At 34.6% G+C, this 56,511-nt stretch overlaps 4 protein-coding genes across 6 annotated transcripts; 1 reads left to right on the top strand and 3 right to left on the bottom strand.

Moving 5' to 3' along the window:
• Window positions 1–6,068: 6,068 nt before the first annotated feature.
• LOC131020286 (ABC transporter B family member 25) lies at window positions 6,069–11,353 on the bottom strand. Its single transcript, XM_057949007.1, has 17 exons — window positions 11,004–11,353; window positions 10,203–10,274; window positions 10,073–10,108; window positions 9,901–9,975; window positions 9,672–9,796; window positions 9,350–9,449; window positions 9,089–9,260; window positions 8,891–9,009; window positions 8,477–8,587; window positions 8,236–8,380; window positions 7,987–8,119; window positions 7,444–7,519; window positions 7,292–7,357; window positions 7,002–7,109; window positions 6,760–6,867; window positions 6,483–6,680; window positions 6,069–6,405 (listed from the first exon to the last, which is right to left on the bottom strand). Exons 1-17 carry the CDS (start codon window positions 11,052–11,054, stop codon window positions 6,202–6,204), a joined length of 1,899 nt encoding a protein of 632 aa, XP_057804990.1. The 5' UTR covers window positions 11,055–11,353; the 3' UTR covers window positions 6,069–6,201.
• Window positions 11,354–23,205: 11,852 nt separating this feature from the next.
• LOC131020305 (psbP-like protein 1, chloroplastic) lies at window positions 23,206–27,780 on the bottom strand. 2 transcript variants are annotated; one of them, XM_057949036.1, is made up of 9 exons: window positions 27,468–27,780; window positions 26,812–26,883; window positions 26,272–26,368; window positions 25,247–25,327; window positions 24,811–24,893; window positions 24,541–24,663; window positions 24,281–24,352; window positions 23,888–23,984; window positions 23,206–23,480 (listed from the first exon to the last, which is right to left on the bottom strand). In XM_057949036.1, exons 2-9 carry the CDS (start codon window positions 26,869–26,871, stop codon window positions 23,377–23,379), a joined length of 717 nt encoding a protein of 238 aa, XP_057805019.1. In that variant the 5' UTR covers window positions 26,872–26,883; window positions 27,468–27,780; the 3' UTR covers window positions 23,206–23,376. The 2 variants fall into 2 exon arrangements, with proteins under 2 accessions (XP_057805019.1, XP_057805018.1); XM_057949035.1 differs by having other exon boundaries at window positions 26,812–26,902; window positions 27,468–27,648.
• A 2,284-nt stretch (window positions 27,781–30,064) lies between these two features.
• LOC131020289 (pentatricopeptide repeat-containing protein PNM1, mitochondrial) lies at window positions 30,065–32,743 on the top strand. 2 transcript variants are annotated; one of them, XM_057949013.1, is made up of 2 exons: window positions 30,065–31,862; window positions 32,448–32,743. In XM_057949013.1, the coding sequence occupies exon 1, from the start codon at window positions 30,180–30,182 to the stop codon at window positions 31,809–31,811; it is 1,632 nt and encodes a 543-aa protein (XP_057804996.1). In that variant the 5' UTR covers window positions 30,065–30,179; the 3' UTR covers window positions 31,812–31,862; window positions 32,448–32,743. The 2 variants fall into 2 exon arrangements, with proteins under 2 accessions (XP_057804996.1, XP_057804997.1); XM_057949014.1 differs by having other exon boundaries at window positions 30,081–31,862; window positions 32,477–32,743.
• A 103-nt stretch (window positions 32,744–32,846) lies between these two features.
• LOC131020295 (cleavage stimulation factor subunit 50) lies at window positions 32,847–39,093 on the bottom strand. The gene is given in 15 exon segments (XM_057949023.1): window positions 32,847–33,075; window positions 33,077–33,202; window positions 33,288–33,344; window positions 33,650–33,758; window positions 34,157–34,311; window positions 34,394–34,491; window positions 35,896–35,953; window positions 36,055–36,106; window positions 36,328–36,398; window positions 36,547–36,636; window positions 36,728–36,811; window positions 36,927–36,999; window positions 37,904–38,025; window positions 38,142–38,225; window positions 38,808–39,093. Coding segments are annotated over 15 exon segments (1,311 nt in total). The 5' UTR covers window positions 38,913–39,093; the 3' UTR covers window positions 32,847–33,048.
• Between the last annotated feature and the right edge of the window lie 17,418 nt (window positions 39,094–56,511).

The raw sequence follows: 56,511 nt of genomic DNA, 5'->3' as shown, positions 1-56,511 counted from the left end.
TTGTAAAGAAATATCTAGAATATAGGAAATAAGTAGAAAAATCTAGAACCTAAGATATTTAATTAATTATCTAGACTATTCTAGCAAATGAATAGTCCTAGACTATTCTAGTAGCTAAAATTAATTAACTAGTCTAAAATGGTGAGCTATATTACCGACCTATGCCACTATATATATGTGTGCATTTGTATTGTTAGTGATGTGAAGAAAAAACAAAGTGGTTACTATTGCTAAAACTTTCTTTTACAAAACATACGTCCACACACATTCACAAATCCTCCCACTTTAATTTGTTTTATTCACACTCATATCACTTACACACACACACACGTCCTCTCACACATTACACACTTATTCTCTATCCTCCAAATTTAGCCAAATTTTCCTTTATATTCCAACAAAGTGGTATCAGAGCCACAAGATTCTACTTGTGGTATGGCGAATTTACAATCGTTTCTAGTCCCCATGCTCAACAAGAGCAACTTCGATAATTGGAGCATCAAGATGAAAGCACTATTGGGAGCCCACGACGTTTGGGAAATCGTGGAGAACGGCTACGAGGAGCCGCAGGACGAGGCCGCACTATCCCAACAACAAAAGGATAGATTGCGAGACGCGAGAAAGAGAGACAAGAAGGCTCTCTGTCTCATTTATCAAGCGCTAGGGGACGACGATTTCGAGAAAATCTCAAATGCGAGCACCGCCAAAGAAGCGTGGGAGAAGCTCCAGAACGCGTGCAAAGGAGCGGAGCAAGTAAAAAAGGTACGACTTCAAACTTTAAGAGGAGAGTTTGAGTCTTTGCATATGAAAGAGTCCGAGTCAATTTCGGATTATTTTTCAAGAGTCTTGGCGGTGTCTAATCAAATGAAAAGAAATGGTAAAAAATTGGAGGATGTAAGAATTATGGAGAAAATATTACGGTCACTAACCCCAAAGTTTGAGCACATTGTGGTGACGATCGAAGAAACTAAAAATTTGGAGGAGATGACAATCGATCTCTTGTTGGGGTCGTTGCAAGCATATGAGGAGAAGCAAAAGAAGAAGCAAGAAATTTCAGAGCAACTTTTAAAGTTGCAAGTAAGCCCGAAAGAGAAAGAAGAAGGTCCGAACAATGGCTATGGACAGTCCGGGAGAGGACGTGGCCAAGGACAAGATCGAGGCAGAGGCCGAGCACGTGGACGTGGTCGAGGACGAGGAGGCTTCGTCAACAATGGTGAAAGAAAGGAGTTTACAAATTGTCGGGGGAGGAGCAACCCGCAGTCGAGGTACGATAAATCTTCGATAAAGTGTTATAATTGCCATAAATTTGGGCACTATGCTTCCGAGTGCAGAAGTGAAAAAGTAAGGATTGAAGAAAGGGCCAATTATGCCGAGAACACGAGCGAAGCAAATGGTAGTGTGCTTCTGGCATATAAAGGAGAAGCTGGAAGACAAGATGACACGTGGTACCTCGACACCGGTGCAAGCAACCACATGTGCGGGAAGAGAAGCATGTTCGTGGAGCTCGATGAGTCGGTAAGTGGCAACGTCTCCTTTGGTGATGAATCTAAAATTCCAGTCAAAGGAAAAGGGAAAATTTTAATTCGCTTGAAGAATGGAAATCATGAATTTATTTCCAACGTTTATTACGTGCCCAATATGAAGAATAATATATTGAGTTTGGGACAACTCTTAGAGAAAGGTTATGATATTCACATGAGAGATTATAACCTTTCAATAAGAGACGGCAAAAATAATCTTATTGCCAATGGTGCCAATGTCTAAAAATAGAATGTTCTTATTGAATATTCAAAATGACATGGCAAAATGCCTAAAAGCGTGTTACCAAGATAAGTCTTGGTTGTGGCATCTTCGGTTTGGGCACTTAAATTTTGGCGGTTTGGAGTTGCTGTCAAAGAAGGAGATGGTGAGAGGTTTACCATCCATCAAGCATCCCGATCAACTCTGCGAAGGTTGTCTACTTGGGAAGCAGTTCAGAAAGCCATTTCCAAAGGAGTCAAGCTCAAGAGCTCAAAAGCCACTGGAGTTGATTCATGCTGACGTGTGTGGGCCAATAAATCCAAGCTCCCTCGGTAAAAATAATTATTTTATGCTCTTCATTGATGATTTTTCTAGAAAAACGTGGGTATATTTCTTGAAGCAGAAGTCAGAAGTATTTGATGCATTCAAGAAATTCAAAGCTGCCGTCGAGAAGGAGAGCGGAAGACAAATCAAGGCCCTGAGGTCCGATCGAGGCGGAGAATTCACGTCAAGGGAGTTTCTAGAATTTTGCGAAGCAAATGGAATTCGGCGGCCCCTGACAGTTCCGAGATCCCCCCAACAAAATGGAGTGGCTGAAAGAAAGAACAGAACAATCATGGAGATGGCGAGGAGCATGCTAAAGACGAAGAATCTGCCTAAAGAGTTTTGGGCCGAAGCAGTGGCGTGCGCGGTGTACCTATCCAATCGATCGCCGACAAGGAGCGTGTGGGGAATGACTCCACAAGAAGCCTGGAGCGGGAGAAAGCCAGGAATTTCCCACCTAAAGGTATTTGGAAGCAAAGCCTACGTGCATGTACCAGATGAGAGAAGAAAGAAGCTCGATGACAAAAGTGAAGCATTCATATTTATTGGGTACGACTCTAACTCTAAAGGTTATAAGTTATATAATCCAAATACCAAGAAAACAGTGATAAGTAGAGATGTGGAGTTCGACGAAGAAGGAGTATGGGATTTCAGTCCCAGTGGTGACTTCACCTATATCCCACAGTTAGAAGAACAAAGAGCAGAAGAGAAAGTTGGAGAAGTCCAACAAGAGTCAGTGACTCCACCAGCTTCACCAGTGTCAGTCACTGAAGACTCGCCACCATCTTTCTTAAATGAAAGAGCCACACCACGAGCAAGGAATTTGAACGAGATATATGAGGATACTGAAAGGTTAGAAGATCTTACCTTATTTTGCCTATTTGCTGACTGTGAACCTGTTAGCTTTGAAGAAGCAGCAGATAGTGAAAATTGGCGAATCGCGATGGATGAAGAGATCAAAGCCATAAAGAAGAATGATACATGGGAGCTCGTGTCACTACCAAAAGGGCAGAAGGCCATTGGAGTCAAGTGGGTGTATAAAGTTAAGAAGAATTTCAAGGGTGAAGTTGAAAGATATAAAGCAAGGCTCGTCGTGAAAGGATATAGTCAAAGAGCTGGAATCGATTATGATGAGGTATTTGCTCCCGTCGCTCGCTTAGAAACTATTAGACTAATACTCTCTCTTGCAGCCCAAAATAGATGGAAGATTTATCAAATGGATGTCAAATCAGCTTTCTTGAATGGGTATATAGACAAAGAAGTCTATATTAAGCAGCCAATGGGCTACGAGGTAAAAGGGCAAGAAGATAAAGTCTTGAAGTTAAAGAAGGCCCTATACGGATTAAAACAAGCACCAAGGGCATGGAATAGCAGGATCGATAAGTACTTGGAGAAGAATGGTTTCACCAAATGCCCTCACGAGCATGCTCTCTACGTGAAAGCCAATGGTGGAGATGTCTTAATTGTGTGCTTGTATGTAGATGATTTGATCTTCACAGGAAATAATCCAAAGATGATTGAGGAGTTCAAGAAGGCCATGTCAAAGGAGTTTGAGATGACCGACATTGGGCTGATGGCGTACTATCTCGGTGTGGAAGTCAAGCAACTCAAAGATGGGATCTTCATCACACAAGAAGGATACGCCAAGGAAATCCTCAAGAAGTTCAAGATGGAGGGCTGCAAAGCAATCAACACGCCAGTGGAATGCGGGATCAAATTATCCAAGAATGATGGAGGAGAAAAAGTGGACCCGACATTGTTCAAGAGCTTGGTTGGAAGTTTACGGTACTTAACTTGCACAAGGCCGGATATTCTTTATGCGACAGGACTCGTAAGTCGCTATATGGAAAATCCAACCACTACGCATTTTAAGGCGGCAAAGAGAATTCTTCGCTACCTCAAAGGTACGCTCAACTATGGCCTGTTCTATTCAAGTACTGATGATTATAAGCTTGTTGGGTATAGTGATAGCGATTGGGCTGGAGATAATGATGATCGGAAGAGTACAAGCGGATTCGTGTTCTTCATGGGAGACACTGCTTTCACCTGGATGTCGAAGAAGCAACCCATAGTCACGCTGTCAACATGTGAAGCTGAATATGTGGCTGCCACATCCAATGTTTGTCATGCAGTTTGGCTACGAAGTTTACTGGAAGAGCTTGGATGGCCACAAAAGGAGCCAACAACGATTTGCGTGGATAATAAGTCAGCAATCGCGCTCTCAAAGAATCCGGTGTTTCATAATCGAAGCAAGCATATTGACACCCGCTTCCACTACATCAGAGAATGCATCGCAAAGAAGGAGGTCCAAGTGGAGTATGTGAAATCACAAGATCAAGTTGCCGATATTTTTACCAAACCGCTCAAGTTCGAGGATTTTGTGAAGTTCAGAATTTTGCTCGGGATGACAAATCAAGTTTAAGGGGGAGTGTTGAAATATAAACTTGATTTGTAAGTAAAATATTTTGTAAAGAAATATCTAGAATATAGGAAATAAGTAGAAAAATCTAGAACCTAAGATATTTAATTAATTATCTAGACTATTCTAGCAAATGAATAGTCCTAGACTATTCTAGTAGCTAAATTAATTAACTAGTCTAAAATGGTGAGCTATATCACCGACCTATGCCACTATATATATGTGTGCATTTGTATTGTTAGTGATGTGAAGAAAAAACAAAGTGGTTACTATTGCTAAAACTTTCTTTTACAAAACATACGTCCACACACATTCACAAATCCTCCCACTTTAATTTGTTTTATTCACACTCATATCACTTACACACACACACACGTCCTCTCACACATTACACACTTATTCTCTATCCTCCAAATTTAGCCAAATTTTCCTTTATATTCCAACACTTCCCTCTGCAAATAAGATAGCCACCGACCGTCTCCGCCTCTCTCCTTTCGATTTCGACCGCCTCTCTCCTCAAAATCAGACACCACCAACTCACACAGCCTCCCTCGATTTTTCGACCACCCTCCTTCCCTCTGCAAATAAGACAGCCACCGACTGTCTCCGCCTCTCTTTTCGATTTTGACCGCCTCTCTCCTTAAAATCAGACACCACCAACTGACGCAGCTTCCCTCGATTTTTGGCCTCTATCTCTCAAATCGCGGCCTCCTCGCCGCTGTGCCCTAGGTCTTCTTCTTCGATTTTGGCGGCAGCGGCTCCGGGGGTTTGGGAAAGAGGTTAGGTGGAGGAGGTTTGGGATGTGGTGTCGGGGAGGGGGGGTAGGGTTTTTGTTATTTTTTTATAAATTAATTTATTTATCAAAATAAGATTATCAAAAAAAATTAAAAAATGACATGTCATATCTAATTGACATTTAATTGACATGTCATAGGTGTTTGCCATGTCATCTCGCCGAATTTTTTAATTTTAGGAACATTAAGAACAAATTCTTGATTCATGTATTTCTACACCGATTTTTAAATTGGTGAGGAATATCGCGAAATTTCGAAAAGCTTTTGAATTTTACGGCAATTAACCTTATAAATTAATGTGCCCAAAATTTATAGATTGGAGCTATCCATTTAATATGCCTATCATATATTACTATTACTCCCTCAGTCTCATTAAAATGTACCACTACATTTGGGCACATAGATTAAAAAATGTGTAATTAGTATGTAATGTACCACTACATTTGGGCACATAAGGTGATTCTTGGAGTGGATGGGGAACTAATTACTAACATCTAACATGACTTTGCCCGATCAAAAAAAAAAAAAAAAAAAGTATGTAATGTTGATCGGTGAAAATTATTTAAATATTGGTATAGAGAAAGAATATGTTGCCAAAAAATCATTTATAATGAGACATCCCATTATAGAAAGTAAGATATTTGTAATTGGACGAAGAGAGTATTATTTAGCCAATAAGAATCTGGTATCTCAAAAGTAAAATGCCTTTTTGAGCTCATAGAAATCAATAGTTTTGCCACAATGTTGATTCACAAGCAGGTCAAAATATAACTAAACACGAGAAGCAATGCTTGTTTTAGATGCTAATCTTTGATTCAAAGATATTTTGTATCAGATAATTTCTCAACTTTAGTAGAGAAGAATGCAAAAATTTATTTGCTAATTTGCATAGCAGTGAAAATGGCTAAAAAACTTACAATGTAACTAGATTTGAGGTACAGGTCCTTGTAACTGTCTCCTAACCAAGGCAGTGTAGATTCCGTCTCTACTCAGCAGATCGTCGTGAGTGCCCCTTTCTACAATCTGACCGTCAGAAACGACTGCTACAGTGTCAGCAGTCTTGACAGTCGAAAGCCTATGAGCTATGACCAGCACTGTCCTGCCCTTCATCAGAGAATCCATGGCATCCTACAGCATCATAACATGCTGTGAGAAGATGAAGAGTGAGATCTCATAATGTGTTTGAAGCGTCAAGGAGAGCTCACCTGAACTAGGTACTCGCTCTCAGCATCCAGGGCGCTGGTTGCCTCGTCTAGAAGAAGGATTCTTGGATTCATCAGCAGAGCTCTGGCAATAGCTATTCTTTGTTTCTGACCGCCAGAAAGCCTCACTCCGCGCTCTCCGACGAACGTTTGGTACTTCTCACCAAACTTGGAAATGAATTCATGAGCATTCGCCATTTTCTGCATGTTATTGGAGAAAGGAGAAACACGCTTAATGTATGTGCTGGATGTTGGTGGCAATGAAGAGTTTGAAACTTACAGCAGCGTTTTCTATGTCAGCACTGCTTGCTTTCCCGTCGAATCCATAGGCAATATTCTCCTCAATTGAGCAGTTGAAAAGAACAGGTTCCTGACTCACAATGCTGATCTGTGTTTTGGAGAATTAAAAATTATACTGGGTGTAGAACTATATGAAATTTGCTAACACGGAGCAAATATGTTAAAATGTAAGCTAGAAAATTTCAATAAATTCACTTTAATATACTCCTATTAACAAAATACCTTTCTGTGCAGATGCTCATGAGATATTTCAATCAAAGGAACCCCATTCACCATAATCGTTCCTTTTGACGGGTCGTAGAATCTCTCAATCATGTTTGCTATGGTGGTCTGCAGCAGAGGAAAATGGAAACAAGGTGCTCCAGGTTAAGCTAGTTATAAGTTATTATTACATTGACATTCCAGTATTTCTCTCTTCAAAACCATTGTATCTACCCACATTTTGTATGGCATGGCATGAACATGAATAAGCAACAACTTTGAACTGAAACTTGAAAGCCAAGAAGTGTTACCTTTCCACCACCACTTGGACCTACCAGAGCAACCTTTGAACCGGTGGGTAATTTTAACGTTATTCCCTAAGATGACAAAAATGTAAAGCACTTACTATGAGCTTTGCAATGATTAGAGTGCTCTAAACACAGAAGTCAAGATATATCAGCACCTTAAGGACCATATTATTAGGGCGAGATGGATAAGCAAACCAAACATCATCCAGCTCTACCTCTGCATCTTGATCTCTGTCATAAAAAAGATTACGGCTCTATAAGTCCTCAATTCAGTTAACGATATCTCATTCTAGGTTGAAAACTTAAGTGATTCCTCTGTTGCTCAATAATGATTCAGTTGTGCTCAACAATGACATATGAATTCATGGGAGTGTCTCTGGGGAAAACTTATCTTGAAGGGTTATTACAATGAAGCAATTTCCCAAGATAGACTGAAGAGATGATCACATAACATGACAGTAAACCACACAACCAGAATTTCAGATCAGTGAATAGTAGTTTCATGGTGCAGTATGCAACGTTGGCTGGTAGAACTGAGTTTATGAATAACATTTTTTTTGTAAAGAAGATATCAGACAACTATATTTCCTGGATGAAGGACAGAACGTTAATATGTCCAGAGTTAGGGCACTTGTGATGTTCTTGCAGTATTAAGTAAATAAACTAGCAACAGAATAAGCATCAGTTCAGAAACTAACCCCAATGGGCACTTATTTCCTGATTTTGGCATGGACGAGACACGATCTAAAAGTTGGAAGACCCTCCTACTAGCTCCAGCAGCTTTCATGACTGCTGTGTATAAGCTAGATAGTCCAGATACTGATGATCCGACTGTAAATGGTACAGCGAATCAAGAAATGCATATTTCCCTCTTCAAAGCCGGGTGATTCACCGAGGTTGAAGCATGTACAGGATTTGATAAAGCATCTATTTAATCAATGTATTACCAGTTAAACTATAAAGAATGAAAGATGTAAGAGATCCTGGAGTCATTGTGCCTCTGATGGTCAGGGTAGCACCATAGATAACTACTACAATGACTGATAATGTTGAAGCGGCACTAAGACCTCCAAAGAAGAAACCAACAACTTTCTGCAGGAGAGAAACATAAGTTACAAGACATTAGAAGATCAGACTTCAGCAACATGAGCACATGTTCACACACAAATATGACATTACAGAACTCACAGCTTGTTTGAGTCCAAGCTTTAGCGTCTCTTCAACCTTCTCAGAATAGCGTGAGATCTCATATTTTTCCTGTGCAAAAGATCTTACTGTGCGCACGGCACCAAATGTTTCCTACATGGAAAACATATTGTGAAGAAAGCAGCAAAAGTTATACGTACTTATCCTTGTGTTGGAAGACATATAACTTAAAGACCATAAGGAGATAGTACGCTTAGATGACCATCTGTTGAAGATATAATATCTATCGTAACAATGAGTAATAACCTATTATCTACATGCACAGCAGATGAATATTATAAAAGCAGATATTTCCAATTTTTGCTAATCCATCTGCCTCTGTGATCCTATACCCATTTCAGGAGAATGGAACAATTGATTGCAGAGAATTAATAGGGAAATTATTTTAAATGATACCTCAGCAATAGAAGAAGCCACTGCAGCAGCAGCTTGAGTCTTGTGAGAAAGTTCCCGAACATAGCGACCAAACTGACGCACCGCTACCGATATGACCGGAACAACAACCAAAGCCAACACTGAAAAGATTGCAGGAAAGCATACTTATTAAAAGAAATTGTAGAGAGGAAAAAATCAATATGATGATTGAAACTTTACATGTCAACTTCCATGAAGTTGCAAACATGAATCCAAGACCAATAAATGCAGTTGAAAGATTCCTCAAAGCCTCAGACAGATTTGTAGTTGCAGCATTTTTTATAATCTGTGTATCTTCAGACAGCCTACTTAAGAGCTCCCCTGTCCGAGTAACATCAAAGAATGCTATCTCCTACGAAAGTGTAAATAATTTGAAGAAAGTCAAGTGATTTCTCTGATTTAACACTGGATTTGAATAAACCAGGGTTGAAGGGTGATTACCTGGCTAACAAGATGACTGAACAAATTCTTTCTTATCCGAGCAACAACCCTCTCACTGGCAGATGAAAACAACCATGCTCGAATTGTTGTGCAAATCGAACTGAATGGAAGAATGTATGATCAAGTTAAAAGATTGAACATGAACAGTCAACTTGAACAACTAAGCCTCACTCTGAAGATAAATTAAAATGGCTTTAGATTCTTTATGTAGAGAATATATATAAAATAATTCCATCATATATCTCATGATGAAATGATGAAAATATCAACGCATACCAGAAGGTAGAAACCCATCTCTAATAGTGTAGTAAAATAAACATACCCAATCACAACAATCAGAAATATTGCAAATATTGTACTGTAGACAGCACTTAAAGCTTCAGATTTCTGTTCGGGAGTTTGAATGTCTCCTGAGACAATGTCAATTATCTTCCCTCCAAACTTTGGCTGCCAGATTCACATTAAAATGAAAATACGATTAAAAGATATCCTCAACACAGGGAAGAGGAGTCAATGTAGCATTGTTCTCAGGCCTGGCTTCAGCACATTACCACCAATATACTAGAAGTTGAAGCAATCAACAGAGCAACTGTGGCAATAACCAAACTGCCTGCTTCGGGTTTTGCCTGACAAAAAAAGTTCATGTAAAACACCTACACAAGAAGCAAGTAGCAAACCAACAACTTTGACTAATCGAAGAGCTACAAAATGACACAAACTTACAAGTGATATCACTCTACCAAATCCCACATTTGCCGCCTGTACTCACAAGAAGAAAGTTAGCACCTAACAGAAAACAGTTCAATACAAGGCACATTATCAAAGAGAACAGTTGAGTTGAATTCCACATCACCGGCACAGCATCTCCGTGCTCAAGGTCAGTCAGCTGACCATTTTCTTCAGCACCATTCCTTCTTCCTCCGCCCTAATCAAGCTCAAACATTAAGAAAGAACTACAATTCACACACACCACCCTTCAAAAAACCATTAGGAAGCGTTTACTTTTCATGATTGATAAGATGCATGATTGAGTATTTTTATCCTCATTATCAGGATATCTTCAATCTCACCCTTTCAATGGGATATGAATCAAGCAAAATTAGCTCAAATGATAGTTTGGGATATCCCAAAGTTCTAGTAAACAAGTGATTAGTCTTACTATTTTTTATATATCAAGGTTAATCCTCAAAAGTAAACGCCCCCGTAGAGAATCAACCATAACAAGTTAACTCATTCACCAGGCCTTGTAACACGGAAGTTTCACTTTACAAAATCCCCCCACCCCGCCAACTTAAAGCAATTCTTCTGAAAAAATTGCAATTATTTCCCCCCCCCCCCCACCACCTATGTGAAATCCAGAATTACCTATCACTTCTAACAATATTGTAAGTACTCTAACAGCTCAAAACTGCCATACACCAGAACTGAAATCAGAAAACGACATATTCCTGAACCAGTGAAAATAAAAAAGGAATTGGAACATTTCATAAGCATTCAAATCATGCAAAAGGAGCATCGCGACTATAAAAAATTACACGAACTGAAACAAAAACAAAGAACACGTTTGTATTAATCTTCAAAAGAAAAAAAAAACCTCATTGATGAACAGAAAAAAAAAAAAATCCGTTAAAATCCGTTAAAATCCGAAACTTACTTGTCTGCCAAGAAGAGGACTTCTTTCACTACCATATCCGTGACCGTGCATCCTTGAAAATCTGTGGTTTTCTCTCCCACAAAAATGGAGACTCCACTTCTTCTCTCTTCTCCTTTTCGATAGATAGTACGCGCTTCCTGCTAACTCCTTCGCCTATAATAATATCCTACTTCATATAATTATTCCTTTATTTTTTTTAGATGATATTACAAATGTTTTCAACAATACGAAAACACATAATGTTAGGCTGTTAGCTTCGATGAAAATGTGCATACTTTACTAAAAGTGAATAATTTTTTCTTCTTCTCATAAAAGTGTATAATTTTTATTTTTAAATATTTTATTTTCTTATGTTAAGTCAGTTAAGGCCGGTCGACTATAAATTATTTTTCCCACTACAGAAAGTATTTTGTAACTATAATCATGACAAAATAATTAATGGGCGCGAGTTGAATCGAAATAGGTGACATAGGCACTTACATCAGTTGAAATAGTTTTTAACTTATTGAGTCACGTCAGCTTCTATTGCTTAGCGCTTAATAATATCTTGCATAGTTTTGGCCTTTTGGGGCTTGTGTATTCTTATGTAAATCCTAGGAGCTGATTGGCATGATGGAATGGAATAAGGGTGGAATGAAATGAAGTAGAAATGGAATGAGTGTGGGAAATGAATGATAAATTTTATGTGATTCATATGCTTGATATGCACAAGAAATACTCAAATGAATAGAATTATCATTTTTTGTTTAATTTAATTTCTATGATAATTCTAAAAAAAAATCAATTCATATGATTGGTAGCTAAAAATTAAGTTTAGGAATTAAATGAAATTATTTTATTTTATTAAATTACTTTTTACATCACTCTAAAAGTATAAAAATTATAAATATAATTGAGTAGATAATAGTTTATTGATGTATTTCATGAAGAACATTGGCAAAAATTTAAATTAAAATGGTAATTTTGTGGATGTAATATACTCCATATATTAGACTATTGCTCATTTAAAGTTGATAATAATATTTTATTTTAAAAAATACTCCCTCCGTCCATGAAAGAACTTCCTAGGAGGGAGTGGCACGGGTTTTAAGAAAAAATATTATTGAGTGTATTGAGAGTGAATAAAAGGTAGTTGAGTGTATTGGGAGTGGTGAAAAAGTGTTATACTAATTAATATTGAGAGTTGTGAAAAGTGAAAAGTATGAGGATTATAAGTGGTGGGTATAGTCCAAAAATAGGGAAATGTCTATCCTAGGCTGAAGTGTAGAAGGCACTGCCGTTCAGATTTGAACACGTCATTTTGTAATAGAACCGGTTCTTTTAACTTTTAACAACTCAGACCGGTTTGGTTTGCTTTTTAATACCACTTTGTTTGAAATATCCTGTTTTGACTCTATGTCAACAGGTACCTATGAAAGCTAGTATTTTTTTTTTTATTGTTTCTTTTATGTTCCAAGGCACTAAACGTGGGTTTACACGTAATGTAAACCGTTAAATATATTTATTTTATTATTTTGTTTTGCATTGGCATTTTAATCTTGTCCAGCACTCTTATATAATTTTTTTTTTTCGTGATGATCATATGTTGCGACCATCTTGGTTTTCATGCTGCATTTTTGTTGTAAAGAGTTGTTCTTGAAGAATTGAAGGTATTTTTTAACGTTTATACTATTTTTTCTATTTATTGCTTTAGATGTGGTTTTGTTTATTTTTTCTAGTTCATAATACTTGCTGGGTTTTAATTAATAATTTAATTTTTAATTTTCCAATTTACTTTTACAATATATTTTAAAATTGTGTATTTATACTATTTTAAGTTTATGTTAAAAACAATTTTTATACATTAGGAAATCTTTAGTTATTTTTTTAACTATGCATAATTAAGCACATGTAAATATGATTGTGTAATAACAATATAAATAATTGAAATGCATATATATACATATATATTCATTTTATTTATTTTTAATTTATATGTGTATGTTTTCAGTTTGTAGGTTGAATAAAATTCAATTTATAAATAATTAATATATATATATATATATGTGTGTGTGTGTGTGTGTGTGTGTGTATAGTTTGGAATTATAAATAATGTAATAAAATTAATCCCTACGTCCACCAAAAATAGTCTTAAAGGTGGACGGCACGAATTTTAATAAAAATAATTTTTGTATTGTGAGTTAAGAAAGATGCCCATTTAAAAAGTACTCCCTCCGTCCCACCGAACTTGAAGCGTTTCTTTTGGGTACTGGAATTAAGAAGTTGTAGATTAGTGTTTTAAGGGGTCGTTTGATTTACAGTTTAGGATTGATTAGGATTAAAATTATCTTGAGAAATTAGTGTGGATTAGTGTGGATTTATATTATTTCATGGGTGTTTGATATCATAGCTACTTAATCCTATATTATGTTTGATATCCATAGGATTATGTTGGATTATATTATCTAAAACCAAAACTATCCTCACATAATTTTAAAAATATCATGTGTGTCCACCATTACTTGGGCATTTGCATCGATATGCGTGAGGAAGGGTAGCAGAATTTTTCTCCAACTTCTCAGTATTAAATTTATCCGAGGGGGGTGGGCGGATTATTAGTATGGGTTAATCCCACAAAATAGCATGGAGAAGTATGATTAAGTAGGAGTTGACCATATTAACTGCACATGATATCAAACATCACACTAATCTGTATTAATTTAATTTATCCTACCTATAAACCCATATCAAACAGGCCCTAAGTATGTAGTATAAAAGTGATAAAGTAAGAGATAGAAGGTAATAAAGTGATAAAGTAGGAGAGATAATGTAATAAAATCATAAAGTAGGAGAGAGAAGATAGTAAATGGTGCAATTAGTTTTGTAAATTAGTGCTTTAAATTGCCTAATTTTTGTCAAAAACGGAAATGACTCAAGCTCGGTGGGACGGAGGGAGTAGTATTTATAATGATAATTAATTATATTTTGTGTGGAGAATATGGCCCACCATGCGATAGATAGTTTCCAAATATAGAAAGTGACTAAGTTTTGTGTACGTCTCAAAATAGCAAAAATTGACTATTTTTTGTGGACGGAGGGAGTATATAATATGTAGCTACTGTTCGATTTTATATTCGCTCATTCGAAACCATTCTAAATTAACTGGAAATAAAAAAAATGAATTTTAATTATATTAATAAAATTAATTGTCATGCCCTAAGATACTAAATGATTTTTGTTATATAGAAAAATAAATTAATATATTCTCAAATTGAAATAAGATTAGAGAAAAATTATTTGGAATTATCAAATTGAAGTATAATTAGTGAGAAATCGATTGGAGGTTATGAAATTGTAGCATGATTAGTTAAAATCGATGGAGGATTCCCAAAATCAAGTATGATTACGGGAAAATGAATTGGGGATTCTCAAATTCAAGTATAATTAGTGAAAAATCGATTGAGAACTTTCAAATTCAAGTATGATTAGTGGAGAATCGATTCGGAATTCTCAAATTCAAGAATGATTAGTGAAAAATCGACTGCGAATTTTCAAATTCAAGTATGATTAGTGAAAATATCAATTGGAGATTTTCAAATTCAAGTATGATTAGTGGGGAAAACAATTGAGGATTCTCAAATTCAAGTATGAATAGTGGGAAATCAATTAGGGATTCTCAAATTCAAGTATGATTAGTGGGAAATCGATTGGGGATTCTCAAATCCAAGTATGATTAGTGGGAAATCGATTGGGGATTCTCAAATTCAAGTATGAATAGTGGGAAATCAACTAATTGTGGATTCTCAAATTCAAGTATGATTAGTGGGAAATCGATTGAGGATTCTCAAATCGATTGTCATGCCCAAATTCAAGTATGATTAGTGGGGAAAACAATTGAGGATTCTCAAATTCAAGTATGAATAGTGGGAAATCAATTAGGGATTCTCAAATTCAAGTATGATTAATGGAAAATCGATTTGGGATTCTCAAATCCAAGTATGATTAGAGGAAAATCGATTAGGGATTCTCAAATCTAAGTATGATTAGTGGGAAATCGATTGAGGATTCTCAAATTCAAGTATGATTAGTGGAGAATTGATTGTGGAAAATCAATTGGGGATTATCAAATTCAAGTATGATTAGTGGAAAATCGATTGGGGATTCTCAAATCCAAGTATGATTAGTGGGAAATCGATTGAGGATTCTCAAACTCAAGTATGATTAGTGGAAAATCGATCGGGGATTCTCAAATTCAAGTATGATTAGTGGGAAATCGATTGAGGATTCTCAAATTCAATTATGATTAGTGAGAAATCAATTGGAGATTCTCAAATTCAAGTATGATTAGTGCAAAATCGACCGGGGATTCTCAAATTCAAGTATGATTAGTGAGAAATCAATTGGAGATTCTCAAATTCAAGTATGATTAGTGGATAATCGATTAGGAATTCTCAAATTTAAGAATGATTAGTGAAAAATCAATTGAGGATTCTCAAATTCAAGTATGATTAGTGAAATATCAATTGGGGATTCTCAAATTCAAGTATAATTAGTGGAAAATCGATTGGGGATTCTCAAATTTAAGTATGATTAGTGAAAAATCGATTGGGGATTCTCAAATTCAAGTATGATTAGTGGGAAATCGATTGAGGATTCTCAAATCCAAGTATAATTAGTGGAAAATCGATTGATGATTCTAAAATTTAAGTATGATTAGTGAAAAATCATTTGGAGATTATCAAACTCAAGTATGATTAGTGAAAAATTAATTGGGGATTATCAAATTCAAGTATGATTAGTGGAAAATGAATTGGGGATTGTCAAATTCAAGTATGATTAGTGGAAAATGAATTGAGGATTCTCAAATTCAAGTATAATTAGTGGAAAATCGATTGGGGATTCTCAAATTCAAGTATGATTAGTGGAGAATCGATTCGGAATTCTCAAATTCAAGAATGATTAGTGAAAAATCGATTGCGAATTCTCAAATCGATTGGTTTCTCACTATTCATACTTGAATTTGAGAATCTTCAATTGTTTTCCCCACTAATCATACTTGAATTTGAAAATCTCCAATTGATATTTTCACTAATCATACTTGAATTTGAAAATTCGCAGTCGATTTTTCACTAATCATTCTTGAATTTGAGAATTTCGAATCGATTATCCACTAATCATACTTGAATTTGAAAGTTCTCAATCGATTTTTCACTAATTATACTTGAATTTGAGAATCCCCAATTCATTTTCCCCTAATCATACTTCAATTTGGGAATCTTCCATCGATTTTAACTAATCATGCTACAATTTCATAACCTCCAATCGATTTCTCACTAATTATACTTCAATTTGATAATTCCAAATAATTTTTCTCTAATCTTATTTCAATTTGAGAATATATTAATTTATTTTTCTATATAACAAAAATACACATTTAGTATCTTAGGGCATGACAATTAATTTTATTAATATAATTAAAATTCAATTTTTTTATTTCCAGTTAATTTAGAATGGTTTCGAATGAGCGAATATAAAATCGAACAGTAGCTACATATTATATACTCCCTCCGTCCACAAAAAATAGTCAATTTTTGCTATTTTGAGACGTACACAAAACTTAGTCACTTTCTATATTTGGAAACTATCTATCGCATGGTGGGCCCTATTCTCCACACAAAATATAATTAATTATCATTATAAATACTACTCCCTCCGTCCCACCGAGCTTGAGTCATTTCCGTTTTTGATAAAAATTAGGCAATTTAAAGCACTAATTTACAAAACTAATTGCACCATTTACTATCTTCTCTCTCCTACTTTATCATTTTATTACATTATCTCTCCTACTTTATCACTTTATTACCTTCTATCTCCTACTTTATCATTTTTATACTACAAACTTAAATACTAATCTACAACTTCTTAATTCCAGTACCCAAAAGAAACGCTTCAAGTTCGGCGGGACGGAGGGAGTACTTTTTAAATGGGCATCTTTCTTAGCTCACAATACAAAAATTATTTTTATTAAAATTCGTGCTGTCCACCTTTAAGACTATTTTTGGTGGACGTAGGGATTAATTTTATTACATTATTTACAATTCCAAACTATATATATACACACACACACACATATATATATATATATTAATTATTTATAAATTGAATTTTATTCAACCTACAAACTGAAAACATACACATATAAATTAAAAATAAATAAAATGAATATATATGTATATATATGCATTTCAATTATTTATATTGTTATTACACAATCATATTTACATGTGCTTAATTATGCATAGTTAAAAAAATAACTAAAGATTTCCTAATGTATAAAATTTTTTTTTAACATAAACTTAAAATAGTATAAATACACAATTTTAAAATATATTGTAAAAGTAAATTGGAAAATTAAAAATTAAATTATTAATTAAAACCCAGCAAGTATTATGAACTAGAAAAAATAAACAAAACTACATCTAAAGCAATAAATAGAAAAAATAGTATAAACGTTAAAAAATACCTTCAATTCTTCAAGAACAACTCTTTACAACAAAAATGCAGCATGAAAACCAAGATGGTCGCAACATATGATCATCACGAAAAAAAAAAAATTACATAAGAGTGCTGGACAAGATTAAAATGCCAATGCAAAACAAAATAATAAAATAAATATATTTAACGGTTTACATTACGTGTAAACCCACGTTTAGTGCCTTGGAACATAAAAGAAACAATAAAAAAAATACTAGCTTTCATAGGTACCTGTTGACATAGAGTCAAAACAGGATATTTCAAACAAAGTGGTATTAAAAAGCAAACCAAACCGGTCTGAGTTGTTAAAAGTTAAAAGGACCGGTTCTATTACAAAATGACGTGTTCAAATCTGAAGGGCAGTGCCTTCTACACTTCGGCCTAGGATAGACATTTCCCAAAAATAGGTAGGAAGTTCTTTTAATGACGTCCCAAAAAGGAAAGATAGGAAGTTCTTTCGTGGACGGAGGAAGTATATATTTTTTATTGAAAAAATATTTTTTATATTTTAAATAATAATAATAATGATGATGATGCATGTTTTATACAAATATACATGTCAAAACGTAAATTTAGATGATTTAAGAATGTAATGGAATGGAATGGCTAATACCATGGTAGATGAAAGGAATGACCATTCCCATAGATGTAGAATGGTGATTCCTACAAAAAGAACATACCAAACAAGGGAATGGAATGAAGGTAAGAATCACCATTCGATTCCCACATCCATTCCATCGTACCAATCACCTCCTAATGTTTAGAATTATTTTTTTGAAATTAAAAGAGTTATTCGAATATAGTCAATTATGTAACCCACACAAAGATAAGACCTCACTGCCATTCAAATGTATAGGAAAACATCATCGCACGCAGGAGAGAAATATTTGTTATTATTGGGTTCATTATTCTTCTAGTAGATATAAATACGTATTTTCTCATTCATACAAACTTCAGTTCTAACCTGTATATATAGTTCCAAAAAGCAATAAACATCGCATGACCAGTTTAAGATCATATATAGATTTACAATTGCACCATTTAATGAGCGATTTAACGTTGTATATAGATCTACAATTACACCATCTATATATCTATATATTATATAAAAGAACAGTTTAACGACTATTTTTTGCCGCCAAATTTTAAAAAATCATTTTTTTTTTCACTTCATGATTCCTATTTTTCGGCTAACACAATGCAACCGAAATAAACTGCACTTTTGTAATTTCTCTCCCCAACCCCACACGCCACACCCCACAATATACCGCTTTTCATTCTAAAAAGAATTACCCTTTTTCTATTTATTTTTTTGTTATTTTCTTTTCTACTTCTTTTTTTAATATTTATATATTTTGATAATAATAAAAGATTGAATATACATATTAAATTAAAGATCATGAAAATAATTTTAATTTAATAAACATTATGTTTGATATAGAGTTAAATAAAAAATATTATAAAAGTTAGAAATATCAAACTTATTATTTTTCTCTCTCTAATTAATTATCTTTTGTCTTTTGATTTTAGTTTTATATTTATTTTTATATTTGTGTTTACTTAATATCTTTATTTTCATTTTTTGTCAATTTTATTTTCTTTTCCTTATAGAAAAAATATGACAACAATTATCTATATTTATATAGTAATATATAAAATGACAATTCTAAAGGTGATATTTTTTCGCCAATTTTTCTCTCCCTTCTCTTAGTATTTCTTGTGTTTTTGATTTTTTTTAAATTGTCAAAGATGATATTAATTTGATATAAAAATTACCAAAAATGAATTTGGAATGAATAAGTTATGGCAAAATAAATTTTAATGAATTTTTTTCTCTTTCCTCTCAAAAATTTAGGTCATGTTTGTTTGTCTGGAAAGTAATGTGAATTGAAATTGTGATTCTCAGGAAAATGATTATGTGGATGAATTGGGATTATGATTTCTTAAAATAATTCATGAATGAAATAATCAATTAAATAATAATAATAATAATAATAATAATAATAATAATAATAATAATAATAATAATAATAATAATAATAATTTGCATTTAATAAAATAATACTACAAATAATATTGAATATATATGTAAATAAGAATCCTGGGAATACGGAAAAGAATACCTCTGAAAAGTCAGGAATAAGAATCTTGGAAAGTTGCACTACTTTCCCATAACACAATCTGCGCTTAAAGTAATCTTTTTTTTTATCTCTTATTTCTCCTTAATTTAACATACAACTTTTTTTTCTCTCTCTCTTTGCTTTCCTTTTTATATTAAATTTATTTAATTTTCTATACTGTTGTTGGATATCAACCTTTGTATATTTTTTTGCACACTTTTTTAATAATAATAGCCTTTAAGGCAAATAAGGAGAAAAAGATTATATTGATTCTTTTTAGTTTAAAGAATAAAATTTGATTATATTGATTCTTTTTAGAACTCTTTAGTTTAAAGAATAAAGTTTTTTTTTTAAAAAAAGAATTTGTATTGATTTTAATATAAATGTCTAGATGAATAATTAGTTAGATATCCGTAACGGTCATGTTAACATGTTCCAACAAATAGAATTCGATTTATATATCTTAAAAACCAAAATTTTTGATACGATTTAAATTTATTGTATTTTTAGTGATGTGTGTGTAAGAATTATTTATTTATTTATTTATTTATGTAAACTTATTTGTTTATCTTTTCTTAATTAGATTTAATAATAGATTGATGTTTATATATGTATGTATTTAATTTTTTTAATTATAAAATGTGTTATGTCCCGTGCATCGCACGGGAGTGCGTACTAATTTAGCGAAAAGTATACCTAACTTGTTTATATATTTAAATTAATTGAAACATTGATTACGATTAACTATAATGTATATTGGTGTAGTGATAGAATGATTAATGTTTTAGGTTAAAGGTTTTGAATTCGAGTTTACCATTCCACGATTTTTAAATTTAATTATTTAATTATTAATTTATAAAAAAATTATAATGCTAAATGACGAAATCACTTGGGCTTTTACAACACTTTTGTTAGAGAAATAAGTAGATTATGTATTTGAAAAGTGTAAAAAAAGAAAGATGAGGCTGAGAAGGATGGGTTATGAGAAATCTGCAAGTACTTATAAGTTATAAACGTTTTTTTTATTCGGCTTGTAATTTAGGATTAGAGTTATAGACTTAGGGGGGGTGTATTGGTTATAGAGTCTGTAAGATTTTTTTGGACTTTGAAAGTTTGGGGGTATTCAATTCAAACTTTTAAAAGTCTTTAAAAATCTAGAGGTATTCAATATGGATTTTAAAAAGTCTTAAAAAATCTTTAGGTATCCAAAAGTCTGTGGATTTTAAAACTCTATGAATTTTGATTGATTCTCCTTCAAAAATACAAAGAAAGAAATCTCACTCCATCACACGAGATTTTTGTGGATTCTTTTAAAATATGTACAAAGGTATGGGACATACACTTTTTATTCATGTACTAAGAGGCAACATGTTGACATCATAATATTAAAGAGAGCAGATGAAAAAAATCCACAGCTTCTCTATTATCCTCTTCCTAATTGAATTGATGAACAACAGAGATAAGTTAATTGCTGATAGCGAGCACTGAAAATATATTGTGAACAAGTCGTATTTAGTTGGAATGGATATCGATTGGTCAACCATCAGAAACATAATGGACATGAAAGCCATAAGTGGAGGGTAAGCCGTAGGCTACTAAATTTTTACATAGTTCTAAATCTCTATTTGTCTTAACTTAAGAAAAACAGGAATTAATATCAAGAGGAATTAGATTTTAAACTTCTAATTTCTGCTAATTATCCTCTACATAATTGACTTTTATATTTAATTTAATAAGTTTGGAAAGGAACAAAAGAAAAGCATACATAAATAGAGCAGATGAAAGTGATGTATGATTGATTTCAGACATCTTTTCTTTCCTCTCTCATATTTTTCTCTAGACTGCGTGCATGATCCATTTAGACCTCCTTTCACGTTTATGAGCATTTTTCAGCGGTAGCAGGGCTACAGCCGGCGTTGGGTTGCTGCCTTCCTAATTCTTATCAAGTCGATGAAAATTTATGAAAATCAAAAAAAAAAAAAAAAAGTCAGCAAAACTCTGGATAAAGTCTATGGATTTCCTAATCCCACGAAAATCAATGAATTTTTTAAAGTCCAAAAAAATTCAACAGAATCCCAAACCAATACACCCTTTAAAGTACCGTAAAATGATCTAACTAAATACCACTAATCCTTTTAGTTGGGTAAGTTGTATAACTGGCCTATCAAGGCCTAGACCCATGTTCAAATTACAAATTCGTGTGGCCCATTTATATATGTCCAAAAATAAAAATATTTGGGCGGATAGTATTCCAGTGCCAAATAAAATATGCAGGGACACGTTCTTACCCAAATTTAGTGTTGTGGCGCACGTATTTATATAGATATAAAAAAGGATCAATAATAATTCTTTATTGTTGCCAAATAGAAAATACAAAATTATTACCCCTATGGTGACTCGAACCCTCGTAGTATCTTACTAACTGAGATGCGCTTCATTGTCGTAGCGCAAATATATTTATAAAGATTGTATTTTAAAAATATTCAAATTAAAATAACAAGTATACATGGAGTTCATTCGAAATTCTTGGACCCATTCGGGTGGGAAAACATAGATACTACTGAGATGCGCTTCATTGTCGTGGCGCAAATATATTTATAAAGATTGTACTTTAAAAATATTCAAATTAAAATAACAAGTATACATGGAAATTCATTCGAGATTCTTGGATCCATTCGGGTGGGAAAACATCGCCACCAAGATTGAACCCAAGGCCTCTCACAAAGAAGAGTTTTTGGGTGCCTCAGCTTTGCTACTAGAGCATGGTCTCATCGGCAATTTATATAGCTTTTAATCTTTTATAGGTAAGAAAAGTTCTAGCCTACCCATTAAATTATTCTAAAAAAACAAATAAATAAAAAGTCCATTCCATTCTTGTTAGTTGTTTCTTCCAACGGAAATTCATCTTCCATCTCTCTCAACATAGAGTTATACCATTCATATATAAAACCTTCGCCCAAAGAATATACTCTCCCAGTCCATCAAAATTACGATACTTTCATTAATTTTGACGTCCATCAAAATATAGCATTTTCCTTTATAGTATTTATTATTTACAAAAAAATCACATATGACCCACACTTGATTCAACCTTAACTACTCATTTCATACAATAATGAGAATATTTCTCCACTACATAGAATTCACCAAATATTGCATTAAAACATGCAGTCAAACTAAATTGTCATAGTTTTCATAGACAGAGGAAGTGATATATATTTCATCAACAGATCCTAAAATAACGATCGTTAATAGTAATCCAATTACATGATACACGCAAGACATAAAAATAACATCTATTATCTCTGCCATGAGTCTTCACCGTTGAAGTAGATAGATTTATAGTTTAGGTTTTTGTATGAATGGCATAGCTCTATGTTGGGAGAGATAAAAGATGAATCCCAATTGAAAGAAACGAGCGGATCATATCATTCATCTATGGATGCAATAGATGATGAAACACAATTAGACAATAGAGGATCCAACTTGCCAAATCAAATATCTCGTCACTTAGTTAGAATTGATTTAGACTAACAAAGAAGAAGAAAGAAAACGAATAGAATAAAGAATTAGACAAGATATACCATAGTTGATGCATATCTTTGGAGAGATATAAACGAGAATGTGCAGAGACTAGTAGTTGTTGAGAGAAAATTACTCATATCTACAGTGATTGAATAGCCTCTAGTTTATATGCTAAAAATGAAGAAGAAGAAGAAGAAGCAACACATATCCCACCTTTAGACATTGAAAATCTGGAAGGAATCGACCACGGTTTTCAGTCTATCTTTCATCTTCTCCCATCTCCTCTCGTTCGCTCCTGTTGTCACCGTGTAGAACCTTCCTGTAACCGAATTAGATCGACCTCGTTAAGGTTTGTATCATGCCATGGTGGAATGGCTGTGGTTCAACAATTTCAAACACAGGGAAACAACTACCACGGTTTAGTGGAAAGAGAATCCTAGATAAAAATTATACTTCGCCATGGCTTTTAATAAAAAGTTGTTGAGGAAATGTGGAGAAATGATATTGATAGTGGAGAAAGGATCCCACATTGAGTTTATAGATAGTGGAGAAAGGCCCTCACATTAAGGATAAAACCATCAAATTATTTGCGTGGTGACGTACCAAAAAGAAAATAAATGCATAATTTTAAGGGATGGAGGGAGTATATTTTTTTATAAAAGAAAAACCTGTAAATTAAAAGTATTTGAATCTGAACTATGAGCAAGAACTAAGCCTGTTACATACCATTGCCAATGCAGACTGTACTCAAAGCATGACGGGTGTAGTTTGGAGCTTTCGCAATGAATTCAAATGTGTAATATGATTTTCCCTCTACGTCGTGCTGTAAGACAACCAGGGTAAAGTTATCCATAGATTCCTAGTCATAACTTCCCAGAATTGGTCAACGGACAAATTTCAGGCGGCAAAGACCAAGCTCCAAAATTGTGGTTATGTTGTAGACCATGAGGCCAAGTACATAAATGACTTGAAACAATAATATCAAGCCAGTAATTTGAACCGACTCACATGTACCAAAACAATATCTAGATCTTGTTTATGTCTACATGTAGCAGCCAAGCTGAATTAGATGTTACCAATAAAATTGGAAAAACAGAAAAAAAAAATAAAAAAAAATACCTCTGTTGCCTCAATCAGCTTTGTTTTCTGAGTAGGAGAAGCCAAGACCTTCTGAATCAAAGTTTCACCAACCTAGAAGACAATGTTCAAACCAGAAAGGTCCACTATCATACGAAGTAGTCTGAAGCTCATTACGATAGAAAACTCAGCAAGTGTCCATGATAAGAATGTTCGAGCGGTGGTAAAGAAGAGAGTCATCTGATAACATAGCTCGTACGAAACTTTAGCAGAATAATTACAATACATAATTATTTGCAAACCTCCTGTGGGGGCCCAAAATCACGAATATCTTGTTTGGTGGTGGGGATTATATTTACACTGACACTTTCAAGAGGTTCAATAACATCTTTGAAGACCTTGTCTTGTCCTTCAACAACGACCTCCTGATCCAACCAACAGAATAAAATAATAAAGTTGAATGACGAAGGGATGCTCGATACTAGATGGAGAAACAATTTTGGGTAAAATGGAGGGGAAACATTTAATGATGAAATATAATGAAGAACAAAAAAGGTTACGACGTAGCACACCTGCCACCCAAAGGGGTACAGGAAAGTATATCCATCCTTCTTATCTGTGACGGGGAGAAATCCTTTCTTTGTTTCTGCAGCAACTGAGCCACATCAACGGTATATACTCTTAGCACATCAGCCATGAAGCTTAAAAATTATATGGCAATTACAAAAATGCAGATTATTATAACCCCATTCCACATAAACGAATGCCAATGATAATGGTGGTAAATTGGATTGTAGTTTGTAACGATAAGAACAACAATACAGAGAATATTTGGATGTAAGAAAATTGACCTAACTTCTTACAGCAGGTACATAATATGAAACAACAACGTTTCTACTAAAAAAGACGATTATTTCTTGTAAAGGATCAGAGCTGACGGAAAGTAACTGTGAAGAGTTTATGACTATCTTACGAGTTGAAGAGTAAGTTCCTGAAGAAATTACGTACATGTTGCTGCCTGCTGAGACATGAATAACCAAGGGGCAACTGTCACCCCCACGGCCAGGAGTTGGCGTCTTCCAGGTCCATCTGCATGAACGTTAAATTAGCGTGTTAATTTCAACTCATAAAAGTCTTAAAATTGAAGCTCCAATTCGAACAAAAATTGGAGATGCCATACTCTTCTACGTGCATACACTTATTCGAACCGCAAAATCTATGTGCTAATATGGTATATAGACATGTAATACAGGCAACACTTTAGCATGTTAAAATTTTCAACTACTATATGCATGCTAATAATCAAAGTAGTGATTAACTACATGATAAGGATATGAAATCATGCCCTTATTTTCAGATTTTTTGGCACTTGTTTACGCAACTTTTTACTTCAAAGTAAAAGTTTGCGTTTGCCACTTCTCATCTAGCCAATTAAAGAAGCTATTGATTCTTGGGGGTACTTTTTTCAAACAATAACTTGGCATGAATAGTCACTGATTAAATTGATGACTTTATTATACCAAATCTAGTTTGTTTCTCCATCATTTTCTCTGCAAATTGGACAAGTTTGTCCCCAGAAATATAAACACATCAGCGTTTTCCAGAAATTTCTATATGAGAGACAAATGACAATGCATTCCAATATGGACGGAGCTTGATACCATCATGGATGGGTATGGTCATATTTATTGATGGACTTTATCGTGAATTTCCTGAGCTGAATGATGCAATTAGACACAAATTACCACCGAAGAAAGAAAGATTTCTGGATTGCTGTTCCCTCACCCTTAAGGCCTTACCTAAACCATTCAGTATATTTCTCTATATCTTCTAAGAAGATATGAAATAATAGATTTTTTGTTCATTTCAAGTTTGACCGTGGCCATCTAATCTTAATGAACTGATATACGGAGCAATGGGGATGGTCTCCATGTGCATAAATAAGACCCTTCTGATACTCTGCTTAAAAACAGAATAGCCAAATAAAGGTTTATCAATTATAACTGACATACAGCTACTTTGAAACAAGGTACCTTCTTTGCATGGAGAAGCTGAAGTTGAAGGCAAATGCTCAGACCTCACAACAAAGGCAATACTTCTTCGAAACTGACCGTGCCTATACAGACCTAGCTGATGCATAAGTATACACTTAAGAATATAAGAACAAAAATGGCAAAAAAAAAAAAAAGTTTGCCATGGACAACTGATGTTAAAAAACTTGCAACAGGGTGCGTTCTCTTTGGTTGTAAATTTATCATGAGAAAATAAGAGATAAGAAAACATTGGAAATTTTATCACACCTCTCTTTTTTTTATGTTCTCTAGGATGGAAAACATGAGGAGATATTATCACACCAATACCCCGTGATAATATTGTCATGAATTGAAGTGAAAAGGAGGGAAAATGAGCTCCCAGATTTTTTTTCTATGGTGGCCCGGTGAAAATTATCCATCCCACATACATGTGAAATGAGTGGGAAAAGGGTGAAAATATAAGATTTCTACCTTTTCCATCAAAGAGAACGCAACCGCAATAGATAAGCGATGAAATGAAAAGTGAATTAAAACTGGAACCTGAGTGGATGAACCTGGCCACGCATGATGAATTGATGGCAATGTAAGCAGAGACACCATATCTGCTTCAAACTATGAAGGGAAAAACTATCTGATCAAGGCATCAAAAAGTATAACTTATACAAGGTTTCTATCAAATCTGATAAGTGTTAATCAACACAGAAAAGCAATGAAGATATGGAACTAATAATGTATTTAGCTGAGATATAATTAAAGAGATACAATAATTACAAGGCATGGAACTAAGCTAATGAATCAGCATCCTAAAGTGATACGAATTATGAAGAGTAAATTACGTCTATGCAATCATGCTAAATAAAAAAAAAATTCTACCACAAGCTTGAATCAGTTGAACTCCCATTTCTTCAAATTAATTTGATGGCTTATTACAGCAGTTGCACATTTTTCTCCCATAATATCTTGAAGAAGAGTTCATTTTTAAGAGAAGCAACAAGAAGCTCATACTCACACTCGCATATTTCTTCAACACGACGCATCAATTTTGATAATTTTGCAATTGGGGATAATTTTATTCGATGCAATGTTCCTAGACCAAGCAGCCTCAATCTCGAAGAAGGATGGGTTGAAGCTAGCAAACAATGGTATGAAGCAACAGCTAAAATGCATGGAACAGTGAATAGTGATAACTCTGTTACCTTTCAGCAGAGCTCCGTCGTTGAGAGTTTTCCGGCGAAGCAGGGGGTGTCTGACACGTGTCCACAAGGAAAAAAACCGTCGGCTTATCTGAAGGCCACTTCTACATCACCCAAATCTCCATCCTCCCCTCCTATATCATATCATATTCATATCCACTAATTTTGGACTGTGGAAAGACATAAAACACCTTTTTACTCAAAATAAAAACTATTTTAAATTTATTAGTATTTTGCAAAATAGCTGCAGCTCCTTGTTTATAAATCAAACCAATTTTTTACATTACAAAATTCTATGTTCATTTTTGAGATGTACAAAGCATGAATATTGAGAGAGACTGCTATTTTTATATATCAAAGTAAATATTTCCTCTGTTCCACTTTATTAATATCTTATTCTTTTTAAAGATGTTTCAAGATATAATTTATTTTTTAAATTTAAATTATATTTTAAAAAATATTTTTACTAAAATAACCTCATTTAATATTTATGAAAATTATGTGTGCAACAATACATATGGCCAAAATAGAACAATTATATATAAATTTCATTTTCCAAAAAAATATTAATTGTACTTTTTAAATGTGTAAAAAAGCAATATAGACTATCAAATTGAGACTGACGGAATATGTAATTATAATGACTGCATTGTATTTCAATGGTCTAGTAGTAATAGAGATATTATTTGTGTTGGAAAATTGGTTTTTGAGGCCAATATTTTGATTAATTATTTTGAGTAACGACACATTTAATTTTATAGAATTAAATAACATAGTATTGATTTACACTCTGAGTAGATGATTGTGGTATATTTATTTATTATCATTTTTTGGTGAATGAAAAATATAATTAATTAAAAATTACTAACTTTGATTAACAACTAAATTTATCGAAGTGTTAGCAACAATTAAATTTAAATTGAAGATAAATTGGATTAACAAAAATGTCCATTCAGCTATTGTATTAACGTATCAGGCTCTAAAATTAAAATTCGCGAGCCTCCTACTCAAGATGGATCAATTCATCACGAGTTTTCCATTTAAAATGTACTAAATTGATCGTCAATTAAAATATTAGAACAATAAGCTCATTATTATTTTATCCAATATTGTACATTTTTTTTTTACATATATCAATGTCAAATACAACAATTTCTTTTCTATTTATAGAAGGCATGATGCTTGAAGACCAAGGATATTAACGGCTATTAAGAACAAGGCAATCATCCTTTTATGCTTTGAGGCCCAAGAATAACCAGACTTAACCCAAAGATTTTCAATCATTTTTTCATATCTTCGTACTTTAACTTGGTCTTTTTACTTATTACTATTATTATTTTTTAAATATAATATTTTTCTTTTAAATTAATATTTCTTCTTCTTTTTAATATGTGACATATGCTGAAGAAAATGTGGGCCAAAGAGGAAACAAACTTTGGGAGAAACTTTGCCCAAATGGTAGTAGTCCTCAAAAATTGAAAAATAAAACTAAAGGGTGATTCTATTCATAGCCCCCTTTTTACTCCTTACAACCCCTTTTTAAAATACTGATAATAATTAATTAGAAATTTACTATATTACCCTATATTTTATAGCCCTAAAATTAAATACATTATAAATAAATCTGAAAGATTAAACACGTATAATCTCTATCGTAATATGAAAATATTTATAGCCTCCTATATATAAACTCTAGAAAGAACTGCATAGCCTCGAATTCAAACTTTTGAGAACCACATGAAATAATCAATACAAACATCGAGTTCGATTAATTTTCTTTATTTTTTTTTTATAATTTGAAACTTCTTTACAGTTCTACGATAGAAATATTAGATAAAAATTTTAAAATCAAAGATACTATATTATAGGTATGTCTTCATAACATATTTAGAATAGACGTCTGTCATTCTAATTTTTTATAAGTACAGTTTGATTTTTAATATCACGCCTTGTATTGCTAAATTAATTGTTCTTGAGCGGTGCGATAAGGCGGTGATTAGCGCCTATAATGAAAAGGTGAATCAAAGTTTTGTTGCCTTATGAAGATTTGAAACCAGGAATTAATTGTTTAAAGTCGCAATTGTGAGCGCTCATGAATGGAGTGCATCAAGTTTATTCTCATGAATCTTCCGAAAAAACGTGTATTCTCATTAAGATTTGAAACCAGCAATCAATTATTCAAAGCCTGCAATAATTGACTACAATCTAAAGTTTTACCTTTTTCTCATTTTTTTTAATAAAAGTTGAGCAAAAATTACCAGAATCAGTAATCAACTTTTTTTAAAAAAAATCGATCAGTAATCAATTGGTGTTTTTGCATGTAGAGATTGGCGACGTCTTCGCTGGTCGGCGGCGCAATTGCTGGCGGCGAAGAGGTTTAGGGGCTAGGGCAAATGGGGGCTACAAATTAATACACAAAATATTAGTAAAAAAAAAAATTGAATTGATTAATTAATTTAAAATTTAATATAATTTGGGGGCTAGTAAAAAGGGGCTATGAATAGAATCACCCAAGATTAAAAAATTTAACTCAATACGACTAGTAATATTGTCCCATTTTTGTGTTTTGATTATTGGTGTATTTAAATGATCTACGGTTGAAAGTGGGATCCTCTCCTTAGTTCGCTGCTGCTCATTGCAGCTGATCACTGGTCTTCTTCCCACCCCTAAAACCCAAAGCCCTCCTCTCTTTTTCACACACTTCACACACTGAAAATGCGGAAGTTCACCATTCCGCTCTCGCCATTGCACCTGCGCAAACTGCTCCTCCTCCGCTGCTTCTCCGCCTCCCCCGATTCCCTCACCCACCACCCCCTCCCCGCCCCTCGATGTCCACCGCCGTCCCCGCCACTTCACCGTCCACAATTTCTCTCTTCCAACGCCTTCTCCGCCGGCCGACGCCAGTGGTTGTCCATCAGAAATTTCTCCTCACAAACAGACGACCCACCCGCAGCAGCAAATCCTCTCAAACAAAACCCTGAAAATCCCGGAGACCATGAAGATTCAGTCGTTAAATTGTTTTCCGACGAGCTCCAGAAAAATCCAGATGCAGAACCCCTACCTCTTCAAAAAAGACTCGATCTTTCATTCTCCCACGTGCAGATTAGCCCCGCGGTGCTCCTCTCCACACTCAACATGTCCCCTGATGCAGGCCGTATGGCGCTAGATTTCCTCAAATGGGCCAAATCTAGACCAGGGTTTGAACCAACCGATGAGGTTTACTCCTATTTTGTTGATTATTTTGGAAGGAGGAAGGATTTCAAAGCTACACACGAAGTTCTCGTGGATGGCCTTGGAGTCGCTGGGGTTAAGAGTTTTGAATCCCTCGTGGATCGAATGGTTCGTGCCGGTAGGCCATCGCAAACCGTTGCATTGTTTGAGAGGATGGAGAAAGATTATGGATTTGCGAGGAATATGGATTCTTTGAAGCAGATTGTTTCAGGTCTCTGCCACCATGGCTTCGCTAGTTATGCTGAAAAAATGGTTAAGGGTTTGGCAAATGAGTTCTTTCCAGATGAGTTTATATGTGATGCATTGATCGATGGTTGGTGTGTGGATGGGAAGTTGGATGAAGCCAAGAGATTGGTTGGTGAAATGCAGAGGGGAGGCTATGCGATAAGTACGTATGCATACAACTCGATTTTAGACTGTGTTTGCACGCTTTGTAGGAAGAAGGATCCTTTTAGGCTTGATGTTGAATCAAGAAATGTGTTGGTTGAGATGGAGAGGAACGGTGTTCCTTGCGATGTGGAGACATTTAATGTGCTTATTACTAATTATTGCAAGATTAGGAAGACCTCGGTTGCATTAGGACTGTTCCATAATATGGGGCGGTCGAGTTGTTACCCTGATGAGACTACATTTCTTGTGTTGATCAAGAGTTTGTATCAGGCTGCGCGGGTTGGTGAAGGGGATGAGATGATTGATAGGATGAAGTCTGCGGGGTATGGGGAGGTTCTGGATACCAAGGCTTATTATGAGTTCTTGAAGATTTTGTGTGGGATTGAGAGGATTGATCATGCCATGAATGTTTTTGCAATGATGAAGGAGGATGGATGCAAGCCGGGTATCAAGACTTATGACTTGTTGATGGGGAAGTTGTGTGCTCATGGGCGTCTGGATAAAGCTAATGCGCTCTATAAGGAGGCGGAGAGCAGTGGACTGGCTGTGGAGCCGAAGCCGTACAAGGTTGATCCTAGATTTGTGAAGAAGAAGGATACTGCGGTGAAGAAGGAGAAGAAGAGGGAGACACTTCCTGAGAAGATGGCAAGGAAGAGGAGACGGCTTAAACAGATTAGGTTGAGTTTTGTGAAGAAGCCAAAAAAGATGAGGCGCCGTTCTTATTAAGCTCCTACGGCCTTTTCTTTGTACCACCATCAGAATGTTGAACTCTCACATGTGAGTGCTCTGTTCTTTTTTCTTGTCATTTTGTGGACCTGTAGATGTTTACTTTGGATTATGATTTGTCTTGGATTTCATTTGCAATTGACATTATCCTTGAGTTGATAATTTGTAGCATTGAACTTGAAAACTAGCATGAAAGAATGAGATAAACTGAGAGAGCATGAATCAGTCTCTGTTAGGGCCAGAATTGCACCCAAATTAAGTAACATATATCTGTGTACAATTGAGCAATGAACGTGGATAATCAAACACGTACTTATGCTGACGACTCACCCAAGCATGTACATGTGCATATCCCACAAAGATGATAAGAATGTTTGCCAAGTTTTTTGGTTTTGAACCTTGCTACCTGTTACTGCTCCATTTTTTATCATTGCAGTCCGATAATTTCTTTATTAAACTCTTGTCTCATGTCTTGCCATTTCCTATTATGATTCTTATGTTTTGTATATTGGCATTTCTTTTCCTCTGCTGCTTTGTGAGGTGCTTTTTCTTTGTTAGCTTGCATTGATTGTTGAAGGGAATACCCACTTATTGATCTATATGGGTTTTCTCCTTGGACACTATCATCTTTGACAGGCGGTAATAGTTGTCTGCTGAGATTTCAGGCGATAACTTCCATTTGGATGCTATTCGAGCTTTTTGCCCGTCCGTTCAACTGCATTTTCGTTAGAAAAGTAGCCGATGCTGCCCACCGGACTTGTTTCAAGAACCCTATATCAAGGATTATTTCCCATGTTGCAAAAATAAAAAAGGTTGTTGGATCATTCCGATATAGTTGCTACTTTGCCGCAGTTATCAACTTAGATTTCCAGTTATGTTTTTGGTTTTCTTTATTGAATCGTATGTTGCTATACCATCGTTAACTTGCTTCATCTCTTTATGCAGCTGCAATCGGTTTTGTAATTATTTATGAGCTCTACTAACTTACAGTTCTGTTTTAAGAATATAATTTAAGAGTTGCTTGAATCAACAACATGATGAGAAACCAAAATTGGCTATCTTGATAACTCTGCAATCAAATAAGACAAGACAACCAAAGTTGGGGCGCAAAAATCACAACTATTCCACTACCTCCAAAATTAATTGAAGTCAAAATTAAAGTTCATTACATATCAATGAAATGATCCCTGACAAGGAAAAAACCCAGCAAGCATCAATGCCTCGGATAGTAGCATCATCATGTCTCTTTCCAGAACCTAATTGATCCTGTCTGTTCCAGAAGTGACGAATGCTGCCTCGACTGGCGAATGCTCGAGCCAACGGGGACTTCCCATATGGTTCGAAGGCCATCTAGCAACTTTCTCTGCTGTAAGAGCATCCCAGATAACAATCTGCACCACAAACATAACATCTATCACCGAAAGGAAGATCTCTTACTAAATTCATGCCAAAAATTATTTAGCCAAACAAAGGGACCTCATTGCTTGATTCATCAATGGAGAGTACGAATTCCTCTGTTTCATTGAAAACAGCCTGCAGTATCAAAATCAATTAGCATGAGTCACATTAAGAAATCCTTTATAGCATTAAAAAACCTTAAGCGTGCGTTTTGTGATTCCAAGGGCACATGCTTACACATCTTCACCCAATAAAATATATTCTTCAAAATACAGAAAATAAGCCTCGAGTGTCCACATGACTGTTTTAAAGTAAGCTGTCACAGTCTTATGATAAATATTGTTGCACTTGCAGAAGCCAGTGACAGATTACAGATGAAAGACTAGGAAAATAAATTTCAATAGCAAATGCCTAGAGCTGGCAAAAAATGTTAAACGTACCTGGCACCGCAATTGTGTATGTGTCGCCCCAAGATATTGCTTGACTAACCTACCTGTCCCAACCTCCCAAAGATTCACGATGGAATCTTTTCCAGAAGAAAGAACATACCTATGAAATGGATCAAGAGGTGAGAGAATGGCCCAAGTTCCTTGTGAAATATCAGTACATTCTGAAAATTCAGGAAGAATATTCTAAAAAATTATCACTTTAACAAATAAAATGCCGAGGGCAGAACAAATGACTGGGGATCGTTAGAAAGGAATAGTGTAACATCAGAAAACTTAAATATTTCTAGACCTGAGCTTAGGAAGATTTATGGAATTATGCCCCAATGTTAGTTTGCCCAGAAAAATGTAAAAGCAGTACATCATCAAACAGAACCTCTGAACTTTTGGTTTTTCTTTTCACCTGGCTATCTTTTTCTGTCAAGAATCCTAGAATATCTTTTTGTTAGATTACGCAACTTATAATTTATTCCATTAAACAATGACACGACAAGCCCCTACCGTTGATCCTTGGTGAAAATTGCACTAGTAGCTTCCGCTGTTCCATGAGCACTAAGAATTGAACGGACACACTGGGACGTCACCCCATCCCACAACCGAACAGCTCCATCTTTTGAAGCTGTTACATAGATGCCACCAGTTGACGAATATCTGACCTGCAAGAAATAAGTGAAATGTGAGAATTATAATGATTGATAATTGATATCTTTATCTGTAGCAGAACAGGGTTGGGTTTACCTGGTTTATAGCTCCATTGCTAGTCTCTTGAACATTTGCGGATAGATAGCACTGGAAAGTATTAACATCATACAAGTGTGCGATGGGATGGTCAGTTCCTGCAATCAAATTAGATCATCAGAACATCCCGATAAAAATATTCTAAGCACACTCTACTATTAAATTAGCGTATCGTGAAACAATTAATACAGAACAAAGCTCCTTCCTAAAACCATGGTCAAATATTTGGTTAAGGGGTAACCCTTTCCTTATGACCAGTGCACTTGATCTTTCATTTTCTAGAACATGAAGTTTCAAAGAGTGATTAATTTTCTCCTTCCTGTTGTTAAAGTACAGTAAAGATAACTGCAAATTTGATTAAGAAACCAACTATATGCAATTATTGTCAAGAGTTTCAGGTTTCAGAGAGTTTCATAAACTAATAACAGAATATATAACAAGCCCTCGAGTATAGAAGGCACCAGTACACATAAACATATTATAAGTACATTTTTTACAAAAGGCTGCAAAAAATGAAAAAGAAAAAGAATACGAGAAATCAGAAACAACTCTAGTGTTAAGTTAAAGAAGTTGCAGGATGGACCTATTAAATAGATTAGCATGTGTCACCCAGCAAAGAAGACCTTTATTACGAACACTTCTCAACATGATATCATGAATCATGATGAATTTGGGTGTCTTCATTATTTCTAGTAAGGGTTAATTGGCCTATAAATACACGAACTATACTCAAACTTGGGTTTTTGACCAAATCTATTTTTTTGGTTAAAAAATACATAAACTTTTATATTTTTGGAATTTAACCGGAGCCGAAAGTTCGTCGGCTAATAAATTGATTGTCTGAATTCTGATGGGCAATCCGAAGGTACCGTTAGAAAGCTCTTAATGTTATCTTTCTAATGATATTTATATTGTTGGGTTTTGATAACCGGAAGTGATAAAAAAAATGGCATGAAAGTCGAGGTCACGAAATTCTATATATATTTTTTTTCCGACCACTTCCGGTTACCAAAACCCAAGTACCCAACAATATAAATATCATTAGAAAGACAACGTCAATAGCTTTCCAACTGTACCTTCAGATTGGCCATCAGAATTCAGTCAATCAAGTTATTGGCCAACAAACTTTTGGGGTCATGTCAAATTCCAAAAAATTAAAAGTTTATGTATTTTTTGACCAAAATTTGAGTATAGTTTGTGTATTTATAGGCAATTAACCCTAAGAACGAAAAGAAAGAAGCACATAACGTCATAACCTGTAAAATGCTTTGTTTACATACCTTATCAAAAGAAAGCTCGCATGCACACGTGCACACACACACACACACACATTATTTTGAGGAAGAAAGCAAATGTCTAAGGAAGAAAATGTAGAAACACCCTTCTCGAAATTCAAAGCCAGTATACACGGGATTAAATTCATTATAACTTCTTAAAAGAGTTTCACTTCTGGCTTGATATCCAACAGCAGTTGTACTTTAGATTTAAAAATATGTAATGACCTGCCAAAAGAAATTCTCCGGAGGGATGGAATGATACAGACCTCACGTTGTGGGTATCCTGTAAATTCAAGTTGTAAAGTTTAGACAAGAGATCACACACAAGAAATTGCTCGAAAAAGGGAAGATCAACTACTGAATATAAATTGGACAAATGATAACCTGAATAATTTTAAAGGCTTTCCTTGCTACTGTTTTTGAAAAATCAAAGAACCTGCCATTCAATAAGCATAGGCATTCAATAAGTAATCTAAAGCATATATTTAAGATTACACTTTCAATATAATTTCTTTATCTTTCATGTTGAGTAATTGGATTGGCAGGAGTCCAATAATACTTTAATCTAAATCCTCTAAACTTTTTTAAGGTCAGCTTGCATATCTTGTCTATTGGACTCTACACATACAAACAATATCCATAAGGTTGGGGCCATACTTTATTGTGCGATCTTTGGCCCCAGAAATCAGAATTGTGTTGTGAGGATGGAAATCCAAGTCATTGATTGGCTGCGTAGCAAGATAAGGCATTATAAACAAGGAAATACATGTCACGGTCTCCATTCAAAAGCATAATTCTAAAAAATGCAACAGAAGCATGTCATTCAGGAGCCCAAGATAACAAGATACCACCACTTTCTTCATTACAAAAACTTACTTGTAGATGGTCGTAAAATGTCCGTACAACAGGCCGCACAGGGCCACCATCTCTTTGATCTGGAAGCATCATCTGTTTGACTTTTGAGACCTGAAATATATTTGTTTCAGTTTTGGGGGGCAGAGACCAATGAGTTAGATATAATAATTGATATGTTCATGCTTAACAAGTAGGATCTAACCTCAAATAGCTTTACTGATGTGTCAGCACTTCCAGTCGCAAGAAATCTTCCATCAGGACTAAATCTTGCACATCTACCTACATTCTTTTAAAAAAATCCGGGTGGGGGGGGGGTGATTCCTTAGCATATTTCAGCTAGCTAGAATTTGTTAAATCAACAGAAGTATGCTCACAAGATTTTTCTTATGGTGATATCAGACCTTGTGCTCTGAAATATGCCGTGTTTCATGCTTTGGAAAACTCTTTGATGCTCCTTTGACATCATGCACGGCACTATTGAAAAGAAATTTTGTTATTCTTAACCATTAATCATATAATATTGAGATATGTGGCCCTTTTATGTGGATCATTATTATCAGTATCACTTCTAGTCATTACAGTTAGAAAAAAGAATAGACCAAGCATCTCTAGATTATGCCACCCAAAACAGAGTTTTAGAATGACCCATAAATAAAACAGAACTGGACGTTTCAGAATGGGATAAATGACTCCGAAAGTGAATTTGTGTAAACTCCATAACAGGTATATCAAAGACCTTCATTGAAAAAATTCACTTAAGCTATTTCTGAATTTCTCCCCTGATAGTCTAATACACACACACACACACACACACATATATATATAGGGAGGGGTTCAAGTAAGAACCACTAAATAAAATAAGAACGGAGAACCATTTTTAGCTCTTCGATCATCAAGATCTACAGTGGATACATTATCTTGCTGGATGAATGCATCACCTGGGTTCGAATCCTAGAGGGAGCGAAAATTTTATTTTTTCGAGTGCTAATTTTAACAGCGAATGCATTAATTATAATGGTTTTCACGTTCTCACGAAAAATGTAGTTCTCACTAGAACCATACCTTACATATATATATATATGCCACTGTTTGAAATGCATATTCCTTTTTGTAATAGTACTTATGTTAGAATTTGATAAACAATCCCTTCTAATATGAAAGATCAAGTTAAGGCTTGAGACAGACAGTAACTTTTTGTTCATTTGGTCCCTAACTTCATAGTTATTACATGTTGTTCATACTAATCATTAGATTGTTTGAGGTTGTCAAAAGACCTCAGAGACAAATAAAAAATATTTCAACCAAACATATTCATCATTTCCACACATAACAAGCACATCATGAAGTTCAATGATAAAACTATGACAGAATGGCACACCTGAAATCCATAGAAACAACTCGTGGAGCAGGCACTGAGCCATATGTTGAAGGTATGCTTGAATCAAATAGTGTAGTTGAAGATATCCCTCTCAACATCTCATCTTTTTCCACTGCAAGACCCTGTTGACCAATTAGAACTACCACATATCTCGTATCCTTCTTTTCATAATTCCTCAGAAATCGTAAATCTTTTTTTGATATTGTTGAAAGCAAAATTACAACCAAAAGGTGCAAACCTTGGCCACCAACTCAAGGAGCTTGTTAGGAGGAAATTCGACACTTAGAGGTGTCATTGTGGCTGATGCAACCGCACTTGCTGCCTACATAGGAGAAGAGCAATATCAGCAACTAGAACTTTCATAACAGCGGGTATAATCAAATGTGCAATTCATTGCTCACCATTTAAATTGCAGGTAAATTTTAGAACTGCTTAAAATTCATTTTATACTTATTGTTCCAACAATTTAGACTGCTGAAAATTATGTGGCTGAATATTTCATTTAATAAGGAAACTTGAAACTGCAACTTAATCACCAAATCAGCTCAAGACTGGTATCAAGAATAAATAGGTGCATTTCCACTAACTATACACTATACACGCCTTCAAATGCCAGTACAGAACTATGAGCTGAGCTACCTTCGATCAGTCTGGAAACCTCCCAAATTATTAAAGGCTATAACTTTACAATATCTCGCATAACTCAACTCAAATTTGAAACACAAATTCACCTCCAGATTTCTGCTCAAGTATGAACCCGATCAAACTCCAAGCAAGTTCAATAACTTCATCTATCATCTCAGACAAGTTTATTTACAAAGAGAGGGGTAAAAATGAAGTCTTTAAACCAAACAAGCAGAGAGGCAAACAGAATATGGTGAAATATATTGTCGTCAGGAGTTACCTGATTGAAATTGCTGTCGCGGAGATGGGCAACAATGAGAGCATTGACATGGCGGTAAATTTTGCCGTCCTGAAACGTCTGCTCCAATCCGTTTGCGTTATCCATTGCAATATGTCAGTTGCCACCGGCGCCCAAGAACCCAAATTAATTTAAACCCTAATCACAAAATTTGGGGGGAATTTGGAATGAGTTTTGTGGTTCGACCGGCACTCCTCCGGCCATCAATATGTTCAAAATATTTGTTCTATACTGGAAATTTAGTGGGGTTTATGCATCCGGAAACATTATTTATTTATTTTTATGTAAAACATTACTTCTTTCATCTCATTATAAATGTTTCATTACTTTTAGCACGAAGATTAAAAAGTGGAGTATATAATTTGTAAATAAGATTGATTGATGAAAATTATTTAAATATTAAAAATAAAGATATAATATATTGTCGAAAAAGGAAGACATTTGTAATAAAGATATCTCATTATATAAAATGAGATATTTGTAATGGGGCAAAGAAAATAGTTAATACGAGTGATAAATAGCATCAAATAAATTATAATTAAATTAATGGGTAAAATAATTCTTCATATAATGTTAAAGAGTTTAGTTATTTGCCGACAGAAAGTAAAATTGGCATGCAAAGGCAAATTATTGAAAGAGTTGGGATATTTGTGCCTTTTATCCAATTGCAAAGAAGTTGTACTTTCTAAAGAAAATGACGTACCTTTCCTTTGAAAAAAAGAAGCGATGTAACTTCAATTAGAGACAGTTGAGGGGGCATTGACCACAAAGTGAATGTCGTTTGAAATAAAAAGAGTGGTCTATTTCTTTCGTTGAAATATCAAAAGAAACCTAGATTTTATAATGTGCATCACATATTTTGGTTATATAATGATATATTTTGGAGAATACTAAGCCAGAAAGCATAGCCAAACCCAAATACATGACTCAACTGATTTTACAAGGGAATGATGGTTAATATTAGTGGTCTCTAAAACTAAGCTAACATAATTTGCTTGCATATTCTTTCGCTTTAATTATCCCATGAGAAATGGGTCCAAGAGTGAAGCCTCCATTTTTGGCTTCGTCCCACAAAACATATCATCACTTCTTCCACGTCCTAGAGAATCCCATAAAGAAGAAGAAAGATAAAGAAAACATTGCCCACTAGAATTGACACATGCACGCCCATCCAATTTGTGCGGAGCTCAAGTGTTAAACTTGAGGTATTCATAGACTCTCTTTTATAAAAGTCCTGGATTCAATCTCATATATATATATATATATATATATATATATATATATAATGTAATTTTGTGTGGATAGTGGTTCCGTCTGCGTGCGATTATTTTCCTATCTTTGTGTGGATAGTAGTTCCACCTGTGTGCGATTATTTTTCCACATATGTGTAGTGTAGAAGACTCATCTGCGTGCGAGTGACTTATTTGATTATAGGGAAAAGTATCAAATAAGCCCCTGTCGTGGTGGCCCTTTTGTAGTATCAACTAAACCCCTGAACTAATTAAAATCGAATAATTTCCCCCCTCTGACCTAACGCCGTTAAGTGTCCGTTAACGTTTGGGTTTAATTGCACCCTCTACTTCAGGGGTGGATCTGCACCTTATTTTTTTTGTTTTTTTTATAATTTTCAGCAACCCACCTCCGACATCAACTTAATCGCCCCCCGGATCCATTCTTTTTTCTCTTTTTCGGGTCAGGACTTGAGAACCTGTGAATCTAATGGATCTGGACATGAATCTCGTTTTTTTGGACCTAATGGATTTGGACCGGATCCTGACCTCAGTAAAAAAATACGGATATGGATTTGGACCAAGCAGGATTCGATCCAGGTCCACATCTGGAGTTGGTGATGCTGCTGCATGTCGGCGGTAAGTAGTCGACGATCAAGAGATTGAGCGCGTGCGAGCTGACAAAGTGTAAGTTGGAGCCGATGAGTACGGGGGTGGTTAAGTTGATGTCGGGGGTGGGTTGCTGAAATTAAAAAAAAAAAAGAAAAAAAAAGGTACAGATCCACCCCTGAAGTAGATAGTGCAATTAAACCCAAACGTTAACGGACACTTAACGGCGTTAGGTCAGAGGGGGGAAATTATTCGATTTTAATTAGTTTATGGGTTTAGTTGATACCCCTTCGACTATAGGGGGCCAGACGTAAAAAGGGCCACCACGACGGGGGCTTATTTGATACTTTTCCCTTGATTATATAATAGATACCTCTCGTAATTCTAAATAAATTATTATTATTATTTTTGTAAAAAATAAGAATAATGAATAAACTAATATAAAATATATGAATAAATTTGTAATGCACGAATAGCGGTTATTCGTACATTTATATTGACGTATTCATAAATTTATATTGAAATATTAGTTATTTTCATTTTGCATGAAAATTTTAAATAAATTAATATTATTTTAATTCTCATTTCTCATCACATTTAATCATTCTCACTAGAATACTAGATCATTTCTCTCTCTCTCTCTCTCTCTCTCTCTATATATATATATATATATATATATACAAAATATGGACCACACAAATAGTGTATTTGGCGCACTAGGAGCGTGACACGTGGCAGATGCCTTCCAAAGGCTTCCAAGGCAAAATACCCACAGGGATAAAATAGGAATAAGATTTTGAAAACTAAAAAAAAAAATCTATTTTTTTGTTCGAAAATTCATTTTTTTGGAACGACCGCCGTCAAAATTATGCATATAGTTTAACACAAATATGCATAATGTTCGATAGACATGTGCATGAGAATATATGACATGTTCACCGTTGATCACCTGACGGATCGCATATGACTATGTATATTTGTGTGTAGCGTTATGCATATATGTATTTATGTATATACATATTTGTATTCAGTTATATGCATAAGACTATGTGACACCGTCAGGTGTCTCTCGTCGTTGGTCACCTGACTAATCACATAGTGCTATACATATTTGTGTGAAATGTTATGCATATTTATATTCAACTATATAAATAATTATGCCAGCAACAATGCGAAAAAAAAATGAATTTTCAAAAATTTTATTTCTACTTACCCTTGTGTGTATTTTGCCTTGAAAGGCATCTGCCACGTGTCACATGCTTCGTGCGCCACATAATGAAATTGTGTAGTCCAAATTTGAACCTATATATTATGAAAAAAGTGGATACTACAAAATCACATCTATATCTCCAAATATACATGCATACATCATATGTGGTATGTATATAAGAGCAATATGGTCGATAAAATAGCGGGTTCAAATGTAAAGCAGTGTACCTCCTTGGATAATAAATTATACTTCTTCAGTACGAAAACTCTTCTTCAACAAAGTTGACACGAGTTTTAATGACAATATGTGTAAATATGTGGTAATTTTAAGGGGATAGTTATTAAAATTATTTATAAGACGGACTAAAAAAAATAGGAATTGTTTTTGTTGCAAAATGGAGTAATTTCAAAAACAAATGAGAATGAGAGAAGATACAACCAAAATGAGACAAAAAAAACATACCCTCTACAATTCAAGAAAAATTTATCATATTATGGACGATACAAATTTTAATAAAATTTGTTAGTTGAATAAGGATTTCATTTTAAATGTAAGTGAAATGTGTGGATCGAAAATGATAATTTTATTCGTAGACAAAAAAAAAGGGTAAATATCATATTAAACCTTAAACTATACCCGCTTTATCAGAAATACCCTGAAACTTTCGAAATGCTCTCAAAACCCTCAAAGTATCAGAATTTTATCAAATATATCCCGCATCTATTTTCCGGTCACCAGAAATATGACGTGGCTCGCCGGATGCCACAGTGTAATTTAAATTCTATTTTTTAAAATCCATGTCATTTTTTTATTCTCTTTTTTTAATCCATGTCATTCTTTTATTCTCATTTTTTTATTCTCTTTTTTACGGTTTTACCAAACTCACCCACACACCCAGTACGGAGCTCATCTCCTTCCCTTCTCTCGGTTCTGCCGCCGCATCCTGAGGCCGGCTAATGCTCGGCCGCCTCCACGCCGGCGTCTCTCTGCTTGAGCCGACGCCCCTTCTTCTTCTCCATCGCTGAAACACACCCACACACATCTCTCGTCTCTCTCGCTCTCGATCGCTGTCGCGCCGCGCTACCACGCCTGGAACCACCGTCACCCCGACGTCGCCGCTGCTGAAGCAACGCCGCCGCCCGGATCTGCTGCTGCTTCGCCCGGAGTCGAGGTCGCCGCTGCTGAAGCAACGCCGCCGCCCGGATCTGCTGCTGCTTCGCCCGGAGTCGAGGTCGCCGCTGCTGAAGCAACGCCGCCGCCCGAATCTGCTGCTGCTTCGCCCGGAGTCGAGGTCGCCGCTGCTGAAGCAACGTCGTCGCCCGGAGTCGAGGTCGCCGCCCCCTGAAACCCCGCGTGGGGCTGCTACCGTTTCGCGATTTCGATTGATTAGAATAAAAGAGAATATAAAAGAATGACATGGATTAAGAAAAGAGAATAAAAAAATGACATGGATTTAAAAAAATAGAATTTAAATTACACTGTGGCATCCGGCGAGCCACGTCATATTTCTGGTGACCGGAAAAGAGATGCAGGATATATTTGATAAAATCCTGATACTTTGAGGGTTTTGAGAGCATTTCAAAATTTCAGAGTATTTTTGATAAAGCGGGTATAGTTTAAAGTTTAATATGATATTTACCCAAAAAAAATGTTTGTAATAATTTTTTGTGAATAGAAAAAAGTAGAGATTTAGAGAGAGAATGGAGGACACGCAATTCCCCTAGTTCTTGGAGTGGACCAAGTGCGTGTGTATGTATGTGTGTTTTAGAGAGGGAGATAGAATGTGACCCACACACAGCCACACGGCAGAATGCGAAGGCACATATATATATCAACCGTTGAATGTTTGTGCTATTTATTGTCCCTTTAAATCTATGATCTCATAATTACAAACCAACCTCTACCCAAATTTCTTAATTATACTCTCAAATCCAAGTGAAAGTGGGGAAGTGGAACTAACTATTTTGAGAATATTAGACCACCACTTGTCAACAATCAAAGCCAAAAATCAAGTTAGAATCCGGAAACAGAGTATCAGGCTCGTCATCGTCAATGGATTAAGGCTGTTGGGCTGCGATTTAAGTATTATTTGGGCCACACTAAAAAATACGTATACTATGTGTGATTCTATACAGAGCACTTTTTTTTCAATAATTATTTTATTTCTATAAATTAGATTAAATTTCTAGACAAATAATAATTTAAGGGTTATGAATATCTATTCATAGCCATCATTTTATTTATTGTAACCACTTTATTAGAATAACTAGGATTTGCACCCCGTGCAACGCACGGGAAACAATTTTATAATTTTATATTTATATAAAATTGATATCAACTCAATTATCATATTTATAAATATAATAAAAAATTAATTTTAATTGAATATATTTGAATTGAATAATAAAAAAATAAAGAAGAATTTATAATTATAAAATTTAGTTTTATGAAAATACAAAAAAAAGTTAAAAAATGAAAATAAAAATAAAAAAGAATTAAAACATAGATTTATTAAAAAATGATGAGAACGGAGAGAATTTTTTTAGAATTTTAATCTTTAAATAAATATAACTTTCACATTTTAAAAACTCTTATCATGATCTTTAATTTGATATGCATATTAAATATTTTATAATTAGTCAAATTTCACAATTTTAGAAATAAATACAACAAAAAAATAAGAAGATAAAGAAAAAAAGATTAAAAAAAATATAGTTCATAAATAAACCTTCAATTTTATTAGAACTACAAAATTACTATTCAATTTTGAAATTAATTTAAAATCAATTAAAAATTAAAAAATTGCTTTCTTAATAATAGTATAGATAGATAGGTCCGTAATAAATTAATCATAGCTCAAACGGCTCATCTTTTTTGGAATTGAACATTCCAATAAATTTGGTAAATATTAGATATTTACTCAATAATTATTTCAAATAATGAACATGAGGTTAAAATCAGTTTTTAAGTTGTATACACGTTTTTCTCCAGATTTTTTTGCATATAACCTTGAATTATCTTTTATTTACAAAATTGACATTCAAATTGATTTGAAATCAATTTGAAATTGAAAACTCGTCTTTTAATATAGTATAGTATAGATTATAAGAAAATAACAAATTTAATATTTTATCCCTATAACCATTAATATAAATCACAATAAAATAAATTACACAAAAAAATATTTATATAACTAAAATACTCTCATTCACTCGTCCCTGCGAGATATGGAAACAACACAAAATCTCCTTATCTAATTCCTTTTTACTCTTCTCCTTTGTTCTTCACAACATCGACATTTGCTTCCACCAACTCAGTAACTGTTGGACTCGTCTCGCCTTATGCCGCCGCTCGTTCTCCGTGAACACAACATTCATCATCCTTTGCTGCAAATTTGTTGCAAAGGAAAATTTGACTCTCTATTACTCCCTCCATCCTGTCGAAATTGAGGAGTTTTTTTGGGCACGATAATTATGGAATTGGTATTAGTTGTTTAAGTATGTTTGAAGTTTGTGGATAAGTGATTATTTATATATTTAATACTTTTTAAATTTTATTAAATCAAATAAATAAATTAATTTATTTTTATTTTTATTTATTTATGATTTATTAATTATTTTTTAAAATAATTTATTTATAATTAATTAATTTGAAATTAATTATTTATTTATAAATTAGTATTTATTAATTTTGAAATTAATAAATAATAATTTTTTTAGTTATTTATTTATTTTGAAATTTATTTCGTTATTAATTATTTGAAATTTATTTTGAAAATAATTTAGTTAATTTTTTGAAATTATTTAAAAACAATTTATTTATTAATTGGGTTAATTAACAAAAAATAAGGGGTGTAATTAGTTTTGTTAATTAAAGCTTTAAATTGCCTCGTTTTTACTAAAAAAAGGGAACGACTCAACTTCGTTGGGACGACCCAAAAAGGAATACGACTCAAATCCGTTGGGACGGAGAGAGTACAGTTTTCTAAGCTGTAGCAATGAAAAACATCAAAAAAAAATCTCGAAGATCTTATTTACTACCTTCGTCCATGAAAAAAATCTTGAGGATCTTATCTTATAATTTTGAATTGTAGATTTATTTAGTATTTAATTATTTACTCCCTCATTTCACCAAAAGTATGACACTTTTGGTGGGCACAAGTTTTAATAAAATGGGTGGTGATTTTTATGTAGTAGAGAAAGAGTTCCACCAGTGTGTGCATGAGTTGTTGAGATTGAATAAATGGTGATTTTTTTTTGTAAATAAGGGGTATTTGTAAAGATAAAAAGACAAGGAAAGGATGTGAGGCCATGTTTCAATAATAAAAGTGTCATACAGTGGCCATATTTGTAAGGATAGACGCCAAAAATGGAAAAACAATTGAATTTAATGTCATATATATGGTAGGTGTTGAAGAAACGATAAGCAGACTTACAATGTAGAATCATACAATTGAATTTGAATAACAATAACGAATCGGAAAATGTTATCTGTATTGACGAGTCGAGGAAAAAGTTGGGCTCTTTATCAGTAAGACAATAATACTCCGCTATAGGTGCTTGCGGTCCACAATATTTGTTTCCAAGATACAACGACTAAGTTGAACTCGTGATGTTGCATCACATGTCGACGTTCTGGCGAACTACTCGATATTTGGGATTGAATATCACTCCTATGACTCAAACTATAAGTAAAATATGATAGAATATTCGAATACGATCGAAATGATATGCTGAATGAATGATTCTAATCATGGGGGGCTCCTATTTATAGCCAAAAGGTGTTTGTTCGCGAAGGGGTGCGAGGTGATTGAACCCTGAACAAGTGTGACTATTCACGAAAGGGTGGGAGGTGGTTGAATCTGAATAGGTGAGAGTGGTTGGGTTTGAATGGTTGTGTCTTCTCTCCATACGCCACGTGGTGTAACCTACCTCTACTACGTCACCCCCTAATGCGAGCCACGAATGAGCCACCAAACTTCATGTCTTTTTTTTTTCAAGGGGAAGCCATGCCCATAACAGACATGCCAAGATCATATATAAATTAAGTAATGTCCTCCGAAGCCAGCTCACGAAGCCAACACGGAAACCTCGCAACCCAACAAATAGGTTGGTGACAAGAGCGCGCAAATTGTGCGAGGCTATGAGCTATATCATTCGCCTCTCTATACATGTGATTAACACTAATAAGCATAGACTATCTAGCCAAAGTAAGAATATCAAGAATATCATCCGGCAAAAAGCGACCCCCCTCGTCCGGACAAGCCATGATTCTTGCAGCCATCATAGAATCAGTGAACAATTCAATAGGAAGAATATCATGTTCCAAACACCAAGAAATACTAGCCACAACAGCCATGATCTCCATAGTAAGAGAATTCGAGCTTGCCCGACTGGCCTTCGCCGCCGCCAACCACACCTCACCTAAATGATTCCAAACCACCACACCTACACCATATTGCTGCCGCTGAGGGTCATAAAGAGCATCAACATCACACTGGAACCTGCCCGGCAGCGGTGGCACCAAACTTCATGTATTAATTACTCATTCATTATAACTTTGAAATGAACAAACAAATACATTAAATTTATGTGCTCGAGATATAGATTCCAAATCTATAATTAAATCTCGACAAATTTTAATAGATTTATCATAATTAAATATGGATTAATCACTATTTAATACGCATTTTTTTAATATGATGAGGAGTAAAATACGCACCAGCGTTGTGCACCCGTGGAAATCCACCCATGGAAGCTCACCCGTACTCAGATGTGACGTCCATCTATGGAAAATTAGCCTTTACAACTTAGCGATGAAGTCCGCTTTGACAGCTATGTCACTGTCCATCCGTGTGAAAAGTAACCTTTGACATTCAAGTGTGCCAAATCCCACCCGTGGCAATCTCCAACCATGTCAACGACCTCCAGCTATGTGTCAACTTCCACCCGTGGTCAACGCCACCCTTAGCGCCTCCAACCGTGTCAACGCCACCTTTAACAATTTTAACTATGTCAACGATTTGGGTCTAATTGCACTGTTTGATGGACTTTAGAGCTAGGTCCACTTAATAACTTATAAATAGGGCTCTTATGTATAGAATTATGAGCAAATTATGATTACTACTCAACTTTGTACATGTAATAAGTACTCCCAAATATAGTGAAAAGTCGAGCAACCTCCGTGGATGTAGATCTCCATGATTAAATCACGTAAATCCTCGTATTATTTTTCGTTTTTATTTATTTTTCTGTTAAGATTAATCCCACGCTCAACACAATATTTAATGAAGATTTTACAGCGAGTAAAATATTGGTTATGAATCGCCCTTACTATATTTATGATTTTCAAAATAACACAATTATTGAATCTGCAACTTCTGTTTAGTTAGTTGAAAGCTAAAACTTTCGGCCTCTAATAAGGACTTCTACATAAACCATTCAAGTTATTTTAAATATTCAAGTAAACACAAAGTAGATAAAGAATTTAATGCAAAATCATAAGATGATTATACTAAAAACTATCATTTCTGAAACAATTTTTTTGCAAACCACCAATTGTCATGATTAACTGTTCAAACTACACCTTGAATTCGAAAAATAAAATAGATTAGTTGGTGATCAAAATGAAACATTATAGCTTCTTGTTCCAAATTATATCGTTTGACTATTTCTCTGGTCTGATATGACATTATAGCCAATTGACAAACTCATTTAAAGCTCTTTAATTATTTGTAACATATTTATTTAAACATTTAATATAACCTGTAAAGAATTCGATCGAGATGAGATATACATGTTTCAACAAGATGCCTACGTCCACGGAAGGTCAATAGTATAATCTTTATTGATAAATCAGAACATCATGATCCATTTCATATCGGTTAAGTATGAGTTAATAGTGATTTGGTTTATAATACTTTGGACACTCTTTTCTTGATAGCCTGAATTTGAGAATGAGTTCCATCTAGCGTGTTGTAACAATATGGTATCAAAGCCAGTCTCATGCTCTGTTCCATTCAGAGCTTTATGGGGCGCTACGAGCAGCGAATCAGAAACGTGGTGACTTGTCATGATTCAATCCACATCGATTAAGTGTGGGCTAAGCAATGTCGAAGAAGAACTAAACTAACTGCCACAACTATTATTCTCTCACATTTCATTTCTCTTTATTTATCCTAATTTCATGTGAAATCATATAGGATAATGAACGACTTCACACACACACACACACACACACTATGCTTTATTTCAGTATATACCTTTAATGATACCGGCATATACCGATACCGAAGTATATACCTTGGACCGAGTCCTTTCGCTCCAGGACTCTCTCTGAATCAGCTTGTCTGGGCGCGAGCCGCTGCTGAGCCACCGGACCACCACCAAGTCATCTTCACAAGTCACTTAGACAAAACTTTTGCCCCTTCAATGCTCCCCGCGATGATGCACATATGCGTCTCAAGGCGCCCATTGCTACATGCACGTGCCCGGCCCGAATTCGTATGGTCCTCATATGAAGCTGGCTAACCGTAAATGACTAACTCAAAAGTCTCACTAGGATGCACCATACTGATGCACACTTGATTATCTTCTTCTAAAGAGATCAGAGTTATAAATGGCTTTACAGATTCCTATTTTTCCAATGTGGGATACTTTACTTTTCCATGTTCTCAAACATTAAATTGTCCATTTAAATGATCTCAAACACCTTCATGCATTGATCGCTCGTTCATTATAACTTGAAAATGAACAATTAAGGTGATGACTGGTATGTAAAAATGGAATTAGAAGGGAACGAATTTTGGAATGGAATGACAATGGGAATGGAATGAAATGAATATAAGATTCATATGATTGGTACTTACAAGGAATGAATGGATAGGAATGAAATAAAATTAACACAATAATAATAATAATAATAATAATAATAATAATAATAATAAAATTATTATTTATTTGTTATTATTATTATTATTAAGTTAATTAATTTTTTATTATTATTAAAAATTTAAAATTATTTTATTATTTTTACTAATATTATTTATTATTTTACTATTAATATTATTTATTATTATTAAATTTTTTAATTATTTTTACAATTAATTATTATTTATTATATTAATAATATTAAATTATTTTGCTGTTATTTATTATTACTATTACTATTACTATTAATATTTGATCACTATTTTATTAGCAACAAAATACAGCAACTAACACGGTGCAATTGTAGCAAATAATCAGTAAGTCGAGTATCGTATCCTCGAGGACTAATAAATGATATTACTCTAAATAATCCTAGTAAGAACTCTAACAATATTGAGGCAAAACACCAAGATGATGAACAATTAAAACTAAAATCAATAATGCAAAATAGAGAAAATAAAAACCAAATAGATAACTCAAATATAAAAGACTCTGACCTTAGAGAATGTATTGTTGTTAATCAAACACATGTATTCAACCTATTAATTCAATTACCAATTTAATCCAACCTTGATGAAAGATCACAACATTATTCATAAGCTTCTCTAACGAACACCTATGAACGTAAGTTAATAAATCTCTCAAAGGAATAAATTAACTTCCAACAGCACACAAAGAATAGCTTCTTATAGCTTCACCTATCGCATTCAAGACTCAAGGCTAACTACTATATCATGCATTCCTGAATCGGCTGAACAATTATCGCATTCAAGACTCAAACTGAACAGCTAGACATGTAAATTATTGATCAGATAATTCACAAGAAAACATGCACCAAAAATCATAAATCACAATATGGAGGGCAAATTGATAACAATAAATTAAGCACACATGTTAGGTCCGGAGGGTCTCGAATAGGTGTATGGGGGGATACACCTATAGGCTATTTTTAAAATCAAGATCTCAATATAGAGATCAGAATGAAACTTTAAACACAAACTCAGACACCTGTTTACTGAAAAGAGATTTGACCAAAACAGGGTTGACGACTGATACTGAAAGACTCTTCAGTAAGGAGTTATCAGTTAAGTCACATGTACATGTACTTAACTGATGCACGTAAGGCTTCAGTCGAGTTTGATAAACAGAGATGCTATAAATCTTACTGACTATCAGAAGATAGATCAGTCAGACTGATAACACACGCAGCGGAAATCTTTTATTTCGCAATAGCCTTTTGGGTTGAGCACGTTGTTAGTCTTAAGTTTCTCTTTGCTGTTAATCAGTTCTCAGTTTATGAAAGGGAAAGCACAAGTAACAAATGAAATACTGAAAGTTGTAAATAACACAGAGAGATTTTTACGTGGTTCGGAAAACACTTCCTACATCCACGGTCGGTTGATCAGACCAACAACTTCACTCTGCAAGTGCTTACGGGTGCACTGCAAACCGATGCTTGTGCTTACGGGTGCACAGCAAACCAAACCGTGTGCTTGCGGGTGTACACAACCGAAACAACTGAAGATCCAATCTTTAGTACCAACACACCTTGTTGGATTTCTCACTCCTAGCACGAACTGCACTGGGATCTCACAGAGTCAGAGTACCTTCCTGAACTCCTTTGCAACTCAAACACTCGATTCTATCGATCGAAGGGAGGTTTGAAATCTTGCCAACTAAACTTCAAAGAACAAGTTCTTTTGAGTTAGTTTGACCTAGGCTTTGGATAAACAAGGTTTGCCTAAGGTCTAAGAGAATTTATGTAATCATTAGTGACTGATTTTTTGCTTTGGGATTCTCTTCTTCGATTCAAGCTTTGGAGAATTTGAGCTTTGACTGTGACGCAATTTTGACAGAGCTTCAGTTTATGTTGTTGAATCGGTGAAGATTGAAGTGATCCTTGAGCGCTACTTATAGGAGAAGTCTTGAATAGATCCGTTGACGGAGAAGGTCTTCAAGATTTCTTCCGTTAGATAGTAATTTGAACTTGGGCTGAGGCTTCAATCTTCGAGGTTCCTTGTTTGGTGAGAACGGCTATGTTGAAGAGCAGGAGATGCGACGTCTCTGATAAAGTAGTCACCAAATAGGAATGACCTCTGCAGGAAAGGACGATCCTGAGATCTCTGCATTTAATGCGGCTGTACTTCTGGAGTATGTGGCTTCCTTTAATTGAACGTTGGAAGTTCAGTCCGAGGAAGAATGTTTAACTGATACTTGACTTTAGTATCAGTCCGCTAATTCCACGTGGCACGCATTAAGTAATCAGTTCAAGACTGATTCTTCGACTGATACTTCAGTCGGCAACTTCAGTCTTCAGTCTTCAGAACAACAACTAAACTAGAAAAAGAACTCTAACACTTGAGTTCGAGCTGTTCTAGTCTATTACAAATGAAACCTATGGATTTTGGTATCATCAAAACAAGGATTAGAATATTCTATTAAGTTTCCAACAACACATATTCAATCAACTATGTACAAATCCTAGGTTCAGATTAAGGAACTATCCAAGCATATCAAAAGAAATCATAAACATAATAAATAAGAAAGCATTAATAAAAACTGAATTATATATGTTGGGAACTTTATGGAATATCCTAATCCTTGTTTTGATTATACCAAAATCCATAGGTCTTAATTGTAATAGACTAGAACTGTTTGAACTCAAGTGTTAGAGTTCGTTTCTAGTTTAGCTTGCGGTTCTGAAGACTGAAGATTGAAGATACCAACTGAAGTATCAGTTGAAGAATCAGTTCGAAACTGATTACTTAATGCGTGCCGCGTGGACTCAGCGGACTGATACTAAAGTCAAGTATCAGTTAAACATTCTTCCTCGGACTGAACTTCCAACGTTCAAAGGAAGCCACGTACTCCAAAAGTACAGCCGCATTAAATGCAGAGATCTCAGGATCATCCCTCTCTGCAGAGGTCATTCCTATTTGGTGGCTACTTTATCAAAGACGTCACATCTCCTGCTCTTCAACATAGTCGTTCCCACCAAACAAGGAACCTCGAAGATTGAAGCCTCAGCCCAAATTCGAAAAGCTCTCCAACGGAAGAAATCTTGAAGACGTTCTCCGCCAACGGATCTATTCAAGACCTCTCCTATAAATAGCGCTCGAGGATCACTTCAATCTTCACCGATTCAATGACATAAGCTGAAACTCTGCCAAAATAGTTTCTCAGCCAAAAGCTTAACCTCCCCAAAGCTTGAATCGAAGAAGAGAATTCCAAAGCCAAAAAATCAGTCACTGCTGATTACACACATTCTCTTAGACCTTAGGCAAACCTCTGTTAACCCAGAAGCCTAGGTCAAACTTGCTCCAATGAAGTTGTTCTTTGAAGTATAGTTGGCAAGTTTTCAAATGTGACACCCAAATCCATTTTAAATTTACATGAAAACGCACGCGGAAAAATCATGACCATGAATAAATATTTAACGAGAAAATAGTGAAATAAACTTTTATTTAAAACAACTTTACTCAAAATAACGTTTTAACTATAGCTAAATTAAAAACATTTGAGTCGCCATTCGACCTTCCACGCGCCTCCGGCCTTCAAAACCTGAAAATGTTAAGTATGGGATGAGCATACAGGGTACACTCAGTGTGGGAACATGCAATCATTGTCCACGTTAATAAAATGGAATCACATATGATCAAACATTCGTAACTGAAAGTCGCACGGTGGCATACCAAGGACCTTTCCGTCCTGAACCGATTCAGCCGGCCCCTGGCGACTGGTTGCAACCATAACTTTAACATGTATATCGCATTGTGGCATACCAAGGATCTTTACCATCCTGGACCCATTCAACGGGCCCCTAGCAATATACTATAATTTAATGTAACTCACATATGGTAAACACATAATATTAAAATGGACAAAGATTAACCACAACATGTACTGAAATAAATCTCACACCTGTAATTTGAGCTTTGAAAATTAACCTGAGTAATTCAAATCAAAGTCTACGTCATAGTCGTGCCGCACCTAATTCCATAAAATTAAACATAATTTAATATTAACTAAAAATAATTAATATATAATTTAATAATATATATATATATAACTTAATAATAATAAAAAAATATATATACCTTAATGTATCCAAGCTCTAATGTTTATGTTTGATGGTCGAAAATATCAGCTCAAAGCATCTCTATTTATAGTGTCAAAATATAAATTTAAAAATGTATAGGTTTGATGAGTAAACCTTATAGGCTTGCTTTATCATCCTTAAAAACAATCCACGTAGGGGTGCATGCATGTAATATTTTTATATATATAACTTTGATAACCATGTACATATATATATATATTTAATTCGTGCATATATGTAATAAAATAAACTATAGTACTATAAATTTAAATATATACATTTAAGTATGTAGATTTCTTACTATAAATAATTATATAGACAAACATTTATCACTATATAAAAAAATTATTTATATATGATTTTTTTTTAAAAATTATTTTTTAATTAGGGGCACGACTAGACTAACAATAATTCAATAAATAAAATATTTTTCAAACACTTTATAACTTAAAAGTTCACTAAATTTCAAATAAAATTTGTAAAGAAAATAAATGGTTTTGGGCTGTGACATCAAACCTCCTTTCGAGAGATAGAATCGAGTGTTTGAGTGGTAAAGGAGTTCAGGAAGGTACTCTGACTCCGTGAGATCCTAGCGCGGGTTGTGCTAGGAGTGAGAAATCCAACGCGAGTGAAGTGTTGGTACTGAAGAGTGGAATCTTCAGTGGTACGGTTGTGTGCACCCGGCAAACACACGGTTCGGTTTGCAGTGCACCAGTTAAACACTTGCGGAGTGGATTGTTGGTCTGATCAACCGACCGTGGATGTAGGAAGTGTTTTCCGAACCACGTAAAAGTCTCTGTGTTATTTACAGCTTTCAGTTTTACATTCTTACTTGTGTTCTTTCATTTGATAAACTGAATTCTGATTAACTGCAAAGAGAAACCTAAGACTAACAACGTGCTCAACCGAGACTATTACGAAACAAAGTTATTTCCGCTGCGTATGATATTAGTCTGACTGATCTATCATTTGATAGTCAGGAAGAGTGATATCATCTCTGTTTTAGCAAACTCGACTGAATCCCTTACGTGCATCAGTTAAGTTCCAGTAACTTAACTGATAACTCCTTACTGAAGAGTTTTTCAGTATCAGTCGTCAACCCTGTTTGGTCAAAACTCCTTTCTGTTAACAGGTGTCTTAGTTTGCTTGTAAAGTTTCGTTTTGATCTCTATCTTGAGATCTCTCTCTTTTAAGAGGAGAAAAATAGCTCATAGGTGTATTCCCCCCTCATACACTTATTCGAGACCCTCCGGACCTAACAATATAAAACTCGGAATGAATGTTGAATGACAACTTGAATCTTGGAGGAAAATAAAGCTATCTATGAAAACAATAAAATTATAAGTCTAAAACTGAAAAGATGGAGGAAAGAGCTGAAGAGATGTGAAGAAAGGTGTCTAATAGGTCAGAAAAAATGACCTATATATAGGCACAAGGGATAAATACTGTACAAAACTCGAAAATACTGAGAAAATCCGAAAATCCCGAAAATTCGAAAATTCCCGTCGGACACTATTCACTACTGCGCGCGACTTTCTTGTTTCGACCATATCTTTCTCGTTCGAACTCGGATTTGCAAATCGTTTACGCCTACAAACTCGTATCAAGACGAACTACAACTTTTATTAAGACCATCTATCCAAATTCAGACTAAATAGTTCTGTAAAATTCATCAAAGTACGAGAAAATATCATATTTAACAAGATAAAGTAATTTAAGCACCAAATAATCATCAAACACTCAATTCCCTATAAAATTAACATCATAAGAACAATAAAAATCATGAAAAGTGAGTGTTGTCAATATTATTTATATATTATTATTATTTATTATAAATTTATTATTATTATTATTATTATTATTATTAATTTTATTATAGTATATTATTATTAAAGTTATTTTATTATTTTTGATGTGAATGAAATATAAGGGTAGTTGACTAAAGTGATAAAGATGTTGTGAGTGGGTCCACTAGTTATAAAGTGTAGTAAATAGTATATAATGATATAAAAGGGTTAATTATGCCAAAACACATTAACTTTGACCCGATTTCAAGACTTTCCATGAACTTCAATTTTTACCTTCAATTCCCTGAATTTAAATGTTTGTTCAATTTTTTCATACTTTTCACCTCCAGTAAGCAGCAAACTGACATGGCATCTATGTGGTAATAGTGGACTGACGTGGCGCTTACTTGGACTCAAAATTTGACACTTGGAAAATAATAAATAAAAAAAAAAACAAAAAAAGGAAAAACAAAAAGTTTCCATCACCATCACCGCAAACCTTTGCTCCACCGCCACTTCACCACCTACCTCTGCTCCACCGCCGTCAACCTCTCCTCCATCAACGCCGTTGTCGTCGCCGCCGCCGTCAACCATTTCACCTTCATCGCATCGGAGATGGAAAAGAAACTCTGGAGTAATTGCATAAATTTCGAAGATGGTGAATTTTATTTAGATACAATTCAGAAAATTGGAGATGCTCCGATTCGCGGCAGGCGGCGACAATAGCGTCGCGCCTCGTCTTCAGTTGCGGTTTCTTGATCCAAATGATAGGGCGGCGAAGGGCTGTGGCGGAAGGCATGGTTTTAAAACCTTAGCTGCGGGGA

The sequence above is a fragment of the Salvia miltiorrhiza genome, chromosome 4, assembly GCF_028751815.1.
Source record: "Salvia miltiorrhiza cultivar Shanhuang (shh) chromosome 4, IMPLAD_Smil_shh, whole genome shotgun sequence".
Taxonomy (NCBI): domain Eukaryota; kingdom Viridiplantae; phylum Streptophyta; class Magnoliopsida; order Lamiales; family Lamiaceae; genus Salvia; species Salvia miltiorrhiza.
The sequence above is the reverse complement of the archived record's forward strand: the minus strand, read 5'-3'. Positions and strand labels throughout refer to the sequence as shown.

Bases quoted from the DNA above. Each gene is read 5' to 3' on its own strand.
- LOC131020286 (XM_057949007.1), bottom strand. From the start codon at position 11,054: ATGCACGGTCACGGATATGGTAGTGAAAGAAGTCCTCTTCTTGGCAGA. The intron at 7,110-7,291 runs GTAACACTTCTT...CCTCTGCTGCAG, and splicing joins GTCCAAGTGGTGGTGGAAAG to ACCACCATAGCAAACATGAT. The intron at 6,868-7,001 runs GTATTTTGTTAA...TCCAAAACACAG, and splicing joins ATGAGCATCTGCACAGAAAG to ATCAGCATTGTGAGTCAGGA.
- LOC131020289 (XM_057949013.1), top strand. From the start codon at position 30,180: ATGCGGAAGTTCACCATTCCGCTCTCGCCATTGCACCTGCGCAAACTG.
- LOC131020305 (XM_057949036.1), bottom strand. From the start codon at position 26,871: ATGGTGTCTCTGCTTACATTGCCATCAATTCATCATGCGTGGCCAGGT. The intron at 26,369-26,811 runs GTTCCAGTTTTA...CTTATGCATCAG, and splicing joins GGCCAGGTTCATCCACTCAG to CTAGGTCTGTATAGGCACGG. The intron at 23,481-23,887 runs GTATGTAACAGG...ATTCGGTTACAG, and splicing joins TACAGTCTGCATTGGCAATG to GAAGGTTCTACACGGTGACA.